Consider the following 72,089-nt stretch of genomic DNA (forward strand, 5'->3'; position numbering starts at 1 on the left):
TACAGTTGTCCCTCGCCATATTGCGGTTCACTTCTTGTGGTCTCACTGTATTGCAGATTGAAATGTATATATCTAATTTTGTATCATGAATTTTTTGCTATATTGTGGGATTTTGTGGTATATAGGTATTCTTATATATTTATTATTTTAATTATTTTTTCAGTAAAATAAGCATTTTCTAAGCCTAAAAAAAGAAAACCATCAAAAATATAAAAAATATTAATTAAAACATATTAAAAGAATATTAAATCGAAAGAAAGCTTTAAAACATATATAAGTAATAAAGTAAATATAACGTCACTACTTCGCGGATTTTCGCCTATGGTGGGCGAGGGGAGGATTCTGGAACCTAACCCCCGTGATAGAAAAGGGACCACTGTATCTAGTAGTCTTTGAGGTAATTTTGTCAGGTATTCTGTGATATCATTTACATCTGCCAATATACATTTTTATTCAGCTATGGCAGAGGTTAGTAGTGGTGCCCACAAATACATACTTTTCCCCTTAGGAGCATAATTTTTTATTTTCACATGGGCACATAGCTGCTTGGAATAAGAACTCTCTTTCCCAGACTCCCTTGAAGTTTAGTGCTGCAATTCTGCCTCAGACAGCTGACTCTGATCCTTATATCAGTTCAGGAAAGTTTTCTTCTTTTATATTTTTGGTTATTCTGTTTGTTTTATTCTATTCTCCCCTCACCCCAAACTAGTAACATCTCTTAATCTCTTATTTATATTCTCTGAATTATTTGTTCTTCAAATCCAACAATTTTTCTTTATATTTAATCATTTTGTCATTTTTCCTCCTCATTTTTGGCAATTTTTTAAGTTTCTTGTCTGGACCATTGATTTTAATTCTTTGATATTACCTATTCTCTTTATTGTTTTTAGTAAAAAATTTTCATTAGCTATTGCTTTTTAAGTTTTTTAACTCTCTTGGAAATTTTTGTTTCCTCTGAGCCAGTACCCTCTTCATGGCTGCTTCTGACCCTAGAAACTTCAGAACCGAAAGGCGGCCATTATGCTTGGTGAGGCTCTTTTTTAATTTATTTTTAATATTTTTTATTTATTGATTTTTTTAGAGAGAGAGGAGTGAGAGAGAGAGAGACAGAGAGAGAGAGAAGGGGGAGGAGCAGGAAGCATCAACTCCCATATGTGCCTTGACCAGGCAAGCCCAAGGTTTCGAACCGGCGACCTCAGTGTTCCAGGTCGACGCTTTATCCCACTGCGCCACCACAGGTCAGGCAGTGAGGCTCTTAACAGTCTTCCTGCCACTTACTTCCTGTAGCCACTGCTGATTCTCAGGAGGCTGAGTGGTAAGATGTCCGCTAGTGTCTTCTTTCACCTGGTCTCACCTGCACCACATTGGACAGGATAACACCAAGCTTTCAACTGTGTTTAAGGCACACTTTCTTGTTCTTGTTTCCTTTCCCCCAAATCTTTTTCTATTTTTATTCTTCTCTGGGTCATTTCAGAGGGGAACTGGTATAGAAGAAGTTAAACATGTGAACTCCAATGCCTGTTTAACTAGGAGTCTATAAAACACATCCTGTAAGATTATTGAGAGAGTCTATATTGTATGTTATAAGCTTAGTGAAAACAACCCAAGTCTTGTAGGCACAGGAGTAGAGGAGAAAGAGAACAGGACTCCGAGTCAGAAGACCTACACTTGACCTCCAACTCATTCACTTGTAAACTACGTGATCCTGGTCATATGCTCTTTAGTTTACTCATCTGGGCAATGAGAGTAATTGGATTGAATGAGATCAAGTATTTGAAAGCATTTTTAAGTTCTTAAGAGCTAAAAAGGGTATACGAAATGGCTGTCATTCTTTTGGTATTCATTCTCTTTTTGCCTTTCATACGCTGGGCTCATGATGTGGAAGGCATTCAATAAATCTTTGTTGGTTAGTTATTTGGAATGAATGTCCAAAAAATGCTGAAGAGTACCTAAGGAGACAAAAAGCAGTGCCAGAGTGACTGAGAATATTAGTCCTGCCTTCTTTCACATCTATGTCAATAAGTTTTCTTTAAACCTATGGTATTATCTGCCTAGAAAGTTCCAGGTGTTATTAACCATTTTCTCACTTTCTCTATGACTCTTCCTTCTCATCTTTACTCTTCATTCCTCCAACACTCAAAATTTATTATAAAAAGGTATTCTTTAAAAAAAAAACTTTTTAAAATAAATGTAATTATCTACAAGTCAGTGTCACTTTTAAAGTTGTCTTTTGATACTTTCTGGAGGCTGCAAAATATATTTAATTTCTAAGCATTCTTGGAAGTCATCCAATAAATTCAGGCAGGGAGGGAATGGCCAGGGTACAGGGTCTGTGAGGGGGTTGCACTGGGAATTGGCAGGTATCATTTATTATAGGCAATCCAGCAGGTGCATAAATAACTCCTACTGGGAGGTTTTCCACTCGGCTTCCCAAAATGGCTCTATTTCAACATCCAGCAGGGATGCTGTATTCTCAGAATTGGATTAGCTAAGCACTGGGCAAGGTAAAATCCACTGGAATGATCCAAAGGAAAGGTTTGCTCCTACATCAACAACATTAGTATGAAATAGGCTTTTGTTTATTAAAAGTGGTAGGATTCATCAGCTACTTGAAAAACCCAATTTTTTGAAGTATAGATATTTCATAGTTCAATTCTATATACAGAGTTTGGGAGCACTTACTAAGTAAGTGTAAGACCCTACTCTGGGAGCTGTGGAGGGTAAAGAGAGGAATGAGACCTAGCCTTGGCTTTGGGTGTTCCCACATTTGTTGAGAGATAGGGGCATATGCACTAGCTCATCACAGGACAGACTGAGAAATTAGAAGAGAAAGAAAATGCTGTTGGGGTAGAGTGGAAAACTTGGACTGGCCTGTTGGCAGAGGAAGAATTCATAGGCATTCTTGCATTCATCTATTACACAGATAATTATCGAATGCCACATTGGTTTCATGCAGTATACCATGAACACTCAGAGAGGGCCAGTTTTAATTGTTTGATTTTTACAGAAGAATAACATTCAACAGGCAGAAAAAAGAAGCGAGGGTATTCAAGGGAATGGGAACTGAGTTGAGGTCTCAAGGCTGAATGGGATGCCAAAGAAACTGGGAGGAGACAGGTGTGGCTCTGACCTAGGATGTGTCTGGGAGTGGGAAAAGGCAGGGGATGTCATGAAGGTAAGGATGGAAGACAGAGCAAAACTGCAAAGGGCTCTGAATGCCCAGTAGAAGAGCTTGGATGAAGAATACATTTCAGTAGCATCATTGAGTCCTCAAGCTTGGTTGCTAAGTTTTTCTCAACTTCATCCCTGTGGCTCTCAAACCTGAGCAGGCACCAGCATCCCCTGTAGGGCATGTTAACGCACACAGATTGCTGGGCCCAACACCTGGAGTTTCTGATTCAGTGGGTCTTGGGTGGGGCCTGAGAATTTACATTTCTAACAAGTTCCTGGATGCTACTGATGCAGCACATTTTGAGGACCTCTGCTTTATCTTGCTTTGCTTTGGGCCGGACTCTCTTGGTCACTTACCCAAAGCCATCCCCTCTTCCTTGCTGACAGAGCCCTGAGTTGTTCTGATAGGAAAGAAAGTTTCTTTGCTTTCAGAGTTAGGTCTATACCTCAGTGCTGGAAGATGCCGATAATGGGTCTACAACAGTCATGTCAACCTTAGTTCCTTTGGCCATTGACTGATTTGAAGGTGGGCAAGTGCCACACAGTGTTTAAAGAGACATGAGGGTGAATCAGAGACTCACAAAGAGAGGAGCTTTGCCCTTTGCCCTTCCTTCCTGAATGTGTGCATACCTCTGGAGCTGTAGCAGCCATCTTGTGACCAGGAGATGACAAGCATAGAAGAACCAACATGGTAAGGATGTCAGGACAGAAATACAGAAATAACCTGGACCCTCCCTCAAAGTCATCACTGAGCTGTATGCCCTGGAATGCCTACCTTGACTTGTTCTTATGTGAGAAAAATATACTCCTATTTGTTGAAGCCACCATAATCCATTTTTGTTACTTGCAGCCAAGCACACTCCTGTTACAGCCTGTTACAGTTCTGTGATATTGATAACATAGATAATATAAACCCCATTTCATAGATGGAGACATTGAGGCTCAGAAAAATTAAGATCCACAATTTATAGTGGTAGAGCTTAGATTCCAACTCAAGTGTCTTGATTACAAGTCCTTGGCATTTTCCATTGACCTAGCTCAGACTCTCTGATTATATACATTTACAGGGGGTCCTCAGATTATGACACAGTTCCGTTCCTACAACAGTGATGTAACCCAAATTTTGGTGTAAGTCAAAACACACCCTAGCCTAAGTCATTTACCTATCCTAAAACAGTTTTAAAATCATAATCTAGAACATAAAAACAGAATTAAGACAGAAATAGGAAAAGGATATAAATATACTGTACTGTACACTGCACTGTACTATCAGAAAAAAATGATGAGAAATGAATATAAAAAAAATTTCTTACCTTTATTCCTGTGGTTGGCGTGCACACCGGAAGGGGCATTGCAAGGTGGGAGAGAGTGACCTATTGGGAGGAGGAAGCTGGAGAGGCAGGAGAACCTGCAGAAGGTGCTGGAGACACTGGGTCAGGTGAGTCAGGATTGCCTGAGGAACATGCAGGAGACGCTGGAGATGATTCTACCTGTACTACAGGTGTTTCATCTCGAGAAGCAGCTGATGTAGAGGGTACAGGATCTGTTGCAGGCCTCTCTACCTTCTTAAAGAATTGTTGCAGGCTAGTCCGGAAGGTTGGTGATTTCTTCTCTTCCAAAATCTGCCTGTATATTGCAAGGCATCCATAATAGCCAAAATACTCATGTCTTATATTTTTAAAGTTTTTATGGGAGTGTCATAAACTCGAAACATTGTATGTTGAGACTGTCATAACCCGAGAACCCCCTGTATATGTATATGTATATATATATAATTACATATATAATATATGTATATATATATAATTCTGTTTTTCCTTTTATTAAGGATAAGTGCTATCTGTTCTGAGCTTTATTGGCACCTCTGCTGTCAGCCATCTGACTTCTGATTGCCATTCATTAAGTAATTTATTCCACTCATATTTACATATACCTTTGGGGTTTTTGATATATATAATAACAGACAAACTCACGTTTGCTCAGATTTTGTTCCTTACAGAAAGAAATAGTTCAAATTAGCTTGGCATTCTAATTTATAGACATGGCCTTTAGTTTATATTCTTAAATGTTTGAAGACGTTGAAGTTCTAATTAAACAAAAATTATGAAGCAATTCTAGAAATATTCCAGAAAAATGCAACTAGATCCAGACTTATCTATAAATCAATCCCAGTGTCTGACTTTGATATATCTTCTTAGCCCACCCACTCATTCATCATACTTGGGCTCTCCCAGCTCCTCTAACTCAAGCTGTCAAACTTAATGCAAATTTACTGAAGAGATCAGTCCCCTAATCACACTGATGCATCTGTTTATTCCCTCATTGCCTGGTCAGGACAATGTGACCATAGCCCTCTGAACCTCTAGGGAAGACTGAAATCTCATTTATTACTAGCTTTTAGATCAGAGCTGGGCTTTTATGATGAAACCTAAATTAATTACCATCCTAACAATATTTAGTATTTACTATATGAAGAATGTCATTATTTACCTCAGTTAAATTACCTTAACTAGGTCATTCATTTAGCAAACTTTTATTAAATGTCTTATGTGTTACAGTGATATCATTGCCATACATTTATACAGCCACTTATCCATAGTTTATTAAAGCACTTTTGTAGCATTAAGGTCTGGGAAGAGGGTTGGGTTACAATGGAGAACAAAACCAATACATGTTAATAAAATACACTTATCTCATTGTTCATACAGGCTAATATAGGAATGTATACATGTACATGTGTGGTTTTACTTATTTGTATTACAATTATATGTTGATACAGTTATGCCTACATACACACACACACACATGCTATTGCTTGCACCTTATTATTGCTTTTTTGATTGGAGATTTTGACACCTCCCACCCCATCTTATCACTTTCTTAGTTTGCTATCAGTAAAAAGGTAAGGAATTACTGTGATATGCGGTCTTCTTCTCTATTAAAGAAGAAGGAATTGATTGGTAAATCCCTATCTTTTCTGAGCTTTACTTACACCTCTGCTGTAAGCTGCCTGGCTTCTGATTGTCATTATTAATTACTTAAGGAACAATTCCACTCACATTTACTGAGCTGAGTCCACAAAATTTAGCATTTAGAGTAGGTAGATGTTAATAAGCTCAGGACTGACTGGGTAGAAGGGGCTCGTCACACAGGCACTGAGATAAAACATGCACAGATAACTGAAATGCACAAACACGGCAAATGATGACTATGACAGGGAAAGAGCTGAGGGGAGACGAGAGCTGAGAGACAGAACTGGCAAGAGAATCAAGGAAGGCTTCATGGTAGGGGCGGTCTACACACTAGATTTGGTGGTCCTGCAGGATTCGTGGACGTCAACGGAATTCGTAACTATGGAATAAAACATGTCTGAGAGGCCAACAAACCCTTCTCTGAGATGGGGATGATACTTATCCATCAGGACAAGTACTGTTGCAACAATATGAAAGGACTGTCCCCAAATATTGGGGTTTTTCTGGCATATCTTGTGTCCCAAGCAGCTCAGTTGTAGAGGCCTGACAATCTTTTGTGTAGCATTTAGGGTGAGAGAGTTTGCACATTTCCTGGAAGGGGGTGGCCCCGTGTACTCCTCAGGAGTGGAGAAAAGCTGAATTAGTGGCACTTGGAGAAGGCCATCTGATTTTCACTTCAGGAAGCATTCGGGTGCATTTATGTAAAGATACTTCTTTTGCAGTGGCACAAAAGAATGACAGCCTAGCCTGACCTGTGGTGGCGCAGTGGGATAAAGCGTCGACCTGGAACACTGAGGTCGCCGGTTCAAAACCTTGGGCTTGACTGGTCAAGGCACATATGGGAGTTGATGCTTCCTGCTCCTCCCCCTTGTCTCTCTCTCTCACTCCTCTCTCTCACAAAAAATTCAATAAATAAAATAAAATAAAATAAAAAAAAAAAAAAAAAAAAAAAAAAAAAAAAAGGAATGACAGCCAGAGGAGGAGGGCGGTCAGAGAGCAAAGTGATGCTCAGTCCTTTAAACCAGCCCCTTTGAGCTATCCGAGCATACAACGTGCTTCCCCACCCCACGTTAGGAGCAGCTGAGTTGAATTAAAAAACAGTCTCTCCTTTGCAGCGACCTGGCCTGCCAAATTCTCAGCTGGCGTGAGTTTTTATAGCTCCGTTATAAACCCCCGAAAAGTGAGGCATATAATGGAAACATTGACATAACTTGAACTCCTAGGAGCAGCTTGTGCCACTCTAATTATCCTTACGTTTCATTGGCTCGCGCCTCTCCCTCGCTGGCAGGACCGCGGCAGCGGCTCTGCCTCGCAGTCCAGGGGGCTGGAGGTTTGAAGCTGGGGTGTGCAGGGGAATAATGAGATAGTGTCTGCTGGTGGGAAGCCCCTTGTTCCATACATACTGGCCCCTCCCTTTCCCCTTCCTTCCCTTGTTCTCCCTCTGCACTACCTCCCCCACCCCCTCCAGAAAAAGGCAGAACAGTTCAGTTGGTTGTAAAAATTAATGAGTTCAGATACAGACTTGCCTTATTCCGGTCCAGCTGCGTAACCAGGGCGATTCCGACCAGCATTCTAGACGCTGACATCAGCTCTACACCCCGGTACAATGCTGCTCTGTTTGATCTCAGAAACAGATCAGGCTCCTGGGCTTTATACATCCTGCTTCCTCCCTACGTAGGCTCATTTTATTACCCACCGGGAGAGCTCATCTCCACTGCTCTCCCCCTGGGCAGCCAATACCAGAGGATCAGGCCCTAAAGCAGACTCTTCCCTTCCCAGCTGGACACCTTGATCCAGTTTTCTGGGTCCTCTGGGAGAATCCCCGCCCTCAGGCGTTGACAACTGGTGGGATTGAGAATAATAATGATTTCACCACTTTCTATTTGCACAGCACTTGATGTTTTCATGGGCTTCTGCCATGTTCTTGTCATTGTGCCGCCCCCCCCCCGGAAGTGGAGGTGGGACACCCATTTTATAGACGAAGAAGAAAGTCAGGGAGAGCTGGTAAGTGGCAAAATCATGAAAGGGTCACATGGTCTTTGACTCCTAGTCCAGGGCTCATTCTCGGTGAACTGAGCCAGGAGAAAGCTCTGTGGACCCACTTTCTCTCGTGGAAAGGAGATGGGCAGTGACAAATTCACTGTAGTGATGACAGAGATTGGAGTGATTCAGGGGCATGCCAAGGAATGCCGACCACATTTGTCACTGCCAACCCCTTCTATAGAATCCTACTTCCTCTTCAGCTGGTCCAAGAATATTTCCTTCCCAGAAGGACCAGACTGACCTTTTGCTTATGCTGGTTCCAGAAACACCAACCCCAAAGGTGTGTAAAAAGCAGTTCCCTAGAGAGGTCTCAGGAGAAGCTGCCGAAACCAGGACAAAACTTTAGAAATTAAACATAGAAGCATAAACCTTATTAGAAGTAAAGCTTTAAAGCTTTACTCTGGAGTCTGGAAAGGTTTTACAGGGTAAATGTGTTAGGACAAGTTGAGCACTGAGGTCTGTATTAGTTCCCTTGGGCTGCCATACAACGTACTACAGACCGGGTAACTTCAACAACAGGAAGTTATTCTCACAGTGCTAGAGCAGGGTCCCCAAACTACGGCCCGCGGGCCACATGCGGCCCCCTGAGGCCATTTATCTGGCCCCCGCTGCACTTCCGGAAGGGGCACCTCTTTCATTGGTGGTCAGTGAGAGGAGCATAGTTCCCATTGAAATACTGGTCAGTTTGTTGATTTAAATTTACTTGTTCTTTATTTTAAATATTGTATTTGTTCCCGTTTTGTTTTTTTACTTTAAAATAAGATATGTGCAGTGTGCATAGGAATTTGTTCATAGTTTTTTTTTATAGTCTGGCCCTCCAACGGTCTGAGAGACAGTGAACTGGCCCCCTGTGTAAAAAGTTTGGGGACCCCTGTGCTAGAGGCTAGACGTTTGGAATCAAGGTGTCAGCAGGCCACCGTTTCTCTGAGATTCTGAGTAGAGGCCATCCTTGTCCCTCCCTAGCTCCTGCTGGTAGTCGGCATTCCTTGGCGTGTCCCTGCACCACTCCAATCTCTGTCTCTGCCATCACTTGGCATTCTTCCTGTCTCTATTTTCACATGGAGTTCTCCTCTTCTTATAAGGAGACCAGTCAAATCGGATTAAGGGCCACCCTAAATTAAGATGAGATTGTACTAGATTGGGGAGGGTGTTCTAGTCCAATGACTGGAGTCCTTATAAGAAGAGATTCTTAATTTAACTTCATTATATCTGCAAAGGTCCTACTTCCAAATAAGGCCACATTCACAGGTATTGGGAGTTAAGACTTCAACATATCTTTTGAGGGGACACAATCCAACTGATTACAGCCTTATGTTTCCTTCCATGGTTGTCTGCTTGTCTATTCTCAGAAGCTAGAGAATTGGATTGGTTGCCAAATACCCATTTACAGTGGTATAAAGAATCCCTTATACTTACTTGGATTTTTACACAAATATTTTCATATATATCCTCATCTACTCTGCACAGTAACCTGCAGATGGCAAAGGGGTACAATTCCCATTTTCCAGGTGAAGACATGAAACCGAGGAGAGGGGCTGCTATTCTCTAAGACTGCCCGCATTGCAGGGGTGGCTGTGGGAGCTCCGTGCAGCTGCCTGAGTCCCTGCCAGTCCTTCCCACCTGACCGCAGAGTGGGACTCACAGAGGTGCTCTAACCTGCCAAGAACCCCAGCTGGTTTGCAGGTTTCAAAGCTCACGTTTATTCCACTCTGCCTCGTCTTTGGTGGACTTTGAACGTGACCTTGACCCTTGGTGAAGGTGCCGAGAACCAAGGCCAGTGCGGCCCGGCTCTGAAGCCTCCTGGAGCTCAGCAGCTGAATCAGAAGCACAACGCTGAGGTCTCACTCTGGGTCTCCAGCTCTGCCCTCCGGTCACGCCTCAGCATTATCAGACAGCCTGGCACCCTTTAGAGTGGCTTCAACTCATGCTTATCACCATCTGCCATCCTTTCTAACTGTTTTTCTGTGTCCATTTCTTTTGTAGAGAATATAAACTCAGCATGTTTAGCTTTTGAAATAGATTTGCTGTGCAGTCTAATGGCCCCGTAGTGACTTAGAAATGTGTTGTTTTTTTTTTTTTTTTTTTTTTTTTTTTTTTTTTTTTTTTTAGATTTTATTTATTCATTATAGAGAGGGGAGAGAGAGAGAGAGAAGGGGGGAGGAGCAGGAAGCATCAACTCCCATATGTGCTTCGACCAGGCAAGCCCAGGGTTTTGAACCAGCAACCTCAGCGTTTCCAGGTTGATGCTTTATCCACTGTGCCACCACAGGTCAGGCAGAAATGTGTTGTTTTGCGAGTCTCCCTGTGCCAGTCCAATGTTTACTGTGGGAGCTGTGGGACTCCAGGAAGGCTGATGTTCACTGTGGGAGCTGTGGGACTCCAGGAAGGCTGATGTTCACTGTGGGAGCTGTGGGACTCCGGGAAGGCTGGTGTTCACTGTGGGAGCTGTGGGACTCCGGGAAGGCTGGTGTTCACTGTGGGAGCTGTGGGACACCGGGAAGGCTGGTGTTCACTGTGGGAGCTGTGGGACTCCGGGAAGGCTGGTGTTCACTGTGGGAGCTGTGGGACACCGGGAAGGCTGGTGTTCACTGTGGGAGCTGTGGGACTCCGGGAAGGCTGGTGGGACTCCGGGAAGGCTGGTGTTCACTGTGGGAGCTGTGGGACTCCGGGAAGGCTGGTGTTCACTGTGGGAGCTGTGGGACTCCGGGAAGGCTGGTGTTCACTGTGGGAGCTGTGGGACTCCGGGAAGGCTGGTGTTCACTGTGGGAGCTGTGGGACTCCGGGAAGGCTGGTGTTCACTGTGGGAGCTGTGGGACTCCGGGAAGGCTGGTGTTCACTGTGGGAGCTGTGGGACTCCGGGAAGGCTGGTGTTCACTGTGGGAGCTGTGGGACTCCGGGAAGGCTGGTGTTCACTGTGGGAGCTGTGGGACTCCGGGAAGGCTGGTGTTCACTGTGGGAGCTGTGGGACTCCAGGAAGGCTGGTGTTCACTGTGGGAGCTGTGGGACTCCAGAAAGGCTGGTGTTCACTGTGGGAGCTGTGGGACACCAGGAAGGCTGGTGTTCACTGTGGGAGCTGTGGGACACCAGGAAGGCTGGTGTTCACTGTGGGAGCTGTGGGACTCCAGGAAGGCTGGTGTTCACTGTGGGAGCTGTGGGACTCCAGGAAGGCTGGTGTTCACTGTGGGAGCTGTGGGACTCCAGGAAGGCTGGTGTTCACTGTGGGAGCTGTGGGACACCAGGAAGGCTGGTGTTCACTGTGGGAGCTGTGGGACTCCAGGAAGGCTGGTGTTCACTGTGGGAGCTGTGGGACACCAGGAAGGCTGGTGTTCACTGTGGGAGCTGTGGGACTCCGGGAAGGCTGGTGTTCACTGTGGGAGCTGTGGGACTCCGGGAAGGCTGGAGTTCACTGTGGGAGCTGTGGGACTCCAGGAAGGCTGATGTTTATTCAGCTTTTTTTTTTTTTTTTTTTTTTTTTGAGGGGGGGATAGGGGTTAAGGCATTCCTGGGACCATACAGATTATAAATGTCTCATTGTCCCTGAAGTTCCTAAAATATTCCAGAAATGACCATATTTCAGCATCTAAGCTACATTTTAGACTGGCTCTTGTGCCTGGAAATGACTTCCACAAACAGCCACAAAGCACTGTAATGGCTCTGAAATGGAAACAGTGTGGCCACTAATGCCCCATCTGAGACTGACACCCATTGCTGCTGCTGCCAGGGCTTTGATTCAGGAGATGCTCTGAGTTAGTTCTGTGTTTAAAATATGTGGCTGGCTGCCTTCAGTGCACACAACTTGCTGGCGTTTTTATTCACATGATTGGATGGGTAACATTTATGCCGTATGTTTATTGTTTAGGTGTACAGGCAATCTTTGCTTTGTGCAGTACCGGTTAACTAAAGTGTGTGCATATTGGAACCAGGCCCTCGCTTTGCACAGTTCCCTGGTGACTACAAAGTAAGAACACAGGTCTGATATGTATGAGTTTCACTGAACACAATACTGTTCAAAGCCAGGACTACCTGTAGCTGCTTTACAACTTTTCTGGACAGAGAATGTGACTATAGCAGTTCTCCTTCCTTGAAGACATAATGAGTGCCTACTGGGTGCAGAGCTTGCCTCTGTACTGACTGGTATACAACTGGCACAGCCCCCACGATTGAGGAGAATGGTAGGAGAGTCAGATACGTACAGACATGACCAAAAGAAGACAAAGACAGCTGGAAGTTATAAGTGCTGCAGGATCTCAGAAGGGGTGTGGCTCTGCTCTACCAGGATGGGCCAATCAGAGAAGGCTTAGGGAGGAGTTAACACTTGAATTGAGCCTTGAGGGAAGAGGGGATGTGGGAAATACAGTAGAGGAAAATGGGAGGTGGAGATTTTGGGCTGAGCCAACATTATGAGCAGAAGTACAGGGGCGAGATCCTGAACCCCAGAGCTGGAATTTATAACTGATGACTTGTTGGTGACATTAACCAAGGAGGAAATATCTGCTTCTGAAGTCCACACACCAAAGGTGGGCGCTGACAACCAGTCAATATTAGGGATCCAAAGGTGCTGTCAGCTTCATGGCCTTGTGTGAGGCCCAGAGAAACTCGTGCAAGACAGAACCTGATGTCTTCATTTTCTAGATGGAGAAGCAGAGAGTTGAAAGGCAAGGACTTCCCCAAGCCTACACGAAGAAAAACACAGATTTCTTGTGTCTAATCCCCCCCTTTTTTTCTACTAGGCCACACTGAGAAGTTGGTGGTCTTGAAAATCGCATTTGATCTATGCTAAATTGTCTAGCTTCATACAAGTTTGTTAACAAAAATACTAATTATTACAGCTAATGTCTCCCTAAAAAAAAAAACACCCATTAAGGGAAAATAACAACAAATCAACCTAGGGATATCTACTGCTTTGAGTTTTCTTGTTTATTTCTTCTATACTTAGTTTTACTTTGAAAATTAATGTTGCTCTGGCTGGCTCAGTGGTAGAGCATTGGCCCAGTGTGTGTGTGGATGCCCTGGGTTTGATTCCCAGCCAGGGCACACAGGAGAAGCACCCATCTGCTTCTCTACCCCTCTCCCTCTCCCTCTCACTTCTCTCTCTCCCTCTCTCTCTCTCTCTCTCTCTCTCTCTCTCTCTGTTTCTTCTTCTCCTGCAGCCATGGCTCGATTGCAGCAAGTTGGCCCCAGGCACTGAGCATGGCTCCATGGCCCCTGCCTCAGGCGCTAAGAAGAACTTAGTTGCTGAGCAATGGATCAACGCCCCAGATGGGCAGAGCATCACCCCCTAGTGGGCTTGCTAAGTGGGTCCCGGTCAGGCACATGTGGGAGTCTGTCTCTGCCTCCACTCCTCTCACTGAATAAAAAAAGAAAAGAAAATTAATGTTGATTAGATTTTAGAAAACTGTTTCACACAGGTTATTTTCAATTGTTAATAATAATAAAAATAACACACCCACTAAAGGGGTTTTTTACTGTGGCGCCAAGCTGTCTTCTATTTTGGGTGGATTTCCCTTTTGTGTAGCTAGTAATTATTACAGGGCTGCTGTCCTGCGCTCCTCCAGGCAGGGGCTGATGGGTCTCCTAGAGAATGATGCCTCCACACCCGAACTCTTCTATCCTTTCCAGTTGACCAGGAGCGTCGCAAAGAAGCCTCTCTATCAATCACTTTCTGACAGATCAGCACGGATTTAATCCCAATCAGAGTATCTGAGAACCAGCACCATGGGGCTGTCAGGAGGCCCACCCTGGCTGGTCTGAAGGCTTTGATGAAGTAAACACAATCTGAAAGGGCTGAGGAGCTTGAAAGTAAAACTGTAAATGATCCCATCTGTGATTCTTGGCTGATTCTTCCCCTGGGGTGGACCAAAGAGGGGGAAACCAGAAGAGAGGGTCTCTCTTTGCTTTAAACAAAATACTATTACACTTCTAGCATCTTCCTCGCTTGAGGTCTTTTTTAAGTGAAAGTTCATTAGGGAGACACAAAAGCATGTTTTGCTAATATCCATCAAAGAGAGGGGGGTCAGTTTCAAAGCACAGAAGAAATACAATAGTGTTGAAGAGAACTACATGAAAAAGATCTTATGGTCCAAGAAGCCAGAGAGAAGCAGGAACTGGTGGTGACTTGGATTATTTTTTTTAAGCCAATTTTTATTTGGGACAAAATAAGTGAGTCCCAGAAAATTAGTATCTCCTGGGCTCTCTCTTATTTACATAGGACAGCCTGAACTAAACATTCTGGAATGTTTGTAAATGTTTGGGTTTCCTTTTCCATATTTTCTCCTGTTGGCACCAAACCTGAAGGGCTCAGAATTCCTGAAACGTGGTTCTTACCCCAGTGATGACTATTATTAACATGTATTGATCTAGAGGATATACAGAAACAGGATTAAGCACAGATCCGGAGCCCTGGGATTAGGCCTGGCTAGTAAGTAGAATGTAAACAGGGGATGTCTGAGTGGTGGGGAGCAGGAGGGGCTCGTTAGGAGTCTGAGCTCAAGAATAGGGTGGCTTTGTGTCTGTTCCCAAGCCACGGAGTAGACCAGATGTTGGTGAGCATTAGCCGGGCTCCCTGGCTTGGTCACTGATCTGAAGAGGGCCAGAATGTCCCTTCCTGGGGCCGTCCAGGGTGTAGATCTCAGGATGATGTGCCCCTCAGCAGGGAGCAGTCATTTAGGTCAAGTAAAGGGATGCTTTCTCTTCTGTTGAGCTTTTTGCTAAGGAATTCCCAGCTGAACCAGTCTCCTTTAAAAGGCAGTCCATGAGAAGACATGTTGTTTTTAATGCTTCAATCCTCGTGCACTGTGAACCTCCCTAAAGTACTCCTTGCCAGTTAAGGTCTAGTGTGAACATAAATGAGGAACTCTAACTCCTCAGGAGAAAATCCACCAGAAGAACTCAGGTTGCAGCCCTGGGTAACATTGAACCTGGATTCCTGGTATTGAGACTAAGAATGTGGAATGATCCATCAAGCGGGACCTGTTCTCACCCAATTGCTCACAAAGCTCAATGGGAACTGGATCTAGTCCACCTGGACTTCCTGGCTTTATAAGTTCATCTCAAGTTTGTCACTGTTGATGTTGTCAGCAGCAGGGACAGAGGGAAGCAGAGCACTATAGCATAGTTATCATAACAGGCTTTGAAATCAAAGATATGGGCTCAAATCCCAGCTTCAGTTGCTCAGTTTTCTCATCTGTAAAATAGGGATTATACCACCCATCAGAGAGAGTAGCTGTGAAGAATAAATGTGAATATGTGTACATTTTTATTTAGCACAGTGTTTGCCACATAATTAAATGCTCAATAAATATATAGTATGTTTATTATTTTTCATCATGAACTTTACAGAGAAGTGCATGGATGGGGGCATTAATATTTAGGAAATGTCAACTCTATGGTATACAGCCCAGGATTGTTTTCATGGGTGTAGGGAGAAGTGGCTCTTCCTTCCTTGGGTGCGGTGCCAGATATTGACTTAAGGTGATGTTGACGGCTGGCACCGGAAGCTGAAGATGGAAGAATAAATACAAGGTGTTCCTTCTTCTTAGATCTAATGCAAAAATGCCGAAATGTGTTATTCTCTAATGACTTCTTCATTTGTTCTTAACTGATGTAAGTCGTGTAACTTGCTTTGGCAGCGGTGATGATAGCTTCAAGTCCACGATGAGAAAAGACTCTTTGCTCTATGGCCAGGCCTTGGATCTAACTGGTTTGCTCACCCAGGTTTGGTGCTCAGCAGTCAAGCGGCTCCCCATCCCTCTACTCCCAACCACCAGCATTTCTTCACAACCCTTATCACTCAGCATGCAGGCTCTCAAAGCCTGAATTATTCATTAGGCTGCTCAGGTAAAGTGGGACTTGGTAGGAAAGGTAAGTGGGTCAAAGAGGGAAAGAGACGGGGAGCTACCCACTCACTGGTTCAGCCAACAACCCTTCGTTAGGTACATGCTGCCTGCCAGCCACTGTGCATGGTGCTGAGGCTACCAACTGACCGAAACTCAGCCTCTGACCTCAAAAATATAACGTCTGCTTCTTGTTCTGGGTGTTGTTTAAAATTTATAAACATTCAACTGTGTGCATACTTAAGATTTGGGCAGTTTTTGGTGTACATTATTCCTCAATAGAAAGTTAAAAATAATAGTAGCCAACAAAGACACAAAAACAGATCATTTGAAGTGCTGCATGCAGATGTGCCTTGGACGTTGTGAGAGAAGGAGAAAAGTGGGACGTGTTACATTTAGGGAAGGCTTGCCGAAGGGGGCAGGTTGGGTTTCTGGCGGAGGTCCCAGTGTGAGCGGTTTTGTGAAGGAGAGAAACCACATGGCCTGGGCGGGAACCCATGAAGAGACCCATGTTGCTGGAGCATAAACCATGAGGCAGGAAAGGATGAGCAAGGAGACCGGAGCGAGAAGGAAGCAAAGGCTGTATGTCTAGGAGGTGGGCTTTATCTTGTGGATAATGGGGGGCCCTGGATGGGTTCCTGTCACGAGGGAAGGGGAGTGGTCAGTATAGACAGCAATATAGACAGCAGTATAGACAACAGTTTATACTGCTGGAGGTTGGTTCAAGACCAGAAGCAGGGAGGCAGTTTGAGGCCATTACCATTTTCCAGATGAGAGAGAGGCGAGAAAGTTCAAACTAAGATACACGTTTTTACACATAGTGTGCACACACACAAACAAAATTTTCCAATAAAATATTTTTATGTATTTTTATAAAGAAAATCCATGTAAGCTTAGTAGATACAAATGTAAAATTATTCAAGAGGACCTTAATACTCCCTTAAAAAAATTATTTTAAATATCCAGAGGTTTTGAGTGTGAGTTCATGCTAGGCGCGCCTCCTATACTGATTATAAGCAGCACACATCTCATGTCTTTTGTAGATTTTTGATTTGCAGACATTTGTGAGGAAGTAATTCTTCCTTATCCTTTTGAGGGTTTATTTGCTGAGTGTCTCTTCTCTGAGATATTTTCTGTTATCTGTTTTCCTGGCGAGACTCTAGTCTGGAGAGTGAACGGTCTGTATTAGCTCATCTTTTCCACCTGTCACTGTCTACTTCTGTCTTCATATGTTCCAGAAGACACTCCCAGGCACTGACATTGAAGAGATTTTATCTCCTTTCCAAAACCCCAGATTGACTGATGTGTTTTCTCACTTTCTGATTCTGTAAGGCAGGGGCTGAAGGTTCTGTCCATCTGTGCCAGAGCAGCAGCTCCGTGTCTGCTGTGGGCCAGGCCCTGAGTGGCACCAATGGTGCCCTGGACTCCGCCTGCGGCGGGTCAGCTGGAGGTGCTGACTCAGAACGTCCTATAACTCCTGCATACCCAGCGGAGGACAGAAGGGGAGGTAAGGACAGATACATGTGGCCATCTATCCAAACTCTCACGTTTCAAAGGAACATTGATTTTATTGTCCCTCAAAGGGGAGCAGTAGATAATGAGGTATTATTGGAGGCTAGAATGCTATGAGGTATTAGAAGATGTGAGTTTAGGTCTGCATGAACCACCTGTGAGAAGTATGGCTTTGGGCAAGTTATTTTACTTCTCGTAGACCATTTCCTCTTCATAGAAATGGGGATTATAGACCCTGCCTCTTATCCTTACAGGTTCTGTGTGATTGGGAGTGGAACCATTTTAGACACTAAAAATTGCACTTTGAACCTAATGGTCTAGCATGAGAATTTTCTCCTGAATGTCAACCAAAGCACCAATGAAGCAGCTTTGATTATAATAAAGGGGTTTGAAGAAACAAAGAGAAATTATGCAAAATGCTCCTTCAATAAAGTCAGAGTACATAATAATGTCTTGGTTATCCCTTGCAGGAAGATCTATGACAAATGCTTGCCAGTTTCTTTTTGTCTCTCTTCCTTTGCACTGTTTTGCAAACGGATTTCTACACCAGTCAAGGCAGAAACCCACTAGAACGTGGAAGCTGAACCTCACCATGGATAGGAGGGGGACACTGGCCTCAGTCTCAGAACCTGGGACGAGGTCTTAGCTCTGCCCTTCACTGCTGCGGGTGCCTGGGTAGGTCACTTCCCCTCTGGGCCTCAGTTTGTCTTGCATATATTGGCTAGGATATTATTCCAGTCCTTTCCAGCACTTAAAATGGAATCTGTACTGTCCCAAGCATGTAGTTAATAATGCCTTATAGGAAACAGCCTCATGTCACTGAATGACTATGTCACTGGCGCAGGATCTCCTGCCCATGTGCATCAGTAGTTGACAGACAGGAGCTGACATTGCTATGCTCAGTCCCTGGCTCTCATTCCTCACAGTGGCATGCAGATTGGACATGACATAATGGTCACTTGGTGGTCCAACTTGCCCAGGATGCAAGAATGTTCAGGGTGCATACAGATGTCAGACTTTTCCTCTGTCCCAATTCTGAGGAAGCAGCAAGGGAAGAGCGTGGGGAGGGGTGTGGCCATTCTACATGGGCAAGCAGGGGTGTGGGAAGAGGGTCGCTAGTAAAGTAGCTGACCAATGCTGAGACCTTCTGACGGATGAGCATTACTCAAAGGGTGGGTCCAGTTCCCATTTTAGACCTGAGGGAAACTCCCCGGGCCCCGTTGTAGTTGGCTAATGGCAATTCCCAAACCACAGGCTCCAGAGATACGGGCCAGCATTCCAGGAGAAGCCACCCACAGGAGAGGAGAGGACGGAGGGAGAATGCCTGGCTCAGGGTCCTGCGTATTTGGGACTGACTGCTTCCAAAGGAGGATTATTGCAACCGTTAGTTCAGGGTTCATTGGTAAGACCTCATGCAAAACCCACTCCACATTCGCAGATGCTCACACGGCCAGGGAGTTGAGCTTGTCCTTCCCAAAGTCAACATCAGGAGAACCAAGGGGCTGTGGGGTCACTTGGAAGTTCTTCGTTCTGTTTTTTCCCTCATGCTCAGAGAGACCAGCTCACCACTGAGATGGCTTGGTTTGGACGGCTCTCCAAACCCCCGGTCAGATTGCTATCTTTCAACTAAAACACAGGGTTAGTTGAATTTTTTCCACCAAAATTTCATTTCAAACAATTATCTTGGCATGTTATCTGTAATATTTCCTTTGGAGGGATCTTCCATGTTAAAAAAAAAAAACAGTTCACCATTTCCTGTGAATGACTAGATTGAGAAATAAAACCTCAAACCAGTTAAAATGTATGAAGATAGGAGTGAGTTCCGAGTATGAGCTTTGCTGAGGAAGCCCTCACATGGATGCAGTAGCGGGGAGACCACACCCGCGAGTGGTGCAAGGCGGAGTCTTTGGCAATTCGCAAAATCCGGGAGAGTCTACCCTGAAAGGCACCTGTTCAAGCTCTTGCCTTAGGTCAGGTCATACTTCAGACCTTTAGTCCTTGAACACACACACAGAAAATGCACATTTGTATGTACTGTTGACCCCGCTTCCACCCCACTCATAACTCACAGCCATTAGGAGTTGAAGTCCCCAGCTTGCAGGGCTGGACTTAACGACCCGGTCTAAGGGACCCTTGAGAGGAAAAAGGAATTCCACACTGGTGAGGTGAGGGCTGCGGCCTTAAAAGCGAGGTGGTTTCACGGAGACTGGCTGCTTTAGAAAGGGCAGGGTCCTGACGCTCTCAGGGAGGAATTGGGTGAAGTGAAGTGGCCAGGGGGAAGGCTTCAGAAGCGTTGCAGATTGGAACAGCGCTGGGGCGGCGCTGGGGTTTGCGCGGCGCTGCGCCGGGTTTTACCTTCTGAGCAGCCCCATCTGCCCTCTCCCTGAGCCCGGCGTTGCGCTATTCTCCACCCAGCTCTGAAAACCTTCCCTCTCGGATGCTACTTCAAAGCCCTCTGGGAAAGCCAAGTTGCCAATTAAGCCTTTTGAGGCAGGTTCTCATTCCTTCCCCACTAATTGAAATGTTACTCCTTTTACTAAACCCATAAACCACCCAAACACAACGGTCTTCCTCATTTGCATTGTAACAATGTCCCTAATGTGCTTCCAAGAGCTTTACCTCTCCCCTCTGAACGGTCAAAAGCAATCCCGAGGCAAAGGCCTTCATTTCCATTCCTACACAGCTGCTCATTAGCTAAGGTGGAATAAATTCCTTTTATTCTGCATTCATTTCCAAGGATGATAATGTCGTTTTTTTGTCTCAGACCACTGTTCCCAAACTAGGCCTTAATTGCTGATAGTAATTGAGTTAATACATATTTACAACTGGTAAGGTTAAAGAAGGTCTCCTGTAGTTTTATTTGAGTTATTTTATTTAACCTGCAATAAAATCATTAACAAGTTGTTCAGTGTTAATTCTCCAGCCCTTTATCTTGTCTCTGCCCCTTGGGAAGGTTGGGTGAAACAAATGGCTTTGGTTTGGGAGTGGTACTGAGGCTGGACAGACTGGGGAGCCCTGCATCTCACCTCCTTACCTCCAGATTCCCCTCTCCCGGGAAGGAGGGCCTCTCTGGGAAAGCAGATAGCCCTCGGTGGTCCTGCGCCAATCCCAGGCGCCCAGCCAAGGAGCTCAGGCAGGATGATGAAATCTCATCAAAGCCACGAGGCTAGGCCAGGCTCCTGAATCAGCTATGACCAGGAACTCAAGCCCCAAGTGGCCCACAGGCTGGGCACCCGGCCGAGGTGTCAGGCCAGTGAGACCGCCCAGCCACCGGAGCCTGCCGGGACAGAGGGGCTGGAAACAGGGCAGGAGGAGGAACCAAGGACCAAGGGCAATGCCCGAGAAAGCCAGGGGATTTCCAAACCTCTCCCTGGGAGGCCTGATGGCTTGCCTGTGACAGATCAACCTGCCACATTCCCTCACTCCTTTCATGAGTGGGGAGAGATGTCGAGACTGCTGTCACCATGGGGGTCCAAGCCTCTTTATCCCATTGGAGGAAAATGAAATTAGTTTGAGTCAATCTGCGTGTCTGACTGCCCCCTGACCCCAGTGCTGCTCCCAGCTGCCAGAGACTTCCTTCCTCTCCCTTGCTTTGCCTGAGCCTTTGGCTACTTTACTAGGCTACTTTACTATCTGATCACTTCTGAAGAAACAAGACTTAAGGAATGACCAGACTGTGGCAGAGTAAGCTGGTAATTCCCCGGAACCCACGTTGTCATATGTTTTCTGGACCCACACCTAGAGTTCATTTTCCATCTCCCTTTACAGTTCGACGGGTGGGGAAGTGACAAGGAGCCACCTCCACGCTTTTTGCTGCATCTGGCTGCCTGGAGTGAAGGTGACCCTCTAGGCAATTTTGGAGGTTAAATGTTAAAAATGGCAGAGCCTCAGTCAGCTCAGAAATTTAAATGACCAGTGTATAGCTATTCTACCTACCTTGTGTAGAGCATGAAGTTAATGTCTGTGGGTGGGGCTTATACTATTGTGTACTTTGGGGACTCCCTGTTATAGCAGGGAATTTGCTACTGTGTCTAACTACAAGATGGGGAATTGTGCGTGTTGGTCAAATAAGTTTGTAAAATATGATTTTAATGTTTGCTCGCTTATAGTTTGCATTGGGGGTTGGGCAGCACCAGGTGTATGTGGTCTGTGAAGTTGCAAATTACCTTCCTGCTTGGGAAGGGCCATTGTTTTGCTAATGTTTGCTGGAGGAGAGGTTTCCATGCCAGAAAGTTTTGAAAAGAGAGAGAAGAAGAGGCAGAAAGAAGCCATGTTTTCAGAATGAGAGCAGAGGGAATGCAGACTGCTGAGAAAGAAGCCATGTTGGCAGGGAAAGAGAAGGTGTGCAGATGGGGAACCAGAGCTGAGGGGCTTTGTGAGCTCCACTGAGACTGGTGGGGCCTTTGATTCTAGGAGAAACCAGAGAAGATTCTCCTGGTTGAGGAACCAGAGAATGTGTCAGGGCTTTGGGAGCCCTGAGTGAGGGGGAAATGGACTTCTCTGTGTGTTTGCTCATCCACCGGTGTGAGACTTGAATAAAGGAATGACCCACTATTTTTTAGCTCGACTGTTTCTTTACCATCTGCCTGAATCCAATGAGAACCTGCATGTGCATGGCCACAATGGTGGTGGCCACTGGCCATACAGTGGGGCTATTATCTTTGTCTAGAACACTCATCCAACAGTGCCTCTCCCCCTCAACCCATAAGACTCACGTCTAATTCTAGACCATCTATGGAGCCTTCCCATGGGCAAGAAAACACTCATGTAGACTTATCCCTTCATTAACCCATGGGCTCCCACCAAAGCCACCTTTGCTTCCCTGAGGCAGATCGAGCCAAGCAGGAATCTGAGACATGGCCATTTGAGTGAGATTGAGAAACTCAGGTTGAAGGCCCACAGCCTCCAAACCAACATCTCTGGTTTCATCACTCTTTGTTTCTCAAATCAGGCTCAGGAGTTCCACACAACGAGAATAAATACCAAGCTGATTTCTTGGGTGATTCAGCATAGATGGGCCCTTTCTCCTTATAGATGAAGACACCAAGACTCAAAGTAGAAGAATCAGTACTGGGTCTCCTGACTCTCAGCCTGGTGCTTCTTGATTGTCTTGTTTAAGCCTGATGGTAAAAACATGGAAGATGGCAGGTGCTTGCTCTCCAGTCTCCCTTTGAACCTCCTGGCACAAGCTTTGGTCCTTCTTAGTGCACCAAGATATGTATGTCTTCAGTCCACTGTGTTTCAGTGTTCTCAAACAAATACTATTCCATAATGCTTCTTCTTTTCCCTGAACATTTAACATCAAAGTTTCTTGTTCTAACACTGCCAGTGTGAGCCTGTTGGGAAGTAGAAATATTTCCCAGCTTTAATGTCAACCTGGATGGATATGGCCCATTCCAGAAACATAGACCTATTGCTTTATTCTATGGAAGGATTGTAAGAGTCACGAAATGCAACATCACTGAACTCTTCCCTGTTTCTTTGTGAGGTTCTTTCTTTCTTGGGATGAGAAGTGTCTTTAGGGAGGAATTCTATCCCCATTTCACAGAGAAGAGAGTTGAGGTTTAGAGAGGTTTAGAGATTAGCCCAAGGCTGTAAAAGGTGTGATGCCTCTTTCCTAATTCCCCTTCTGTGTTCTTCCCACTGTGAGGTCACCTATCAAAGTGAGAAGCTTTCTTTTGCTCTTTCTAGGTCACAAAAGAAAGTAACACTAAAGTACAGTTTGGGGATATATTTTGGAATGGAAAACTCAATCAGCCACAGTTTCTCTTATTATTTCCCGAGGTGCAGACTATTTTCCAGTGTTCATTTCTTAGAGTCTAAGGAGCATGCTGGTCAAAACTTAAAATCTGATTTAACTGGGGATGATCTAGGTTTCCAGAATGCAGCCCACCCTGCAGCATTCTCCCTGATTGTTGGAGCTGGTTAAAAACCCTCATTTTCTGCTCTCACATCCTTCCTTTTAGGAAGCTGCAGGGAGATCAGAGTTCTAGATGCTTGGCCTACGGAGGGTTTTTAAGGTCAAATAGTCTAATTCTCTCATATTTTTCAGGACAATAAGCCCATAGCTAGCTGGGGCAAGGCTGGCCTTGTGTCTCAATTCTTGAGCACAAAGTGCTTTGTACTAAACATGTGGGAGGGAATCCAGATTGGTTAGTGTCTCTATGAAGTAAAAGAGGAACAAGCATTTCTCTTTAAATCCCGTAGCCCAAAGTGGGAGGAGGCAGTCTTCCCTTGGGAAATATGTTACGTACCAGCCTATGTACACTGCATTTATGAAACTGTCATTGGTGTAGAATGCTGGTGTCTATTTTCCTCTGGGTTGGCTCTGCATTTGTCTGATTCCTCTCTTTTGCTTTGTTAGCAGTTCTCTGTTAGCTTAGTGAGGGTATATAGGGAGGGGTGGTGGTGGTTTGGGTGTGCCCGGTCAGTGGTGGGTGACAGTCACTCAGATGGTGAAGATGGAGGAAAGAAAGGAGGGGTTTGACAAGATGAGAGTTGGGAGTGCTTACTAAGAGCCTCTTTTTTTTTTTTTTTTTAAGTATTTGTTGACTGTTTAGTATATTGAAAGGACATTGTTTCATGTATGTATCTTTGTAATTCACTTGGTCTTTTTCCATTTGGTATCTTTTTTAATTCCTTCAAAGAAAAGAAATCTCTGGGAAACAGACCTGGAGAGAAAGAGCTAACATGTTGGGAGTGGGGGTCTACATTACTCTAGGAAATGTGCTTCTCATCACATGTATATGAGGATACTTTCAATCTCTGATAACACCCTGAGACAAGTAACCCTAAATGTCCCAGTCAGGCGATCTGTGCTCAGAGTAGTGATTTGCCTAAGCTCTCTTTCAGCTAGTGAGAGGCAGAGGCAGAATTTGACTTTAGATCTGAATCAAAGCCACCTTTCTCTCCACAATATCACACTGCCTCCCTAAGTGCATAGGACTATTGGCAAAGAGGAGCAATCATCCCCAATTTGTAGCTTCAGAAAAATGAGTCTGTAAGTCTCAGCGAGGCTTAAAGTACTATGGTTTCCAATCACAAGAGTATGAGTAAAATTTCAACTTGTGTTTAGTGAAATGGCAAGCCCCAAGGCTTGCCATTCCCTTGGGGTTTGTCACACCCTCAAAAGACCAGCCATCAGGTGGGAGATATGGTCAGTACCTGTGTCCCAACAGGGAATGGTTCAGAATGAGCCTTTTCGTGAGAGCTAGACTGGGTGGTGTCAAGAGGAAGCCAGAAGAATCTGAGATGCTAATCAGCACAGACTCCTGATTGTTGCCTTGTTTGTCAGGTTATTAAAATTGTCTTTGCTGTAAACCATGAATCTTATATCTTTTCCCAGAACCTCTTGTGATCTGGAAATAAGAAAACCTAAATCAATTATAGACAAATATTTTGCAGTAATTGTGTCTGCTTAACAAGGGTGGGGCTCACTCCCCTTTGAAAATGACGCTGGTGCCGGTGTAATCACTGGTCAGAGTTTCTTCTCACAATGGTCTGAGTGGGAGCCTCTCCCCTCAATGTTACCTCCAAAAGGAGCAGGGGACAAACACCCTTGTAAGACAGTTGGTCTCATTTTGTGGATGTGAATTCAATGGCTCATGTCTCCATTCTACTCATCCTGGCTCCAGCTTAAGTTTTAAAAACTAATTCTCCCTGCATTAATCTGAAAAGATCCTTCAAACAAAAGCTCAACATCTGAGTCTATTTACTGAGTGTGCAGCTGTGTCAATTGGCCAAGACAAAGAGAGGCTTCCTGGTCAGCCCACAATGGGCTGCAGGTAGCCTTGCAAACAGAAACACACAAGGCAGGGTCCTTTCATGAGCCAGCAAACCTTCTTCCAATAAGGAAGAGTGGGAGCTGAGGGGTCAAGAGAAAAGGAGTGCTGCCCCACCCACATCTCACCACACACAAGTGGGGACTGAAAGATATGATCTGTAAGCCCATCAATTAGGGCTATTAAAGAGGTAATTAGCCCTTTTCCATGGAAACCAAGCACAGAGATGTGAAAAGGGGGAAATTCATGACCAGTACTTTAGTAATGAAGCAAGATACTATTGTTGAGAATATCACTTGGTCAGTCTTAATGAGAAGGTGGTATCAAGTTCATTAAAGAGCTATCTTATAATAAATATAATAACTATTTTTATTCTTGAAAAAAAAAATTTTTTTTCCTGCTAGATTCAAATCAAGTGGCCAGATTTGGGAGGCCAGGGAGGAGTTGAGAGTCATTTCCTTTCTAGTTTTCTTTCCCTAAGAGAATCGTGGCAGGAAATGAAATCTGAAAATGTCAACAATGAACAATTCTTCTTGGATACTTTATAAGTGTGAAATTTGAAATTAGTGTTTCTGTTCCTCTCTTTTCAAACATTTATGGGTATTTTCTTAATAAAGCCCAAAGGAGAAAAAAAATGAATGAAGAAAAGATCTTCCTCAAAATGAGATTTGAAGATAGATATTGAAAGGGATCTAAAATATAGGGTGCTCTTTGCAACACTGGCCCAGTTCACAATGAACATACTTACACATATTTACATTGTTTGTGTGTGCATGCATGTGTGCATACATACTTGTAAGTAAAGTATAATTTGATTGTCTTTTTGTTTTTTCTCTACTCTCTCAGTATCTCCTTCTTTACTGCCCCTTCCCACTCAATGTACATGCAGTGAGATTTACAGTCTAAAGGGGAAGTATCACAGTCTGTTAATCCACACAGCAATCAAGATATACAATATCCCCATTATCAGGATGATGCTTTAATCAACCAAGCTATCTGGCCTGGGCTCCATTACCTCAGAAGACTTCTGCCCACATCTGGTTAATAACCACCCCTCAGGCAATCAGTGTTTTGATTTTTATTACCATAGATTAGTTTTGCCTGTTTCTGAATTCCATGTAAATTATATGATACAATATGAAGTCTTTTTGTTTGACATCTTTTACTCAAAATAGTATTTTTGAGTTTCATCTCTGATGTTGATTCCATTGATAAGTTGTATTCCATTGTATAACCACACCACAATGCAATCCATTCTTGTGCTAATGGACAATTGAGTTGTTTCTAGTTTGGGGCAATCATGAATAAAGCTACTATAAACATATTTGTATAAGACTTTGTGGGCATATGTTTTTATTTCTCTTGGGCAATTACCTAGGAATGGAACTGCTGAGTCTAAGGTAGGTATATCTTTAACTTTATAAGAAGCTAAGAAACCACCAAACAGTTTTCTAAAGTGGTGGCACCATCTTATACTTCCAAAAGTAATGTATGAGAATTTCAGTAGTTCTGCCTCTTTTCAAACATTTGGTGTTGTCAATATTTTTAACATTAACTCTTCTCAGGTAAATGAAATAATTCATTAGGTTTTCATTTGAATTTCTTTGATGCCTAATGATGTTGAACACATTTTCATGTGATGATTATTATCAATTTGCAATATCCTTTTATAAATTTTTAAAGGTTTTTTGCCCATTATTTATTGGTTTGTCTTCCTATTAATTTGTAGGTGTATAGCAAGTGCTTTCTCTTGTTTTTCATTTTCACTTTATTAATAGCATATTTTTGATAAGCAAAAGTTTGTTATTTTGATGAAGTCCAATTTTGAATTTTTTTCTTTTATGATTAGTACTTCTGTCTCATCTAAAAAAAATTTGCCTAGCCCAAGGTTTTGAAGAGATTTCTCTCTTTCTTTTAGCAGCATTCCAGTTTTAGCTTTTGTGATTAACTGTGTAAATCATCTCAAAATAATTTTTGTTTATGGTATGAGGTAAGGATTGATGTTTACCGTATTTTTTCTCTGCATTTATCCAATAGTTCAAGCACCACTTAATGAAGACTTACCTTTCCCCCATTGAACTGCTTTGATGTTTTTCTGTCATAGATCATTTGACTGTATATGTGTGGCTTTATTCCTGAACTTTCTATTCTGTGTTTTGTTTTGTTTTGTTTTGTTGTCTATCTTTATGCCAATACCACATTGCTTTGGTTGTTGTAGATTTTTAATATGTCTTAAAATGAGATACTGTGGGTTCTCTAATCTTGTCTACTTCTTAAAGATTATTTTGGCCACTCTAGTCCTTTGCATATTAGAATTTTAGAGTCAACTTATCAATTTCTACAAAAAGTAGATAGGGATTGTGTTGAATCTGTAGGTGAATTTAGGAGAAGAACTGACATCTAGCAATATTGAGTATTTCAATTAATGGACATGGCATATATTTCTTATTTATTTATTTGTGTTTGTTTTCTTTTGTGTTTTTTTCCAGCAATATTTTATAATTTTTAATATAGGGATCTTGCAAATCTTTAGTCAAATTTACATTTTATAATATTTGATGCCAATGTAAATGATGTTTTTAAATTTTGTTTTCTAATTGTTTGTTGTTCGTATAGAAAAATAAAATTGACATTTGTATATTTGACATTGTATCCTGCTATATTGCTAAATTCCCTAATTAGTTCTAGTAATTTTATAGATATCTTAGGATTTTCTATATACCTATTCATGTCACCTACAAATGAAGAAACTTTTATTTCTTTTTAAAGAAATCTTAATACTTTCTATTCCATCTTATTACACTGGACAGGATCTCCAGTACAATGCTGACAGAGTGGTGAGAGTTGACATCATTGATGTAGAAAGTGTTCAGTGACTCACTATTAATTATGATGTTCACTCCAGATTGCTTATAGCTGTTCTTTATTATTTTATATCTAGCTTGTTGAGAAATTAAGAAATTATAAATGAATATTTAATTTTGTCAAATGCTTTTTTTTAAATTTTAGAAATGAGTATATGCTGTTTTGCTATGATTCTGTTGATATGATAAATTAAATTGATTGCTTTTTGAATGGTAAATCAACCTTGCATTCCTGGGATAAACCTCACTTAGTCATGATATGTTTATCCTTTTTATATAATGCTGGATTTGATTTGATAATATGTTGATGAGTTCAGCTCTGAGTGATTCTTACAAAACATCTTCCCACTTCCTAAACAAACAAACAAGCAAGCAAACAAATATATCATAGTTTCTAAAAATTCAAGTTAGTCCTTAGTAATTCTTTCTAGTCCAGAATTTCCCATATTGTGTTCTGAGGAATGCTAGCTCTAGAAGAAGTTCAGTGATAATCTGTACAAAGTGTTCTCTGATAAAATACTTTGGGAAATGTGCCTGATTTCTCTTCCTGGAGCAATGCATATACATTAACATATTAAAGATTCTGAAAAGTCCTGTTGAAAATTTTTATTAACTCAATGTTTTTCAAGTTAATTGAACAGTGGAACTCTACCTAAAATTCACTAATATTGGAAGCATGTGCTCTTTAGTTTCATGAATTATCAGACCTTTTTACCTATTTTCCTTAAAGCTTTGGAAAAATGCAACTCAGAAGGGAAAAAGAGAGCTTTTAGGTTTAGCAAATCAGTCAAAATCAAAGCTGCTGATATGGTATTTAAGCTGATCGTTTTTGGTAGAACCAACAATTAAAAAGATACTTCTCCAGCAAACTATGAGTCTGGTTATGTTATTTTTTTTTTTTTCTTTTTCTTTTTTCTGAAGCTGGAAACAGGGAGAGATAGTCAGACAGACTCCCGCATGCGCCCGACCGGGATCCACCCGGCACGCCCACCAGGGGCGATGCTCTGCCCACCAGGGGGCGATGCTCTGCCCATCCTGGGCGTCGCCATATTGCGACCAGAGCCACTCCAGCGCCTGGGGCAGAGGCCAAGGAGCCATCCCCAGCGCTCGGGCCATCTTTGCTCCAATGGAGCCTTGGCTGCGGGAGGGGAAGAGAGAGACAGAGAGGAAAGCGCAGCGGAGGGGTGGAGAAGCAAATGGGCGCTTCTCCTGTGTGCCCTGGCCGGGAATCGAACCCGGGTCCTCCGCACGCTAGGCCGACGCTGGTTATGTTATTTTAAATGTGCAAACAAGAAGATGTTGTAATAAAAGAGACTTTTTTTCTTTAAGGCTGATGGACCCAGATCCGCATATTTATTTTTTAAAGCAGTAGAAATCTGAAAGTATATTGCTAATTCATAAAGTCTTACTTTCAAAAATATTTCATCTATTACTATATATTTTTAGATAATAACCCACATATATAAATTTTATTAGTCATTTATGAAACTCCCTAAAATACTTTGGAAACATCTTTCCAACTCAAACACCTTTTAAAAATGAAATGACATCACGTCTGTCTGTGTATATAGTTCTATAAGGGAAATTGGAAATGCTTCCCCACCCCTCCATCTGCAATGGCTGAATAGTTTGTCATTATTCTCCCTAAAAGTCAGCACCTAGAAAATGTGGGCAATGAAACCCCCAAACGAAGCACTGAGGAAGTTAGATAGGTTTAAAATCCTCTCTCTGGGGAAATTACCGTGGGTGTGACAAGAAGCATGTCCCACAATTCCCACAATCCTGGGGGAATTTCCAGGTTCCATGAAGGGTGAGCACAATGAGAGCACTTTTCAGTTTCACTTTCTTCTTTTTTTTTTTCTTTTTGTATTTTTCTGAAGCTGGAAACAGGGAGAGACAGTCAGACAGACTCCCGCATGCACCCAACCGGGATCCACCCGGCACGCCCACCAGGGGCGAAGCTCTACCCACCAGGGGGCGATGCTCTGCCCCTCCGGGGCATCGCTCTGTTGCGACCAGAGCCACTCTAGCGCCTGGGGCAGAGGCCAAGGAGCCATCCCCAGCGCCCGGGCCATCTTTGCTCCAATGGAGCCTTGGCTGCGGGAGGGGAAGAGAGAGACAGAGAGGAAGGAGGGGGGGGTGGAGAAGCAAATGGGCGCTTCTCCTATGTGCCCTGGCCGGGAATTGAACCCGGGTCCCCCGCATGCCAGGCTGACGCTCTACCGCTGAGCCAACCGGCCAGGGCCTTCTTCTTTTTTTTTAGAGAGAGAGAGAGAGAGAATGAGAGAGAAAAAGGTGGGGTGGGGGGTGGCATAGTGGGAAGCATCATCTTGTAGCTGCTTCTGTTATGTGCGTTGCAGGCAAGCCGGGGTTTCAAACCAGTGTCCTCAGTGTTCCAGGTTGACACTTTATCCACTGCGCCACCACAGGTCAGGCTGCCACTTTCTGCCTGCTCTTTGTTAGCTCCATATCCTGATTCTCAGGTAGAGGCCAAGGTGATGCATAGTTGTTCATTCATTCAATCCATTCCATTGAGATTCGAACTGATTTCCTAACTGCCAGTTCCATACCAGGCACTTTTCTGGAAGTTGTAGGATGTAAAGTAGCAGACAAAATCCAGTCCCTGCCTTCCTAGAGTTAAATCCAATGGTTCCTAAAGGCTAGATGGATACATAAGATTCCCCTAGACAGCTTAAAAAACAAATCATATTCCTGGACCCCACAATTTCAGAGCCTGATTCAATAAAACAGAAGTGGTGGCTAGGAACTGAGATTTTTTAGAAAAGCTTCCCAAAAGCATAAAGCCTAGTTTAGGAAACTCTGATCTAATCTAATCCAATGACCTCACTTTACAGCCAAAGAAACTGAAACCCAGAGAGAGGAAGTGTTTTTGCCCCTGGTCACAGAGTGAAATGGTGATAGAGCCAGGCTTAGAAGCCATATTCCTGTTCCTCCAACCGGTGCCCTTGGTCTTCTACCCCAATCTCTCCTCTCCCCCCAGCCCCTTCCTTCTGATCTCCCTCAACCTTTTTCCTAATAAGAGTTGCTGTTATTATGATCACTATAAATCATAGCTATCCTAAATATATATTTACTTTATTCCAGGCATTGGTCTAAGCACTTCATCTATGTTAACTCATTTAATTCTTACAATTGTTTTAGGAGCTTGGTGTGCTTACTGTTTTCCCTTTGCAGATAAGGAGGTTGAGGCTGGAGAGGTGAAGTAACTTGCTCCAGATCACACTGCTGACAAATGATGGGGCCGGACCATCTTCCTGCAGAGTTTATGATTCTGGATTTACACTCTGTTGCCTCATGCTGAGCCAGGCAAGAACTCTGGGCTGATGGCGATGCTGTAATTGACTTGCATCAGCAGGAGACCTCATCCTGTGCACATCTCAGTGACACCTGCCATATGAACCAACATTCGTGTCAGAACTACACTCATTTGTCAACTGCTACCGCAGATTGGCTACCTAGTCAAGATTTTAGCAGCAGTCAATGAAAAACATTTTGTGAGACTCAATTGGCAATAAGAAATTTGTGATAGTGTTGTACATGTTTTTATTTTTTTGTGTGCTACAAACTCTTTTTATCAATAAAATTTATAATAAACTTATGTCTATCCTGTATCTATGTCTTTATGTCTCTCTCTCTCATCTGTCTCTTATCTATCTATCTATCTATCTATCTATCTATCTATCTATCTATCATCTATCTATCCAGAGATCCAGTTGTTAAAACATTTACCAGCACACCACTGCTTAGACAGTTTTCTTCACATAGAGACAAGGAGAAAAAGTAATTATCTCATGTAACAGAAATCAAATGGTCTCTGGAGAACAAGACTGATTTGGTTTTGGTGCAGAATCTCCCGGGAGCTGATGAAGAGGAGGTCACTAAATGCACAGTTAAATGAATAGTAGTTAGCTCCTTTATAAGACAAACTGCAGTTTATTCAGGGAGTTCAATAGCTCATCCAAATGGCCTCATAAGATGATAATAATGTTGGATTCTTTGCTCGCATTTCTTCCTGAAGCAGAGGTCTAATGTTGGTATTTCTTAAATGCTCCCTCATCCATTGCAATCGGCAATAGCAGCCACCCTGCTGGTCCTCAAACATGCCAAGCACATACTCCTACCTCAGAGCTTTGCACGTGCATTTCCCTCCACCTGAACAGTCTATTCCTGATACTTGCATGACTCACATTCTCACTTTATTTAAATATTACCTCTCTGGCCTGACCTGTGGTGGCGCAGTGGATAAGGTGTCGACCTGGAATGCTGAGGTCGCCAGTTGGAAACCGTTGACTTGCCTGGTCAAGGCACATGTGAGAAGCACTATGAGTTAATGTTTTCCACTCCCCTTCCCCCCATTCACTCTTGCTCTCTCCTCTCTCTAAAATGAATAAATAAAATCTTAAAAAAATGTTACCTCTCTGACCACCCAGTCTAAAATATCACCTCTTCTTCCTCTCTTCCCTGTCTTTTACCTTTTTTTATTTTTTCTCATAGTACCTATCAATACCTGACAGTGTATGTTTATTTATTGTCTAACTCATCTATAGTATATAAGTTCCAGAAGAACAGAGATTTCTACCTGCTTCTATCACCTCAGAACCTCAAACAGCACTTGGCACGGAGTAGGTGTTCAATAAATTTTATTGTGAGAGCCCTGGCCGGTTGGCTCAGCGGTAGAGCGTCGGCTTGGCGTGCGGGGGACCCGGGTTCGATTCCCAGCCAGGGCACATAGGAAAAGCGCTCATTTGCTTCTCCACCCCTACCCCCCCCCCTTCCTCTCTGTCTCTCTCTTCCCCTCCCGCAGCCAAGGCTCCATTGGAGCAAAGATGGCCCAGGCGCTGGGGATGGCTCCTTGGCCTTTGCCCCAGGCGCTAGAGTGGCTCTGGTCATGGCAGAGCGACCCCCCGGAGGGGCAGAGCATCGCCCCCTGGTGGGCAGAGCGTCGCCCCTGGTGGGCGTGCCGGGTGGATCTTGGTCGGGCGCATGCGGGAGTCTGTCTGACTGTCTCTCCCTGTTTCCAGCTTCAGAAAAATACACACACAAAAAAAATTTATTGTGAGAATAAATGTATGAGCTTGGCTTAAAGTTTTCTTTTGTCTCCAGGATTCTAAATCACCTCCAGCTTTCACTCTTCACTCTGAGCTCCAGGTCAGACCCACTGGGAGTGTGTGGGGCTAAGCTCTTCCCCAGGGTGGGCAGTGCCCTACCTGCCTGGGAAGCTGTCCCCCCAGGACGTGGGACCCTGCTTGGCTGAGGGTTTGCCCCAGGTAAAACCCCCTGGGTGTGAGGCTACGTACACTGGCATGTCATCCAAATGCGATGTCATCCAAGTGCGTCCTCATTGCATTGCATGTTGACGAATGAGTACTATCTGCCATCTATAACCCCGTCCTTGTTTAGCTTTCCGGAAGATGCATGCCTCATGGCTTTGCTTTTGAATTCCACTTCTGTGACTTAGAAAGGAGGCGGGAGCACAGATGACAAAGGCTGTTTAGGATTTAGACTTCACAATTGTTTGACCCCATAAATAGATAAATAAAAGGGGGGGGGGAGAAAAGAAAGAAAGGAGGACTATGGCTGAGCCCTCCAACTGTGGGTCCCAATGGGCCTGGCTGACAGGAGCCCAATTACTGCGGGGCAGTGCACCTGTGAGGAGTTAATGAGCAGCATTCAGAGCACTGCTCCCGCCAGGCTCCGATTAGGACCCCACAGAGGCAGCTCCACCCCCTCCCCTGGCACATCCTAATGATGGATTAATCTCAGCAGGTTGTATTTCGGACACTCCACCTCTTTCTTAGGAGTAAGAGGAGTTATAAGCAGGCTCCCCACTCCATTTTCTTAGGGTTTTTGGATATTGAAACTATTGCTGGCTGTAACACTGAAAAGGCATAAATGAAAAGGAAGGCAGGGGCTGGTATTTCCACTGGGCCGCGTGCCAAAGGGTATCAGCATGAATATTAGAAAATCAGAGGTTGTTATTGAACGTGGAGTTCAGACCCCTCACTTTGCAGGTAGGGAGACTGAGACCCATAGAGGGCCTCCTAAGGGACACTGGGAACAAAGTGGTTTCTTGGGGCAGGAAGAAACCACTTGTCTGAGGATCAACATGGTGTGGTTTTGTGGTTGCGTGACTAGAGAGGCTGTGGAACCTGATTCTAGCTCTGCTGTTTACTGGTCACGTGGCCTTGGGCAAACTGCTGAAGCTTCCTGCCCTCCCTGTTCCTTATCTGCAAGATGGGAGCGAGGTAGTGTCTGCTGTGAGGGTTGCTGGATGTCTCAATGCATTAATACACACAAGGCACGTAGAACTCTGCGCCAAGGAGCCTTGAGCAAGTGTTAGGTTTTGTGATTGTTATGGTCGGCTTTGCTAGGCCCCTTTCCACGGTCCCAAGATTGCGTACATGGGTAGATGGCTGGCCTAATATCACTCATTTAGTCTCACAGAGTCTTCCTGAGCATCTACTACACCCCAGGTGCTCTGCTAGGCATCAGCTGTGTTAGTTAAAGATACATGCCCCATTCCTAAAGACCCATGGAAAGAGCCCCCGTTGAGAGTCAGAACACCTGATTTTTGGAGGCAGCTCTCTCTGGTGCCAGCCATGCTATCTCAGCAGCTGCTTTGCCTCCTGCGTCTCTGGGGTCTCCACTGTCAGAAGGAGAGCAGGGTCTCTACCCTGCTTTCCTCAGGACTCTGACAAGGATCCGATGACATAAGTGCATGCAGGGCCTTTGACTACAGTAACACGTTTCTGCTAAAGTGAGGTGATAGATAGTGACACTGAAGGACCCCCCCCAAGTGCACTTACTCCAAAGAAGAATCCATGTTAATAGAGCTGAGAGAGGGCAACAGAGACGAACGGAGGCAGAAGTCAGGAGAACCTGGGTGTAGATTGCAGCTCGGCCACTTACTAGCAATGTGACCTCAAGCAGGTTCCTTCACTAACATCAGCCATAACTCAGAATCATGACAGCTGCCTTGTAGGATGGTTGTAAGGACAAGATGAAATAATACATGTGAGGTGCTCACAGCAGTATACAGTGCCTGGTATAGAATGACCCTGATAAGGGTTGGCTGTGCTTAGGTGAAGTTACGTTATTCTAGGGTTCAGTGTTCTTCAAGATCATGAGAAGATCCTATTCACAGAGCCTGTCATACAGGCAAGTGAAATGTAGATGAGAATTCTAACTCCTTCATTTAGCAGGTGGAATTGACCTCTCCTGGGAACTGGAAACTCCTGTTTAGCACATCCTTTCCTTGTTGACAAGCTCCCCAAGGAAACCAACTGGAACCAGCAGCTTGCCTGGTAAAGAGTTGCATGAAAAGGGAGGCAGTGAAGCAACTACGTATGTCTGCAGGCACCGTGTCAAATGGCCTGATGGGTCTACCTCCAAGACACCTGCCCCAGGGCCTGGGCGGAGCTGTCTGCAGCCTCCTGTGTGCACACAAAGCCAAGATGCAATGGCCTGTCCTTCCTTTACTGCTTCCTGCTGAGTTATGTCTCTTACTTCTTTATATAAATTCAAGACCTTGATTTCACTTAGTCTGGTTCTTCCTGTTTCTGACCTATGACATTCCCTGGCTTTCAGGGTACCCCTACTTGATGTCACTCCCTGAGTACTGACTCTGCTGGTTGAACTGTCCTCAGCCTGCACATTGTTTGCCTCTGCACAGGGAGCCTACTTTCATGGAGACATGTTGTGACCTTGGTACTTCCTAATCTAGGCAATAACTTCGCAGCTATGAGGTCTTTGAGGACCAGGGCTGCACTTGTGGATGCTCTCATTTAGAAAGTGGTCCTTCATCTCTGTTGTTTCTGAAGAGGACTCAGAGGCCCAAGGAAGAGTGAACTACTTCCTTTGTGAGGCAGGGATCTATGCCTGTCTTATTTACCTGTTTTATGTCTTCTTTATTGATCAAAGGTCAGAACAGTGCCCAGGATACAGTAGGTGCTCAATCATATCTCTGAAATGAATAAAAGCCACTTCTCAAGAAAGTATCTTGATGATCTTAGAATCAGTGTTTTGAATGACTATAGAAGACAGCATGTCTGGGTTTTCCACTGGATACGTGATTTCACCCGTGCTGGCTCGTGCTCTCTGCACTCTGGGTTTGCTCTTTGGGACTAGATCTCACCTCCCCTAGGCCCTCATTACCTCTTCCCACACAGCCCACTGCTCTCCCAGCCTCACCTATGAAACCACTGTTCTAATCTCACCATTTCTCAGTCCAAATCCACCCATTGCTTTTGAAATAAGTACAGGTTGTTAGCTTGGTGGTCAAGGTATTCAGATCTGCAGCTGACCTAGCCCGCCAGCCGCGGCTCCGTTTGCCCCCACCAGTGCTCTCAGGGGCATTTCCATTACATTGCCCAATGTTTCCCAGGTTCTCCACTCCAACCTTTCTGCCTTCTGCCTTCCTTCCTCCCTCCCTCCCTTCCTTCCTTCCTTCCTTCCTTCCTTCCTTCCTTCCTTCCTTCCTTCCTTCCTTCCTTCCTTCCTTCCTTCCTTTCTTCCCTCCCTCCTTCCTTCCCTCCCTCCTTCCTTCCCTCCTTCCTTCCTTCCTTCCTTCCTTCCTTCCTTCCTTCCTTCCTTCCTTCCTTCCTTCCTTCCTTCCTTCCTTCCTTCCTTCCTTCCTTCCTTCCTTTCTTCACATTGTTCTTTCTGTTTGGGACAACCTCCCCAACAAAACAATTCTCCAGAAGAACCTTGAAAGCTGTGTTTCCTCAAGTCTGCTGGAATCACTTACTGGAGTGCTTTTAAGACCTAACTAGAGGTTTGGAGATCCATTTGAACATCATTTTGTTTATAAAATCTCTAACCAGATGAGATCCTTTCCTCCTCTCACCCCCTAGCGTGTGCATCAGCCCCCCTTCTTTGTTTGGCTCAACTTTTAAAATGGTTTCTGAAACCCCTTCATTCACTCATACCCCAGAATGTCTGAAAGTTCTTGAGGATAAGGACATGGTCCTAATTTTACTTCCTTTCCAGTTCTGTACATCTGGTACGCTCTTAGGAAATAATTAAATTGAACAATTGCTGGATTAAGTAGCGATTCTGTAAACACAGGTGCTATCTCTACAGTTTGTGATTCTTGTTTCTAATTTCTTTCTGGGTTGCATTCCAAGGGGAATGATCTTGTTATCATCCACAAAAAACAATTTCAAGCACCATGTTTTAAAGCTGCTGGACTGAAAAGCCAGTGCATCTCAGATGGCTTTAAACATGCCTCAATTCTTGCTCTGTCTAAATATCTAGACACTCACTCTACTATTGTCGCAGGTTAATGTCGTCATGGCCATGCCTTACACTTTGATCCTTCAAATGGAAGTCACATGTGATTTCTTTTCAGATCTAGGCAGGCCAAACATGAATTTCTCACACCTGTCCAACAAATTCTTATTTAGGGAAAAAAGATAGAGATTGGGCCATTTGTTCAAATAATTTGATTAGCTAACTGCATTTTAAGGTACCTGTATGGTTGTTACAAGGAATTCCAGTCTTATCACTCAACATTGCATTCTTGAACTTGTAAAATAAACTGGCTAATTAGCATGTCTTTATATCCTCCCATGCCTTGAGGTGTACCTATTTCCAGACATGTTTTCAGAATGCTTTGGGAGGGCTGTGTTGAAAGGATATTTTTTGGTATGGTATGGAGCCTGAGTCTCTTGACAATGATTTCAAAAAAAGAATAAAATCTATTTTACATCAGCTGAATGTCTCTAATTGGGTCTCGAAGACCAAACAATTCCCTTCAAGACAGCTGGGGCTTTGGGTAGCCCCAAACCAATTAAGTCAAATTATATAATTTTCTTCCCACTCTTACCCCCAAAGCTTGACTTGCTTATTTAGTAAAGAGGGGGATTAGTACAAGCACTAAGGACTCCATTCTTTCTCTGTCTGGTACAATATGCTAAACTCTGTTCTGGGACAGCCTGGAGCACCCTGGCTGGGGGAAAAAAAAGGTGAGGGGGGTGGTTAAAGTCAAGCAGTCTCCTTAGCATGTCTACTCTTTCTTGGGATACAATGCAATTCAGCGTAAATACATTACTGGATGACCAGGCAGCAGAAAGCATCCTATCGTTAGAAACAGGCAGTTGCTAGCCCTCCTGAACCTCTGAAAATGTGCAGGAGCTAACTGAGGTAACCCTCTTGTGAGGTGATCAGAGAAGACCAGAGAAATTTGAATAGTTGTGGAGAAATCGATATAGGAGACAGAGAGAGAGAGAAAGAGAGAGAGGGAGAGAGAGAGAGAGAGTGTGTGTGATTAAAGGAGCACATATCAATAGTTGTACTGTGAATAGGTTTCATGTTTCTTCTCCTTCCAAATGGTTTATTAAGGCTAAGATAAGCATTCAACAAATGATAAAATTATGTGATAATTACAAATGCATATTTCCCAATAAAAAAATTTTAAATTTTAAAAATGAAATATTACTCTGCATTACAACTACTATATCACCTATAGGCTCAGTAAACTTTGTTACAGAACTACTTAATTTTTTTTCTATTTATATAAAGTACTATACTTTGGATGTTACAAAGTTATACTTGTAATAAGATGCTAAATTTCTGATTTGACTATTGTGAAATATAAATGAATTTGAAATCATTTAGTTTTAATAAGAAAGGGTAATTAATACTATCTTGTGGCTGTTTGGATTCTTTCTGGTATTATTTGGAATCCTAACTTGTAAATATTGAATTTTTAAGCACCAAAAAGAAAAAGCAAACATTAGACCCATTGAATGTCTTCTTTTTTTTATTTTTTAAAATTGATTTTAATTTATTGTGTTTACATATTTTCAAGTGTCCCACTGAATACATCTCCCCCACCCCGTGTTCCCCTCAACATCCTTCTTGCTCCCCTCCCCCCAAATGGCCTCCTCCCTTCCCTCCAGGATTTGTTTTTCTGCTCTCTATAACGATGTGTTATGTATATATAATTTCACCATTCTCTTTCCCTTCTCTGATCCCATCCTCTCGTCCCCTTACCCTCCGGACCATTTGATCCTGCCTCTGCCTCTATTCTGCTCCTCAGTTCACATTGTTCATTGGATCCCTCAAATGAGTGAGGTCTTATGATATTTTTCTTTCTCTGCCTGGCTTATTTCACTTAACATAATAGTTTCCAGGTCCATCCATGTTGTCGCAAAAAGTAAAATTTTCTTCTTTTTCATGGCCCCATAGTATTCCATTGTGTATATGTACCACTGCTTTTTAATCCACTTGTCCACCAACAAACACTTGGGCTGTTTCCAGATCTTGATTATTGTAAACAATGCTGCCATAAACATGGGGGTGCATTTCTTTTTTTGAATCAGTGATTTGGTGTTCTTAGGACATATTCCTAAAAGTGGGATGGCTGGGTCAAAAGGCAGTTACATTTTTGATTTTTTGAGCAATCTCCATACAGTTTTCCACAGTGGCTGCACCAGTCTGCATTCCCACCAGCAGTGCAGGAGGGTTCCCTTTTCTCCACATCCTTGCCAGCACTTATTATGTGTTGTTTTGTTAATGAGCGCCATTCTGACAGGTGTGAGGTGGTATCTCATTGTGATTTTAACTTTCATTTCTCTAATGATTAGTGATGTTGAACATTTTTTATATGCTCATTGGCCATCTGCGTGTCATCTTTGGAGAAGTGTCTATTCATTTTTTGATTGAATTGTTTATCTTTCTGGTGTTGAATTTTACACATTCTTTATAAATTTTGGTTATTAATCCCTTATCAGATGAATGGTTGAATATTTTCTCCATTGTGTGATTTGCCTTTTTATTTTGTTCATATTGTCTTTAGCTGTGCAGAAGCTTTTTAGTTTGATATAGTCCCGTTTGTTCATCCTGTCCTTTATTTCACTTGACTATGGAGATAAATCAGCAAATATAATTATATTGCTGCGAGAGATGTTGGAGAGCTTACTGCTTATGTTTTCTTCTAAGATGCTTATGGTTTCACGACTTACATTTAAGTCTTTTATCCATTTTGAGTTTATTTTTGTGAATGGTGTAAGTTGGTGGTCTAGTTTCATTTTTTTGCAGGTAGCTGTCCAATTTTCCCAACATTTGTTAAAGAGACTGTCTTTACTCCATTGTATGCTCTTATCTCCTTTGTCAAATATCATTGTCCATTAAGGTGTGGGTTTATTTCTGGGTTCTCTGTTCTGTTTCATTGATCTATATGCCTGTTCTTATGCCAGGACCAACCTGTTTTGAGTACAATGGCCTTGTAGTATAACTTGATATCAGGAAGTGTGATACCACCCACTTTATTTTTCTTTTTTAAGATTGCTGAGGCTATTTGTGTTCTTTTTTGATTCTGTATAAATTTTTAAAATATTTGTTCTATATCTTTGAAGTATGTCATTGGTATTTTAATAGGAATTACATTGAATTTATAAATTGCTTTGGGTTATAGACATTTTAATGATGTTTATTCTTCCTATTCATGAACATGGTATATGCTTCCACTTGCTTGTATCTTCCTTGATTTCTTTTATCAATGTTTTATAATTTTCCGAGTGCAAGTCTTTAACCTCCTTGGTTAAATTTACTCCTAGGTACTTTATTTTTTGTTGTTGTTGCAGTAGCGATGGGGATTGTTTTCTTAATTTATCTTTCAGAGAGTTCATTGTTGGTGTATAAAAATGCCTCTGATTTCTGAATATTAATTTTATATCCTGCCACTTTGCTGAATTCATTTATCAGGTCCAGTAGTTTTTTGACTGAGACACTAGGGTTTTCTCTGTACAGTATTATGTCATCAGCAAATAATGATAGTTTTACTTCTTCTTTTCCAATTTGGATGCCTTTTCTTTCTTCTTCTTGTCTGATTGCTGTGGCTAGGACTTCCAGAACTATGTTGAATAAGAGTGGTGAAAGGGTGCACCGCTGCCTTGTTCCTGATCTTAAGGGGATTGATTTTTTTTGTTTTGTTTTTTATTTTTATTTATTTTTTTAAAATTAATTTTAATGGGGTGACATTGATAAATCAGGATACATATGTTCAGAGAAAACATCTCTATGTTATTTTGACATTTGATTATTCTGCATTCCCATCACCCAAAGTCAAATTGTCTTCTGTCACCTTCTAACTGGTTTTCTTTGTGCTCCTCCCCTCCCCCAACCCCCTCCCTCTCCTCCCCCCCACCCCATAACCCTCACACTCTTGTCCATGTCTCTGAGTCTCATTTTTATGTCCCACCTCTGTATGGAATCATACAGTTCTTAGTTTTTTCTGATTTACTTATTTCGCTCAGTATAATGTTATCAAGTTCCATCCATGTTGTTGTAAATGATCCGATGTCATCATTTCTTATGGCTGAGTAGTATTCCATAGTATATATGTACTAAAGCTTTTTAATCCACTCATCCACTGATGGACACTTGGGCTGTTTCCAGATCTTCACTATTTGTGAACAATGCTGCCATAAACATGGAGGTGCATTTCTTCTTTTCAAACACTGCTAAGGTGTTTTTGGGGTATATTCCTAAAAGTGGGATAGCTGGGTCAAAAGGCAGTTCGATTTTTAATTTCTTGAGGAATCTCCATACTGTTTTCCACAGTGGCTGCACCAGTCTGCATTCCCACCAGCAGTGCAGGAGGGTTCCCTTTTCTCCACATCCTCGCCAGCACTTATTCTGTGTTGTTTTGTTGATGAGCACCATTCTGACTGGTGTGAGATGATATCTCATTGTGGTTTTAATTTGCATTTCTCTAATGATTAGTGATGTTGAGCATTTTTTCATATGCCTTTGGCCATCTGCATGTCCTCTTTGGAGAAGTGTCTATTCATTTCTTTTGCCCATTTTTTGATTGGATTGTTTGTCTTCCTGGTATTGAGTTTTACAAGTTCTTTACAAATTTTGGTTATTAACCCCTTATCAGACGTATTGTCAAATATATTCTCCCATTGTGTAGTTTGTCTTTTTATTCTGTTCTTATTTTCTTTAGCTGTGCAGAAGCTTTTTAGTTTGATATAGTCCCATTTGTTTATCCTGTCTTTTATTTCACTTGCCCGTGGAGATAAATTGGCAAATATTATATATTGCTGCGAGAGATGTCGGAGAGCTTACTGCCTATGTTTTCTTCTAAGATACTTATGGTTTCACGGCTTACATTTAAGTCTTTTATCCATTTTGAGTTTATTTTTGTGACTTGTGTAAATTGGTGGTCTAGTTTCATTTTTTTGCAGGTAGCTGTTCAATTTTCCCAACACCATTTATTAAAGAGGCTGTCTTTACTCCATTATATGCTCTTACCTCCTTTGTCAAATATCAGTTGTCCATAGAGCTGTGGGTTTATTTCTGGGTTCTCTGTTCTGTTCCATTGATCTATATGCCTGTTCTAATGCCAGTACAAAGCTGTTTTGAGTACAATGGCCTTGTAGTATAACTTGATATCCAGAAGTGTGGTACCTCCCACTTTATTCTTCCTTTTCAAGATTGCTGAGGCTATTTGTGTTCTCTTTTGGTTCCATATAAAGTTTTGGAATATGTGTTCTATATCTTTGAAGTAAGTCATTAGTATTTTAATTGATATTGCATTGAATTTATAAATTGCTTTGGGTAATATAGACATTTTAATGATGTTTATTCTTCCTAACCATGAGCATGGTATATGTTTCCACTTGTTTGTATCTTCCCTGATTTCTTTTATCAATGTTTTATAATTTTCCGAGTACAAGTCTTTAATCTCCCTGATTAAATTTATTCCTAGGTACTTTATTTTTTTGGTTGCAATAGTAAAGGGGATTGATTCCTTGATTTCACTTTCTGACAGTTCATTATTAGTGTATAAAAATGCCTTTGATTTCTGAATATTAATTTTATATCCTGCCACCTTGCTGAATTTATCAGGTCTAGTAGTTTTTTGACTGAGACTTTAGGGTTTTCTATATACAGTATCATATCATCTGCAAATAATGATAGTTTTACTTCTTCTTTTCCAATTTGGATGCCTTTTATTTCTTTTTCTTGTCTGATTGCTGTGGCTAGGACATCCAGAACTGTGTTGAATAAGAGTGGTGAAAGGGGGCACCTTAAGGGGATTGATTTTAATTTTTGTCCATTGATCATGATGTTGGCTGTGGGTTTCTCATAGATGGCCTTTATCATGTTGAGGCATAATCCCTGTATTCCCACTTTGCTGAGAGTTTTGATCATAAATGGGTGCTGGATTTTATCAAATGCTTTTTCTGCATCTATTGATATTATCATATGATTTTTCTCCTTCCTTTTGTTTATGTGATGAATCACATTGATTGATTTGCAAATATTGTACCAGCCTTGCCTCCCCAGAATAAATCCCACTTGATCATGATGTATGATTTTTTTCATGTATTGCTGGATCCTGTTCACTAATATTTTGTTGAGAATTTTAGCATCTAAATTCATCAGGGATATTGGCCTATAGTTTTCTTTCTTTGTATTGTCTTTGCCTGGTTTTGGAATCAGAATTATGCTTGCCTCATAAAAGAAGCTTGGAAATCTTTCCTCCTCTTGGATTTTTTGAAATAGCTTGAGAAGGATAAGAGTTAGTTCTTCTTTGAATATTGGTAGACTTCACCTGTGAAGCCATCTGGCCCAGTGCTTTTGTTTGTTGGGAGTCTTTTGATGACTGTTTCAATCTCATTTGTTGTAATCTGTCTGTTTAGGTTTTCTGATTCTTCCAGATTGATTTTTGAAAGATTATATGTTTCAAGGAATTTGTCTATTTCACCTAGGTTGTCTAATTTTTTGGCATACAGTTCTTCATAGTATTTTCTTACAATCCTTTGTATTTCTGCTGTGTCAGTTATTACTTCTCCTCTCTCATTTCTAATTTTATTTATTTGAGTCCTCTGTCTTTTCTTCTTGGTGAGTCTGGTTAAAGGTGCATCGATCTTGTTTACCTTTTCAAAGAACCAGCTCTTAGTTTCATTGATTCTCTGTATTGTTTTTTTTAGCCTGTATATCATTTATTTCCACTCTGATCTTTATTATTTCCTTCCTTCTACTTCCTCTAGGCTTTACTTGGGGTTTTTTTTCTAGTTCTTTTGGATGCAGGGTTAAGTTGTTTATTTGAGCTTTTCTTGCTTCTTAAGTTATGCCTGTAATGCTATGAACCTTCCTCTCAGGACTGCTTTTGCTATGTCCCATAGATTTTGAGTTGTATGTTCATTTTCATTTGTTTCAAGGAATTTTTTATTTCTTCTTTGATCTCACTGTTAATCCATTCATTATTTAATAACATGCTATTTAGTTTCCAAGTGTTTGAGTGTTTTTCAGTTTTTCTATTATAGTTGATTTCTAGTTTTATGCCCTTGTGATCAGAGAAGATGCTTGATATGATTTCAATCTTCTTAAATTGGTTGAGACTCGTTTTGTGTCCTAATATGTGGTCTATCCTAGAGAATGTACCATGAGCACTTGAAAAGAATGTATATTCTGCTGCTTTGAGGTGAAAGATTCTGAAGATATCTATTAAATCCAGTAGATCTAGTGCCCTGGTTGGCAAACTGTGGCTTGCAAGCCACACGCGACTCTTTGGCCCCTTGAGTGTGGCTTTTCCACAAAATACCACGTGTGGGCGCTACCTCGATAAGGAATGTACCTACCTATATAGTTTAAGTTTAAAAAATGTGGCTCTCAAAAGAAATTTTAATCGTTGTACTGTTGATATTTGGCTCCGTTGACTAATGAGTTTGCCGACCACTGATCTAGTGTATCCTCTAAGTCAGTGTTTTTCAACCAGTGTGCCGTGGCACACTAGTGTGCCATGAGACATGGTCAGGTGTGCCATGGGGAAATTAAACATGGGTCCCCAAACTACAACCCACATGCCAGATACGGCCCGCGGAGGCTATTTATCTGGCCTGCCACCAGCTGCCTCCATCCTAACATAAACATTCCCCTCACAATCCCGCCAGCTATCAGCGACAGGAAGAGTGGAGGCACAGGGAATGCTCACTGACCAATCACCTTCTAGGATTCATCCCGACCACTAGCGATGAACCAATAGTAGGCCGCCTCTCCTCCACACCCAGGAAGGTCCCCACTTAGGCTGCTGCTCATTTGTTATTGTGTGGTCGCAGTGAGTAGTTGAAGCTGCTACTCCTCCCCATGGTCCCAATTTCTAATCCTGGTCAGGACTGGAGGTAAATGTTGCCACCAGTAGATGAAGCCTCAGCCTCAACTGGTTATGTCTATCCTGATGGTGTATATAGATATTTGACCTTTTTCTTTTTAACAGAGACCCCCACAGAGGGTGATATACAATGCATCACAATGCATCACAGTGTTATCTATATTGTATATGGCCTCCTGAAGGGTCATCTTCTTAAAGAGCTCAAATCTCTATATACACCATCAAAGCAGACAGAACCAAGGCCCCTGCACCCATCTGACCATGGGATTTGAACCCACAACCTCAGGGAGAACTCTAGTATTTATCAGAATCCTTACCTAGAAAGCAAACTTCTCAATCTGACAGTAGAGATGCTCTGAGGACTTATGATGTTACACAAGTACCCAACATTTTCTAAAATTGATTTTGTCCAGTCTCTATATAGAGAGAGTATTTGCTAAATTGATTTGAACCTACAACCTTGATGAAAGCTCCAGTATCTATTAGCGGGACTGTATATATGAAGGGATACATGGGACTGTATATATGAGGGGTTACATGGGACTGTATATATGAGGTTACATGGGACTGTATATGAGGGGATGTTACATGGGACTGTATATATGAGGGGGTTATCCTTTTTTATTTAACTTTTTTTTTTAATAAATGTAATTTATTTAAAGGACCTCTGCCAGGCATATTTCACTCTTGTGACAGTTTGGGATCTCAGCAAGATGAGCAAGTGACAGTGATGGAGAAGTTTTTGAGAAGGGAAAATGCAAATGCCGAACAGGGCCCTGGACAAAATTCTGACCCAGATGAAGGCCCTAGTATGAGTGGTCGACAAAAGAAAAAAGACAAGACGGTGAGCTCGAGGCAATACAGTGAAAGCTATCTTTCATTTGGATTTACTTTCACCAGGATAAAACAGCACTGACTCTGCTATGCTTGGTGTGTGGTGAGAAGCTTAATAGCGCCATGGTGCCAAGTAAGCTTAAAAGCCATCTCCAAATGAAACACCCTTCCATTCAAAACAAGCCGATGGACTATTTTGTACGCTTACGTACAAACAATGAGAAATGGGCAACTTTTTTGAGAAAAACCACAAAGGTAAACGAGAGAGCCCTCAAAGCTAGCTACCTTGTTGCTGAACTCGTAGCTAAATCAAAAAAGTCCCACACTGTGGCAGAAACATTAATACTGCCAGCTTGTAAAGCCATTGTAAATGAGATGCTTGGCCCTACCACGGCCAAAGAGATAGCTAAAGTGCCTCTCTCAGATAACACAATTGCCAGACGTATTGATGACATGTCTGCAGACATTGAAACTGTTGTTTTGGAAAAGGTGCGCATCAGTAAGAAACTTGCCTTGCAACTTGATGAGTCGACGGATATTAGTGGACATTGTCAGCTCTTGGCCAACGTGCGTTTTGTGGATGGAGAAGCCATAGAGAAAACTTCCTATTTTGCAAGGCACTGCCAGAAAAATCAACAGGAGAGGAAATATTTCAGGTCACATCGGAATATCTTGATAAAAGCGGGCTTATGTGGGAAAACTGCACAGGTGTCTGCATTGATGGAGCCACAGCCATGGTCGGGCGCATCAAAGGCTTTGTAAGTAGGGTCAAAGAAAGAAACCCAGATGTTATTGTTACGCACTATTTTTTGCATCGCAAGGCTCTCGTTGCAAAGACCTTACCAGCAGATCTAGCTCCTGTACTGGATGATGTTGTGAGCATAGTGAACTTTGTGAAGACACGACCTTTGAGATGTCACTTATTTGTGTCTTTGTGTAAAGAAATGGGAGCGGAACATAAAATCTAATTGCTCCACATGGAGGTCCAGTGGCTGTCACATGGCAAAGTGCTGGCCCATGTGTATGAGTTGCGAGAGGAACTTAAACTATTTCTGACAAACGAGAGGTCCGATTACTCAAAGCTGCTTGCAAGTGATGAGTAGTGTGCAAAGCTGGCATACCTGGCTGATATATTTCATTATCTGAATGAACTGAACACACGGATGCAAGGCCGAAATAAAAACCTGCTTACGAGCACTGATAAAATGAACGGATTCCATTTAAAGGTGCAGCTCTGGCAACAACATGTGCAGTGTGGCAACCTTGAGATGTTCCCGCTCACTGAGAAACAGCATGATGGCAACACTGCTGCAATGTGCGAGGTGATTGGCAGACATTTAAAAACTCTTGAGAAGACGTTGTCATTTTATTTCTCTTCAGCCTTCACAGAATGCCTTGACTGGGTTAGGGACCCATACAGTTCAGTATCCGTTGCTGGAAAGGACATGACTTTAAAGGAGCAAGAGGAACTCATTGAACTGAAACAAGATTTTGGTTTAAAGCTAAAGTTTGCTGATCTTCCTTTGGACAGTTTTTGGTTATCTGTTGCCAAGGAGTTCCCCATTCTGGCCAACAAAGCTATTTTGACATTGTTCCCATTTTCAACCACATATCTTTGTGAGCTGAGCTTCTCAAGCTTGACTGCAATAAAAACTAAAAACAGAGAGAAACTGAGAACTGTTGAAGAAGAGCTTTGTGTGTGTCTTTCTACCATTCCTGCCAGGATATCCCTTTTGTGTTCATCAAAACAGGCCCAGGTTTCACACTAAGTGAGTATAAATACATTTAGAAACTATATTATTAACTATATGTATAATATGTACTGTGTTAGAGTGTCATTTTGTGTCATTTTGGTAGGTGGTGTGCCCCAGGATTTTGTAAATGTAAAAAATGTGCCGCGGCTCAAAAAAGGTTGAAAATCACTGCTCTAAGTCTGCTGTTTCTTTGTTAATTTTTTTTCTTGAGGATCTATGCAGTGATGTTAGTGGGGTATTGAAATCCCCTACTATTATAGTATTGCTGTTGATCTCGCCCTTTATGTCCATCAAAATCTGCTTTATATATTTAGGCGCTCCTATATTAGGTGCATAGATATTTTTAATGGTTATCTCTTCCTGTTGGATTGCTCCCTTTAACATTATGTAGTGACCCTCTTTATCCCTTACTATAGTCTTTGTTTTAAAGTCTATTTTGTCTAATATAAGTATTGTTACCCCAGCTTTTTTCCCCCCATATCTGTTTGCATGAAATATTTTCTTCCATCCCTTTACTTTCAGTCTATGTGTATCTTTTGTTTTGAGGTGGGTCTCTTGTAGACAGCATATGTATGAGTCTTGTTTTCTTATCCACTCAGCTACCATATGTCTTTTGATTGGAACATTTAATCCATTTACATTTAAGTTTATTGTTTATATGTAGTTGTTTATTGCTATTTTATTTTTTAAATCTAATTCCTCTTTTACTAGATTTCCCCCCCATTGTTCTGTTTACAACAATCCTCTTAACATTTCTTGCAGCATTAGTTTGGTTGTAATAAATTTCTTGAATTTTTTTTTTTTTTTGGTCTGGGAGGCTTTTTAATTCTCCTTGAATTTTAAATGATAGCCTTGCTGGATAAAGTAATCTTGGTTGTAGGCTCTTGTTCTTCATTACTTTGAATATTTTTTGCCATTCCCTTCTGGCCTCAAGTGTTTCTGTTGAAAAGTTGGATGTCATCCTTATGGGGGCTCCTTTGTAGGTGCTTGACTGCTTTTCTTTTGCAGCTTTTAGTATTATTTCTTTATCTCTTAACTTTGGTATTTTAGTTATGATGTGTCTTGGTGTAGATCTCTTTAGGTTCCTCTTTAATGAGATTCTCTGTGCTTCTTGATCTTGTGTGACTTTTTCCTGCATCAATTTAGGGAAGTTTTTATTTATGATTTCTTCAATCAGATTCTTTATTTCTTGTTCTTTCTCTTCTCTTTCAGGAACCCCTATTATGCAGATGTTGTTTCTCTTTATGTTGTCACAGAGCTCTCTTAGAGTTTCCTCAGACTTTTTGATCCTCTTTTCTTTTTGCTGTTCTGCTTCTGTACTTTCATTTATCTTGTCCTCTAAATTGCTGATTCGATCTTCTGTTTCATCCAGCCTGCTTTTTTTTTTATTTATTTATTATTTATTTATTTAGTTTTCATTTTTCCGAAGCTGGAAACGGGGAGCAAGTCAGACAGACTCCCACATGCGCCCAACCGGGATCCACCCGGCATGCCCACCAGGGGGCAATGCCCTGCCCCTCTGGGGCGTCGCTCTGTTGTATCCAGAGCCATTCTAGCACCTGAGGCAGAGGCCACAGAGCCATCCCCAGTGCCCGGGCCATCTTTGCTCCAATGGAGCCTTGGCTGCGGGAGGGGAAGAGAGAGACAGAGAGGAAGGAGAGGGGGAGGGGTGGAGAAGCAAATGGGCGCCTCTCCTGTGTGCCCTGGCCGGGAATCAAACCCGGGACTCCTGCACGCCAGGCCGACACTCTACCGCTGAGCCAACCAGCCAGGGCTCATCCAGCCTGCTTTTAATTCCTTCTAGTGTAGACTTCATTTCTGATATTGTGTTTGTCATTTCTGTCTGATTCTTTTTTATGATTTCAATGTCCTTTTTGATGCTTGTAATTTCTTTGTTTAGGTGCTCATTTTGCCCATCTATCATTGCTCTAAGATCCTTGAGCATCCTAATAATCATTATTCTAAACTCTGCATCCAGTATCTTGGTTAGTTCCATCTCAGTCAGTTCTTTTTCTGGGGATTTCTCTTGTTGATTCATTTGAATTACATTTCTTTGTTTTCCCATTTTGTCTCTGTATAGACTGCTCCTTTGGATGTGTTGTTTGTGTAGCTAGCTGAGTATAGGGTTGGTGTTCTCTGCCTCCAGCTTTCAGTTGTGTTGTTTCTAGAACTTCTTGGGTTAGCTTCAGCTATTTGTATTCTGCTCTGGGTTATTTGTCTGCTGCTACTGCTCTTTTTGCTATTTGTGACAGCATTTTGTATGCCTTAGCTGGGTGAGGTGTGAGGAGCCTTTCCTTAAGCTACCACACTATCTAGGGTTGTTAGGTCCTGAGCTGATGCTCTCCATATATGGCTGCTGGATGTATCAGCCCTGGACCTCCCTGGCCAGAACCTGGTGAAGACTAGTGGGAGTCACTGCTTTTGACTGGCCCTTAGCAACCTTCTTGAGCTACAGGCGATCCAGAATTTGTGGCTGCCTCTGCTGGGCCCTGATGCCATTGTAATTATTAGCTGCAATCCTAGGCTGGCTTTTATCTACTCTTGGCCAGTGTGTTTGGCCTTTCTGTTCCTGAAGTGTGGTCTTTCCACCAGCCCCCCACTGCCTCCACCTCCTCAGGCACTTATGTACCGGTGTGAGCTCGTGGGCATAGCTCAGGCTGGTCCATGTGCATGGGGGACTCCTTGCCTTGCTGGGCTCCACTCCCTGTGGTCACGTGGGCTGCCTCTCTGGGCTCTGCCCCCTGTGAGCATGAGGGACACCTCTCTGTGCTCTGCCCCTCACCATCACCACATGGGCGGCCTGGTCCCCCCCCCCCACATGCGCAGGAGACTCCTTTCTGGGCTCCGCTCCCCACAGGCACACCCAACACCCTTCCCCACTCAGGTCTGCCCCCTGCTGGTGCAGGGAACACCTTGCCCCACAGCATTCTTCCCCCTGCAGGCATGCGGGAGGCCTGTCTGGGTTCTGCTCCCACTCACCACTGCACAGGGGCTGCCTCACTGGTATCGGCCCCTGTTCACTGTGTGGGCCAAGTGCCGTGGCTGCAGCCAGGCTTTCCCGCCCTTCGGAGGGTACTCAGTATGTTGGGGGTGTGTGCAGCCCAGACCTCAGCACTCAAAACCTGTGTCCCTGATGCCCTCCCTGCTTCTAAGTGTCTCTCTGCACTGACTGGAGCAGGAGAGCCTCTGGTGTGTGGGGTAATTGCTTCCCTTTACTGGCTTGGTTCTCCCAGGAAGAATGTCCACTTTAGGTTTGGGGAGTGACCCATTACAGGGGTCAAGGTGGCTGTCCTCCACAGTCTCTCCCAGTGCTTCTGAGACTACACTCTCTTCTCACCACTTAGTCCTCTCGGCGCTCCCCACTCCCAGAGCCCTGGATGAGTGGCTGTGAACGAGGTTTTCTGTGTGGTCCTTTTAAGATGGAGCCTGGGTCTGAGAGTTCTGTCTCCCTCTAGCAAACAGTAACCTGACTCTTCTTTCAGCTAAATACTGTCCATACACCTCTTCTGGTCTCTGGGGCTCTAGGCTGGGGCTCTGGTCCTGTGGGTGAGGAGTCACAATTCTCTGGGCAACCCACCCTGCCATGAGTGTCCCTCCGGGCTGCGCTCACTCCTGGAAGCAGAGCAGCCCTTTCCGTGTCTCCGCCTTTCCTACCAGCTCAGTATGGTTCCTTCGGTGATGCTTGGTTATAGATTCCTTAGTTTAGTCCAAAGTTGGTTTCTCAAGATGATTGTTTTTAAGATAAGTTGTGGCCCTGGCCGGTTGGCTCAGCGGTAGAGCGTCGGCCTAGCGTGCGGAGGACCCGGGTTCGATTCCCGGCCAGGGCACACAGGAGAAGCGCCCATTTGCTTCTCCACCCCTCCGCCGCGCTTTCCTCTCTGTCTCTCTCTTCCCCTCCTGCAGCCAAGGCTCCATTGGAGCAAAGATGGCCCGGGCGCTGGGGATGGCTCTGTGGCCTCTGCCTCAGGCGCTAGAGTGGCTCTGGTCACAACATGGCGACGCCCAGGATGGGCAGAGCATCGCCCCTGGTGGGCGTGCCGGGTGGATCCCGGTCGGGCGCATGCGGGAGTCTGTCTGACTGTCTCTCCCTGTTTCCAGCTTCAGAAAAATGAAAAGAAAAAAAAAAAAAAAAAAAAAAGATAAGTTGTAATCCACTTTGGTTCTAGGAGGTGGGAGTTGTAATGTCCACCTACTCTGTTGCCATTTTCCCTCCCCCCGAATGTCTTCTTTTCTAAGCATATAAAATATGACACTGAATTTAACCTTGTATTTTCTCACACCTTCCTTTTGAGAGTACTGTTGGCTCCTTCCACTGCTAGAATCACAGTGTCATGTAATAGGCATCCCCAGTACCATGAGTCCTAAGAATTATCTTCCATATTTGACTTTTTGTTCATATATCTGTCAAAAAGACAATCTAGTGAGATTGAAGTTCTCCAGGAAGCCACAAGTCCTTTTCCTAAACTCTCCTGGAAGAAGTAGCACTTTGCCTTCTGTGGTTGTTACCATCTCGATAGGATTTTCTGAAAAAAATTCTAGAGATGTGTTGATTTCCTCTCTTTATTTTTTTAAAGTCTTTAAATAGTTTTCCTATTTATTTGAGGGGCAGAGGGAGAGAGAAAAGTATCAATTTGTTGTTTCATTTAGTTATGTACTCATTGATTGTTTCTCATATGTCCCCTGACTGGGGATCAAATCCACAACCTTGGCACTCCAGGACGAGGCTCTATCCACTTAGCAGCCCAGCCAGCCTGGACTGGTTTTCTTGGAAGCTACTGATGATCGGTGTAAGACTCAGAGCTGGAGAATCACACTGCTTGGCCATTCAGTCCACAGTACTTCTGACCAGGACTTAGGCCTCCCCTGTCGATGTCCTCTGTCTTTGGGGAGATGGGTCCTCACATTGAGAAGCCACAGCCCCAGGAAATATTCAGATAAAGTCCAGAGTATGGGTACTAATTAAAATAAAGAAAATAGACTGTGAAGTTCAAATTCTGAGAACGCTGGAAAATTTTTAGTTCATTCCATCATTTTAAAGATAAAACCATGACAGCCCAGGAAGAGAGGTGGCCTGTTCAGCGTCACAGGGTAACTTAGTGGCATAGCTGGACCAGAACTCCGTTCTCTGAACTCAGTTGAAGAGTGGCTTTTGGGGATCAGTGCTGACCCCATCTTAATCATAGAAGCATCTCACTCATTTTTTTGACTTTATAGATTGCTAATGGCAGGGGTACCCTATGATTTGATTCACAGGTTGTGGTTTCACCCTGCTTCCCCTGGCTGGACAGATTTGGCATCTGTGGTCTGGTTTCTAAGGTGAGATGCTGACAAGGCTTTCTCCATTGGATGTAAAAGCAGGAGGTGCATTTATTCTTTAATAGAACATTGCTGCTTCCACCTCTAAGCCTGAGCTGGCATTTTGCTTTGAGACTCTTCACCAAAATCAAAGCACCACTCCGGTTTATTTCGAAAGTATCTTGAAAAAGAAAATGTTTGAGCACTCCTCTCCCGGCCCTGCCTCGTGTGCTGTGTGTAATGATCCAGAGAGAATCAATTGGACACTGCGTTTTAAAGATAAGGATTGGGATTTTACTTCTGAGTAACCTGGTGACCCCAATCAATCTCTGTCTTACAAAACCTCTGAAGATTTGATGCTCCAGTCTGCAATTAAATCCCGGCTTCCAAGAATGGCAACAGATGTTGCAATCCAAACACCTTTATTAACTATTTATCTTCAGATGTGTAGCAACAATCTCTTGGCCAACAGAAACACTGAACTGCTCCTTAAATGGAAAATCACACTCTTTCATCTTGGATCTATTTTACTCTGTAATCCCTTCAAGAAGATAGAATGAGATATATCAAGAAGGTAGCCCATGATATTTAATTGATTTAAACATTTGCCTTTTCTAAAAGTAATTGCCACCAATCTAGTGAAAATATTTCTATTAAGCTGTATATCTCAATTATTAGCTAGTATTTAGAGTAAGGAGAAAACATACCCAAACTAAAAATTGCAATGTTTAATTTCTTTTTTTCCCCCTTATAACTTGTTAATTATACAGAATGGGGGCAAAAGTAGGTTTACAGCTGTTTGTATAAAAATAATAGAATAATTAATACATAACAATACAAGAAAAAAAAAACCCTGTGTTTTGCATACTCATCGCTGTAAACCTGGCTTTGCCCCCCACACTGTATTTCATTTGCCAGATTTTAGCTCTGTTTCAACCATGGTTTCAACACCATAGAGAATTACCCTTGCCACCCACTTGCCTTACAAGAATGTCATGAGGATTATAAATGACATTGGGGTACTTTCAACACTAAGAATGAAATACAAGGCCAAAATGATTTAAGCAGTGCTCTGTGTAATCCTTCATATTTGAGCTCATCAAGGCTTTGCTCTGTAGCCAACTTCTTGCCTAGAGTTTATTGAGGTTATTCCATAGAAAGAAAAATATACCCCTGTGGAATCGAGGAGGCTTCTTCTCCCTGGATTTAACTCACTGGCTAACCAGGCTGGATTCCTTTCACACAGTAGCCAGAGTGGGCAGTCCTCTTCTCCAGGGTCAAAGTGGATTCATAGGGAAGCTAATGGAGGTGAAGCTTCTCATCAGTACAGGCATTTCCAAGGTGTTCTCATTGCCATTTGTCTTTATACAATTTGCAAAAACCAGATACTATAACCATAATTGGTTAAGAATACAATTTCTACTTCGATTTCCCCTCCATCATGCCCCCAGGGCTGTCAAGTGACATTAAACTTGGTCCCAAAGCAACTGTGCACTCCTGCTAAGAGGACCTTCGCTTAAGGTTACCTTAATTTGAGCTTCACAGAATGTAGTTACGTGATTTGCTGTCTCTCCTGTGTGTAATGAAGTTATTTCCAGCCTATCTGATGTGAGGATGACTTCCAGGAATGTACTTCCACCATGCCAACCCACCTGCTGTCATGACACAGAGCAGCAGACTAAAGCCATCAAGAGCTAATCACTGGAGGGCTCTGGGGGATGGAGGAGAAGCAAGACTTGCTAGGATGGAGCTAAAGACCTGCCTGGGGAAAGCTTCTATTTACCACATGTGCGCAATTGTAAACGAAGGATTCCATTTCAATGATGTCTGTTAAAGCAAAGTCAGGACTATACTTAATAAGGCATTATTTATAATTATAAATGCACCATATGTTTTTTCTTTGAAAATGAGACTTGTGTGAAATAGAATTCACCACCACTCTGTATCTATAGACACAGACCTATAGGAGTGCTACAAAAATCAAGTATCTCTAGTGAGAAATTGGGAGTTTTATGCATTGCAACTTTCTATAATAATAAAAAAATAAACTCCAGTTCAATCATACTAGAAGAAAGAGTGAATTATTTTTTTATTCTCTGTATCAAACATAATATAACAAAAATCATTGTCATATTAAGAGGTAATCAAAAAGTATTTAGTAAAAATAGAGATTAAAAATATTAAGATATAAATGATATATTATAAGCAATTAATTACTAAAAATATGATGTTGCTTTAGGATTTTGAATATTTATGGTATTTACCAGTGTTCTAAATAAATATCCATGTGTGTACCTAAATTTTATTTGTAATATTTTGTATTCTTTTTCTCATAAAAGGACCTTAAAATTCTATTTGTTTAGCCCAGGGGTCCCCAAACTTTTTACACAGGGGGCCAGTTCACTGTCCTTCAGACCATTGGAGGGCCGGACTATAAAAAAAACTATGAACAAATCCTTATGCACACTGCACATATCTTATTTTAAAGTAAAAAAAACAAAACAGGTACAAATACAATACTTAAAATAAAGAACAAGTAAATTTAAATCAACAAACTGACCAGTATTTCAATGGGAACTATGGGCCTGCTTTTGGCTAATGAGATGGTCAATGGGCTCCTCTCACTGACCACCAATGAAAGAGGTGCCCCTTCTGGAAGTGCGGCAGGGGCCGGATAAATGGCCTCAGGGGGCCGCATGCGGACCGTGGGCCGTAGTTTGGGGACCCCTGGTTTAGCCCCTACATTACTTGAATCTGCCTGGAAGATGGGTGTCAGTAAGCTTAATCCTTCATCAAAGGTTATTTACTTCAGAGAGACCTTGGAGGCTAACTATATCCATGCTCCTTCCTTCCCTCCACCCCTTCCTCACTATGTTTAATCAAATGAAGGCTTGACATGAAGCCCCCAGCCTGTGATCATACAGCCCACGCATGGCCAGACCTGAACAAATCCACACCTTAGGAAGACTGATGCTCAGACCTCCTGGTCAGGTCAGAGAGTCAGCAGCAAAGGGACTGATAAAAAGCTGAGAGATCCAAGTTACAGTCTTGATGGCCACTGGCTCACGTGGGACCTGGGATAATGAACTTCTGTCTTTGGGCCTTGGCCTCCCCATTTGTGCAGGCTCGAAGGAGTATCTTCCTAGAGTGGACAAGTAGGGAAGGCCATTCTGGTCAAGTGACATCTGAGCAGAGACCAAATGGAAGTAAAAGGTGTGTGGATATCCGGGGGTTTCTGGAGCGAAGGAACAGTCACTCCCAAGGCAAGAGTGTGCATGGCATCTTGGAGGAACAACAGAAGACCCGTGTGCTCAGGAGAAGTGGGCCAGGGGGGGTGGAGAGGGTGAAAGTCAGAGTGAGTGTTGGCCATAGGGAGGAGGTTGACTCTCAGGAGATGGGAGCCACTGGAGCTCATGAACATTGGTGTGATGTGACCTGGCAGATGTTGTGTGGAGTGATGGTGGAGACCAGCTATGAATCTCCTGCGGTCATCCAGGTGTGGTCCAGGGCAAGGGTCAATGGGGAAGGTGCCCACGATCACCGTCAGTATGAGGCACAAAGTCAGAGGGTCCTGAAAAGAGGCTTAAGAAGGCGATGCTGGCTGGGAAGAATGAGGCGGACATTATCAAGGGGAGATGGCAGGCAGAGGAATGTCTGTTTTGTGGAAGAACTGGTATCAGCAGTGACCTAAGTGAGAAAAACAAAGGCTGTGCTCGTGGAGACAGTGCTGTGAAGTGATCCGGAGTGGGGGCTTTGGGCTCTGTGCCCTCAGACAAGTTATCACCTTCAGAATCTTCATTGTAAAATGAGGACAATGCCGTCACCTACCTTGGAGAGGTGCTGCAATGAAATAACATTCCTGTGATACTTTAGAAGCACACAGTAAATGGTATCTCTCGCTACCATGAATGCAATTTTATTAAACACCAAAAAGTTCAATGAGGCTGATGTATAGGAATGTGGTGGGCAGTGCACCAGGAAATCTGGTGGAGAAGGCTGGTGGAGGCTTGACCATGGCAAGCCTTGAATGCCACGCCGAGGGGACGAAGTAGCTGCACAGTTATCTGGAAGTGCTTTTTGAAAACGAGGTTTCCCAAGTGCCTACCCTCAGATGGGGTCCAGGAATCGGACTTTAGCAACAGTGATTCTTAACTGGAGCCGCTTAAGAAACTTTTTATTTTTTCAAACAGGGACTTTATTGATTTATCTGCAAAAGCAACACTAATCTTCATGCTCCCAGTTCACCTTTGTGCAAAGTCAGTGATAGCAACGCAGGAGACAGGGCTGAGGGCGATGTGGGAGAAGCACATGGCCCAGGACTGAAGGAACGCTCTGCGCCTCTGAGAAGCCAGCCTTCCGCAGGAGGCTATGCCTGGCGGAGCTCAAGTTCCATCCTAGCTCCTCCTACACCCATAAGTCACTGTGGGTCCTTGGGTGATTCTTGCCTCCTCTGAGATGCAACTTCCTTCTCTGTATATAAAAAAAAAAAAAAAAAAGTCTAGAGAGCTGAGTTGGGTAAACTCTAAAGTCCCTTCCAGCTCCAAGTTTATCTGTTTATCAAACAGTCTAATCTTTGCAAAAGCACTTACAACGGCTACAGCCTGGAGACAGTCTTTGCAAACTTTGCTGTCAGACTCAAGGCTTTTGGGGTTACACAAAGGGCACCAAATACCCTGCCATCAAGATAAGAGAAGAAACCTGTCCGAAGAGCCTTTCTCTCAGGTGGCTCACGTGCACCTTTGTGGGCTCAGATCTGAGTGCTCTGGGGCTTGTCTGATTTAACTCTTATCTCACTGCAACATTTGGCGCGGAGGACTTGCAAGCACTTAGACACTGTTTGTTACCTGTCTGACTACTTGGCAATGGGATAGTGCTCAGACCTTTCTTTGAAGCAAATGAATTGTGTGTTAGTGTCCTCCGGTTGGAAGCCTGTGGTGTGAAAAGCAAAGAAATTAGGTGCTTTTGATTATGGATAAAATCACTTACCCACTCCAGGTTTCAGTTTCTTCATCATAAAGATTTTTGGTTTTCTGGAGAATATATTTTTTTAAATCTTAATTGGTACCAAGATCTGTCTTTGGATTTGGTAATTCAACATTCCAATGGCATAACTTTTACTAAACTCCCTCCCCCCACCACCATATTGTTGAATGGCCTGACTTTTTAGAATTATCTTTAGAAATAATAGTTCCTTGTAAGCAAAAAGCTGCCTTTCTACTTTCCTTATCTCTATTAAAAGCATCTTTACGCACTGAGGCAAATAGTGCTAATGATGACTTCATTAAGAGCCTTCTCCCCAGGTGCTCATGAACACTTCAGCACACAGTCCAAGCTCCTGGACTTGTCTGATTGAACCTCCATCACCTCATTAAGTTTTATATGTGTGTTCGAGTAATTTCCACCTAAAAGTTCTTTCTTTTTTCTTTATTGATGGGTAAGGAGGCAGGGAGGCAGAGCAACAGATTCCCACTTGCATCCTAACAAGGATTCACCTGGCAGGCCCCCAAGAGGAGGGCTATGCCCATCCGAGATTGCTGCTTTGTTGCTCGGCAATCAAGCTATTTCAGCACCTGAGAAGAGGCCATGAAGCCATCCTCAGTGACGGGGGCACAAACTGCTCCAACCATTTGAGCCATAGCTGCAGGAGGGGAAGGAAGAGAGAGAAGGAGGAATGGGAGGGATGAAGAAGCAGATGATCACTTCTGCTGTGTGCCTTGACCAGGAATCGAACCTGGGACTTCCACACACCAGGCTGATGCTCTACTGCTGAGCCCACTGGCCAGCGCCTTATCTAAAAATTCATAATGATCTATTGATACGTTTTCTAAAGGAAAAGAGGGAAAATGATAAGTCTGTAATCACTTGCTGATTTACTTCTTATTCCCAGATCCAGGGGAATAATCCTTTGTGATGAGACAAAATGTCAAATCTCAGGAAAACATACCAGCAAGAGTGTGTGTGTGATCAGTGGCTTGTGTTATCATGATTGACTAACCAAAAGTTAAAGCATAACGTTTTTTATGGAAAAGGCTGAAGGAGGTAAGTTGGATGGGAGTTAGTTTGAACCCAGATTGTGCCTGTCTGACTGGTCTTCCTCCTGCAGAGCCGGCTCAGGCACCATTATTCCTTACACTGTTATGTGGAGCTCCTCCAGGACCCGAAGAAAACATTAGTCTCCCCACAGAACAGCAGGACTTACCTTCCTTCTCCATAGCTACTTGAGCCTGTGGTCTAGGCTGGGGGCTTTTGGGAGACATCCCCCCATAAGAACGCTGGGCTCCTGTGACCAGAGCTTAGAGAGTGGGGGAATGTGCTATAGGAGTCAGGTCCTGAACACACCTTTTATCTCTTCCACTTATGGCACACTGTGTCCTCAACAGACTCATTCTCCCCATGCCAGTCCAAGAGGACACCCCTGAAAGCATGCCTCAACTGCCGAAGCCGTTGGGGGTGGGCGGCGCCTGCCAGAAGTCCCGGAGTGGCTGGGACGGCTGAGCAGTAGCTTGAAGGAGTCTCATCCAAGTGTCAACGTGCAGTTTCTGTTTGACTGTAGCAGAGTTCACGTGACAAATATTTACTGAGGCCTCCTCAAGTATGCTCCACGGCATAAAGAGAGGGAAGAAATGTGGTTTCATCCTAGGACAGTCAAAGGCTACTGTGCTAGACACACAAACCCACCCAGCAGTCTGAGGAGCCTCAGGCCGACGACCATGAGCTCCTTCCCTGCCGGGATACTGGAGGCTTGCTTGCCAGTGACCCAGGACTCCCACAACAGGGCAGTGGGGAGGGGAAAAGAGAAGCAGAGACCAGCCTGAGGTAGAAGCAAGTGGCTTCTACCCTATCCACAGAACAGCTCCTCCAGGGCCCAGAATTCTCAGTGGAGTCTGTCTCTGGGCCACAGTCTTTACCTCCAGCTCACCCACCATGAGCCAGTGAGCCCCAGCCTTCCCTTCTTCCTGGCCTCATCTATCTTAAATCAAGACCAAAGTCTGGGTCCTCTAGACTGCCTATCTCTTCTGCTTTGCACATCCCCTGATGATCTGAGTTTTGGCTCAATATCTCCTATTCTTTCTACTCCACACACACAGAGCCAATGCCCAAGCCCCTAGCCCTCCCTCTCCTATAACCCTGTTATCCTCTTCTTCAGCAGCCCCTCCCCTCCCGGGGCTTTCAGCAGCCTGGCAAACCACCTTTTCCAGAAGACCACCTTTACACTGACCAGGTGGCTGGTACTTCTTCAGGTCTGACCAGCGCCTGCCTAGGAGATATTCTGGCAAGGGCCTGAGGGTTTCAGGATACCCTCATGACGTCATTTGGTCATTGCAACATTCTCTAAAAGGTTTGGCCCTCTAGGTTTACCATCTTCCATCTCATCAACCATGAAGAAGGTTGATGACTAGGACTGCTTAGCCCAGAGAAAGATGATCTTCTGTGGATAGAAGAACGTGATCCAATGGCTGAAGTGCTTCTGTGTAGTCAAGGGGCTGATTTCATTCTCTGGGGCCCCCGTGAGCATTAGGAAACTAGGGCTGAGGGATGGGAGCATCAGAAGGCTGAGTCTGCCTCCACAGTAGGAAGCCATCCTCACAGAGCTCTTCAGAAATGGAAGATGCTGCCTCATGCCTCCGCAAGTAGTGAGTACACCTAACAGGCTTAGTGAGCGTTTAACCACTGGAGAGACTGGAAGTGTTGTAGAAGCCCTTCTTGACTTAGTTACCTATTGCTACATGAAAACCATCCTAAACTTGGTGGTTTAAGACAACAATGATTTATTGTTTCTCATGATTTTGTGGGTTGACTGAGATGGTTCTGCTGCTCTTGCCCTGAGTCATTCATGTGACTGCGGTCATTTGACAGCTTGACTGGAACTGGACGACCTAAGAGGGCTCACTCCCACATCCAGCACTTTGGTGCTGGCTGTCAGCTGAGCCTCCTCTCTATGCAATCTCTCACCATTCATTTCTTTAGCCCAGACTTCTTCCATGGTGTGGGGAGTGCTGCAAGAAGACTGGAGAAGAGCTGCTAGGCTGAGAAATAGAGCGCATGCAAAATTGTATCTGCTACATGCTATTGGTCTAAACAAGGCCATCCCAGGTTCAAGGGATAAAAAATAGACATAAAAATAGACATTTCATGAGAGGAGCTACAATCTATTTGTGATCATATATAATCTAACACATTTCCCACATTGCCTCTGATTTTGGGTATTATTCTATGTTATCCCTTAAGATTTCATTAGCCTCTGGTAAGGGCCATATGATGCATTTCTATACCTGTGAAGAAGGACTCTCTGAACACTGGTTGCCTACTAAGATTCACCTCCCATTATTTTGGGGGGGATGCTTACTCCATCTCTTTATAGTCTTACGGTTTAGGGGAAACTGGCCTTACACCAGCTTTGTTAGTAGGGCTGAAAAGTCTAATGGATAACAGATTGGGCTGGGAATCCAGGGCTATACTAATAATCTTGTGACCTTGTCATACCAATGGAGTTTGGTTGGGAAAGGCATATAATCTAATGCAGGCCAACAAGACATGAGAGGCTGGACAACCTAGATGAAATGGACAAATTCCTTGAATCATATAATCTTCCAAAAATCAATCTGGAAGAATCAGAAAACCTAAACAGACCAATTACAACAAATGAGATTCAAACAGCTATCAAAAAACTCCCAAAAAAGAAAAGTCCTGGGCTTGATGGCTTCACAAGTGAATTCTACCAAATATTCAAAGAAGAACTAACTCCTATCCTTCTTAAGCTATTTCAAAAATTCAAGAGGAAGGAAGACTTCCAAGCTCCTTTTATGAGGCGAGCATAATTCTGATTCCAAAACCAGGCAAAGACAACACAAAAAAAGAAAATTATAGGCCAATATCCCTGATGAACTTAGATGCAAAAATCCTCAACAAAATATTAGCAAACCAGATCCAGCATTATATGAAAAAAATCATACACCATGATCAAGTGGGATTTATTCTTGGGAGGCAAGGCTGGTACAATATTTGCAAATCAATCAATGTGATTCATCACATAAACAAAAGGAAGGAGAAAAACCACATGATAATTTCAATAGATGCAGAAAAAGCATTTGATAAAGTCCAGCACCCATTCATGATCAAAACACTCAGCAAAGTGGGAATACAGGGAACATACCTCAACATGATAAAGGCCATCTATGACAAACCCACAGCCAACATCATACTCAATGGGCAAAAATTAAAAGCAATCCCCTTAAGATCAGGAACAAGGTAGGGGTGCCCCTTTTCACGACTCTTATTCAACATAGTTCTGGAAGTCCTAGCCACAGCAATCAGACAAGAAATAAAAGGCATCTGAATGGGAAAAAAAGAAGTAAAACTGCCGGGGTCCAGCCCCGGGGGGGATCCAGGGGTCCCACAGGAGGAGACGGCGTCGGTGAAAATGGAGTGAGAGAGCCGAATTCTTTTCTTTCTCTTTATTCTCCGGTTAGCATTTACTGCCAGGCATCTCTACCAAATGCTAGTATAGCTCCCTTTTTATACACGCACACCGAGTTACAATCACATGGTGTTAATTATTGCTTTTGTTTCACTATGTTTTCATGTTTCCGGATAACAGTTCATTTACATCTATGAGTCACAAGTCAGGTAGCAAATCATTCAAAATACAAAATAACTTGAATAGCATAACAACATCAGTAAAAGCTTTTAGAGTATTAGTTCTAAAAGGCTTGTCTCTAAAGAAATTAACATAACATCAAGAATAGCTTTCACCCAAAGATATGCAGAGTGCACTTGCAAGATAGCCCAGCAGCAACACAAGACATTCCATGGATTTCCCTACATTTTTAAATCTCATGAGAACATCTCATTGAGAAAGCCTAGCAATTGCCTTTAGTCAAAAGACAATTCTCTTAGTAAAACATTCTTTTCTTGCTGACTACGCTCTCATCCTAGGCCACACAATGGGCCATCCTACTATACCTTACCTAAGATACTATTGTCTAATCAAATATTACTTATTTATTATATTTAAACACTAGTTAAGTTCTGACTCTATTCTTCTCAGAATATACCACTATTTGCAGATCAAAGAAGAAAGGAATGTTTCTTTACTTATCACATGAAAAGGCTAGGGAGGAAAAATGTTAAGTGAAGGCCGAAGGGTGCTCTGTGCACAGCCACTGCCTCCTAACCATTCACAAGTCACAATCTATTCTTTTTAACATGATTAAGAAGGAATTCTCCTACAAACTTAACCCTTTACGAGGGATATCATAGCCAGCCTCTTATGTCTATGAGCCCAGTTCAAGGGGCTTGCAGGCTTTTCTGTGGAACTCACACCCTCTGTCTCATTTCCAAAGAAATCACTACGAATCTACAGGGAAAGCACGGTACTATTATCCCTGTGCCACAAATAATAGCACACACCCAGAAAAGGGGGGATATAAGGCCAGATTAATTTAAAAAGTCAAAGGGGGGAGTATCGTTGTGCCTATCCTTTGCGGTGATTTTGTCACCCCACAGCCATTGGTCTTCACTGCAGTGACTTTGTCACCCCGCAGCCATTGGTCTTCTCTGCTGTGACTTTGTCAATCAGCAGTTTTTGGTCTTCTTCTGCTGTGACCTTGTCAGCCAGCAGTTGTGGGTCTTCTCCTGCTGTGACCTTGTCAGCCAGCAGTTGTGGATCGGCTCCCGACATAAAACTATCATTATTTGCAGGTGATATAATATTGTATATAGAAAACCCTAAAGTCTCAGTCAAAAAACTACTAGAACTGATAAATCAATTCGGCAAGGTGGCAGGATATAAAATCAATACACAGAAATCAGAGGCATTTTTATACACTAATAATGAACTGTCAGAAAGAGAAATCAAGAAATCAATCCCCTTTACCATTGCAACCAAAAAAATAAAGTACCTAGGAATAAATCTAACCAAGGAGATTAAAGACTTGTACTCGGAAAATTATAAAACATTGATAAAAGAAATCAGGGAAGATACAAATAAGTGGAGGCATATACCGTGCTCATGGTTAGGAAGAATAAACATCATTAAAATGTCTATATTATCCAAAGCAATATATAAATTCAATGCAATACCGATTAAAATACCGATGACTTACTTCAAAGATATAGAACACATATTCCAAAAATTTATATGGAACCAAAAGAGAACACGAATAGCCTCAGCAATCTTGAAAAGGAAGAATAAAGCGGGAGGTATCACACTTCCGGATATCAAGTTATATTATAAGGCCATTGTACTCAAAACAGCCTGGTACTGGCATAAGAACAGGCACATAGATCAATGGAACAGAACAGAGAACCCAGAAATAAACCCACAGTTCTATGGACAACTGATATTTGACAAAGGGGTAAGGAAATACAATGGAGTAAAGACAGCCTCTTCAACAAATGGTGTTGGGAAAATTGGACAGCTACCTGCAAAAAAAGAAACTAGATCACCAGCTTACACCACTCACAAAAATAAACTCAAAATGGATAAAAGACTTAAATGTAAGCCGTGAAACCATAAGCATCTTAGAAGAAAACATAGGCAGTAAGCTCTCCGACATCTCTCGCAGCAATATATTTGCTGATTTGTCTCCACAGGCAAGTGAAATAAAAGACAGGATAAACAAATGGGACTTTATCAAACTAAAAAGCTTCTGCACAGCTAAAGACAATAAACAGAATAAAAAGACAAACTACACAATGGGAGAATATATTTGACATTGCGTCTGATAAGGGGTTAATAACCAAAATTTATAAAGAACTTGTAAAACTTAATACCAGGAAGACAAACAATCCAATCCAAAAATGGGCAAAAGAAATGAATAGACACTTCTCCAAAGAGGACACACAAATGGCCAATAGGCATATGAAAAAATGTTCAACATCACTAATGATTAGAGAAATGCAAATTAAAACCACAATGAGATATCACCTCACACCAGTCAGAATGGCGCTCATCAATAAAACAACACAGAATAAGTGCTGGCGAGGATGTGGAGAAAAGGGAACCCTCCTGCACTGCTGGTGGGAATGCAGACTGGTACAGCCACTGTGGAAAACAGTATGGAGATTCCTCAAGAAATTAAAAATCGAACTGCCTTTTGACCCAGCTATCCCACTGTTAGGAATATACCCCAAGAACACCATAGCACTGTTTGAAAAGAAGAAATGCACCCCCATGTTTATGGCAGCATTGTTCACAATAGCAAAGATCTGGAAACAGCCCAAGTGTCCATCAGAAGACGAGTGGATTAAAAAGCTTTGGTATATATATACTATGGAATACTACTCAGCCATAAGAAATGATGACATAGGATCTTTTACAACAACATGAATGGGCCTTGATAACATTATACTGAGCGAAAGAAGTAAATCATAAAAAACTAAGAACTATATGATTCCATACTTAGGTGGGACATAAAGATGAGACTCAGACATGGACAACAGTGTTGGGGGTACAGGGTGGGGGGAAGAGAGGGAGGGGGTTGGGGGAGGGGAGGGGCACAAAGAGCATGGCTTTTCAGCATTTGCCATATTCCCCCTTTAATCTATAGACAGACAGCAAATATTTACTTATGGTGTTTCCACTATAAAGACTGCTGTCTTAGGGACAAATGCTGATGAACTATTTCAGCAGTTCCTCCTTCTTCAAAGACTTATATGTCAACATAGAGCTCCATGTTTCATAGGACATACTCAAGCTCACTCCATGCTCCCTGGAGCTTTAACACAAGGGAATGCCCTTTTTTTTATTTTTATTTTTTTGGTTGTATTTTTTCTTTTATGTATTTATTTTTTATATTTTTCTGAGGATGGAAATGGGGAGGCAGTCAGACAGACTCCCGCATGCGCCTGACTGGGATCCACCTGGCATGCCTACCAGGGGGGAATGCTCTGCCCATCTGGGGTGTTGCTCTGATACAACCAGAGCCATTCTGGTGACTGGGGCAGAGGCCATGGGGCCATCCTTAGTGCCTGGGCTGGCTTTGCTCTGGTGGGGCCTTGGCTGAGGGAGGGGAAGTGAGAGACGGAGAGGTGGGAGAGGGGGAGGGTTGGAGAAGTAGATGGGTGCTTCTCCTGTGTGCTCTGGCCAGGAATCGAACCCGAGAATCCTGCACACCAGGCCAATGACTCCTACAGGTCTACCATATCATGCTTTTTACTTAAAAAAAAATTAATTTTTACATTTCTTTTGAAGGCTGATGAGCAGGAGACACCAAATCTTTTTCGCCTGCAAACTACTACCTTCTTTATTAGATCCAGCTAATAACACTGTTTTGTCTTTTTCCAAATAGCTCCAGATATATGGAAAAGATTTATACAGGCAGATGGGGATCCTCAAACCCCTCAGCGAGATCTTCTGAGCATGGCTTTTAAGATACCTAGAGGCAGAAAAAGCCCAATAGAGATCAGGGGAACTACCAGCTTTTAGGATATGCCCTTAAAGGCTCCAACGCCCCAAAGGGGTCTCATAGGATGCCATCTGGGTCCTGCTTCAATAGTGGAAAGGAAGGTCATTGAGCTAAAGCCTGCCAGGCTTACATGCCTCTGCTGTGAGGAAACAGGGACACTGGAAGGTAGGCTTCCCCCTTGCTTCACTAAGGGAGGGTTCAGTCTCTTCCAGCCCTGCTCCAGCCACCTACGACCTAACCTTGCCCAGAAAGCTGGGGTTTGCCACTGAAGGCTTAAGGTGCCCAGGGCCGTCGGCCCCATCTATGACACTGTGGACGAGCCTAGGGTATTTCTTCCAAGAAGCAGGTAAACTGATCTCATTTGCACAGGGGCCACTTAACTATGTTTTGCCTGAATAGTCAGGTTTTTTATTCTTCCCTCAAAGATCTCTGTTGTGGGTGTTGATAGTCCTATTTTCTGCTGCTTTGCTTAATATATAGTGTTTCCTTTATCCCTCCTACCTCAATGTCCCACTCATATTTCAAGCTGGGACCTACTCCTAATTTAGAGCTCTCTTTCCTCCTTTTGCCAACTTGTATTATGAATTTACCTTTGCCACCCAGCTTAGTGTGTCCCAAGGTTCTCCTTACCAGGCCACAGTCGCAGAGCTCCAGGGAAAAGCAACCTGGACTCAACTCTCCAGGCGGAGGAGAACAGAAGCTCCATATCCACGCATGCTGCAAATGGCTTTTTCCAGTCTACCTGAATCATTACCAGCTAGAAGCAGCGGTCATTGGGACTTGGACATGAGCTGCAAAGTATAGAATGGTGACAACAATTCCAGTGCCATGTGGACTTTTCCTGTGTGGACTTTTCCTGGACTCCTTATCCCTGTGAAAGCTCCTAACAGACTGAACTGTGGTTGGGTTGCATTTTTCAGGGATTTGGCATGGTGATGGGGCCAATTTGGACTTGGTGAACATGTTAAGGACACTACTCTTTTATGGATTCTTGCTGTATTGGCCAAGAGTTTGCTTAAAGGCTTTTAATCACTGTAAAAAAAAATAGAAGACTGGATAAAGAAGATGGGGCACATATACACCATAGTATACTATTCAGCTAGAAGAAATGATGACATCGGATCACTTACAACAGAATGGTGGAACCTTGATAACATTATGCGGAATGAAATAAGCGAATCAGAAAAAAACAAGAACTGCAGGATTCCATACATTGGTGGGACATAAAAGCGAGACTAAGAGACATGGACAGGAGTGTGGTGGTTACAGGGGGTGGGGAAAGGGAAGGGGGGAGAGGGGGAAGGGGAGGGGGAGGGGTACAAAGAAAACTGGATAGAGGGTGACGGAGGACAATCTCTCTTTGGGTGATGGGTATGCAACAGAACTAAATGACAAGATAACCTGGAAATGTTTTTCTTTGAATATATGTACCCTGATTTATTGATGTCATCCCATTAAAATAAAAATTTATTTATAAAAAAAAAGACATGAGAGGAAGTTTTCTAGGAATTACTGGGAAAGAAACTTTCTTATTCTTAAGAAAGAACTACTGGAAAAGATAGTTTCTCTCTTCCACAGTGGCTAGAAGTGAGGCAGCCACTGCTACTATCTTGTTATCAAACTGGGGATCACAGAAAGGAGGCAAAACCTTACAGAAAAGGGGAGCAAGAACCCAGGTCTTTCCAAGCCTGGCCCCTCACCTCTACTACCGGGCTTGTTTCAGGTCCTTAAGCCAGTAACTCTTCATTGAGTAAACCAGCTTGAGTGAAATTTTCTGTTCTTTTGCAGTTAAATGTATCATAATTGACACAGACCTGAAATCATTACATGACAAATCTAGTCACTCAATTGGTAGGTTACAAACCAGATGTTAGCTTTCAAAGAGAAAAAAAAAGCTAATGTATCTTTGTTTTATTTTCCTAGAAAGTGATAAAAGATGCATTATGTCAGAACAGAACTAGAAATACCCTTGAACATCACCTGTTCAACCGCCTCTCTCAATAGATAAGGAAACGGAGACCTGGACTCTTCAGCAGAAATGGGACTCAGATGTCCCAAATGCCAGGCCAGCATGCTCACCATTGCACTTCAGGTGTCCCCAGTGGTGCAGTCATTCACACACCCTGAAGTGCAGGGACCATCATGATATTTATACTTTGTGAACCTTTAAACAACTACTATGGAAATCTGCTTGGCAATTTCTTAAAAAAGTAAACATGCATCTACTGTATGACCCACCAGTTTTACTCCTAAGCATTTAGTCCATGAAATCATGTCCACACAATGACTTCAACAGGACTGTTCATTCATAATAGCTAAGAACTGGATACATCCCATATGTCCAATAACAGGGAATGAATAAACAACAAATTATGGTGTTTGTGGTATATCCATACAATAAAATACTACTCAGAAAGAAAAAAAAGGAGAATCTCCAAACTATATGGAGTGAAATAAGCGAGACACAAGAGGACACATGATATGATTCTGTTTGTATAAATTTCTAGAACTGCAAATCTAATCTGTGGTGACAGAAATCAGATCAGTGGTTGGTTCATGTGGTATATATGGAGGGACCTTGGATAGGAAGAGACATGAGGGAAATTTCTGGGGTGATAGAAATGTTCTGTGTCTTGATCGGGTTATGGGGCACATGGGTGTGTTCATTTATCAAATCTGATCAAGTACTATGAACAGAGTATTTCACTGCTTGTAAGTTATACCTCAAAAAATTTAAAAATAAATTTCTAGCTATATATAGGAGGGTACTATGTAAACACTCCAGCTGGTTGAGAAGAGAGCATGAGAGCCAAGGACTATCAGGCTGCTAGATTGAATTTGCAGCGGTGTGTCTGGAATCCAGGACTTGGGAGATTGGCTGTCTATTCCCACTTGTGCTAATGGTTGAGGTCAGCCAGCTTCCTGTTCTCTGCAGGGGCTAGCTGTCAGGCCTGACCCAACCACAGCTGCCGTAATAGCAGGCTGAGAGAGTCATTTCCTCTCAGCCTTGCAACCACATCACAGGGGCCAACCATAGCCTCTGGCCTGCCTCTGCTACCACTGACTGCCTCATGGAACCCACCGAAGAACCTTCCCTTTCCTCACCCTCAGACACCCTTCCGGAACCTTTCTGTGCCCCGTCTGTACTTGGTATTACTAGAGCTCCACTGGGTAATAAATTCTGGTTTCCTGACATTCCAGGACACTCCGCTGGGCCCTTACAACAATTTTTTCTTTAACATTTTTTTAACTACCATTTGCATTTTCTTCATATTTCCTGGCAAATTGTCAAATCAGGGTCTCCCAGATGCCCACATCTGGTACTGAATTGCAAGCTTGAATAATCTTTAAAAACAACATTTGCTAAGAGCCAGGGAACTTCTTTTGCTCACATTATTCATCTTCAAATTATGCCATGTTTTCTCATTGATTTCTCTACTGAAATACATCTTTGAATATGTCAAGCTCTATTCTACTTAAAATAGACCTACCACTGGCCTCAGACCTGGAGAATGTGGGGTCTGGTGTTTTCTTGTTCTCACTGATCTTTCTTTTTAAAAAAAAATCAAGAAATTTCAAGTAAAGCCTTCATGAGAAAGAATTGACTGGATAAATGAGCTTGCTTTTCCTTTATTATGGTGTTTATATTTTCAAAATAAAATGAAGTCACTAAGACCAGAATTACGATACCCAGACAAAGTCTGGTTGTCTGGATCTGGGGCCTAAAGGTGGTTCTAGATCAGCGGTTCTCAACCTGTGGGTTGCGATCCACAGGTTGAGAACCGCTGTTCTAGATATTTCAGCCACGTTCAGTGTATGTTCCCTTACTGGGACCCCCAAGCTTAATTCCTTTTGCTTCTCCCATAACTGTAAAAACCTTCATTCCTTTTCTGTAGAATCAGGATATGAGGATGGTCAAGCACACACCTCGCCTGGGGTATAAAGGAGAGCACCTAGTTGAGAGACAGGAGACCTGTTTCTGGTCCCCGTGTCATTGCTAACTCACAGATAGATCAGTTCCCTCCTCTCAGACCTCCTGCCAACATGGACCTTAGAACCTATCAGCTGGTTTAAACCTTAATGTCTTTTGTGGGCCAGTCAAGGGGAGATGGAGTGTTGGTGGGGGAAGGAGGAAGAAATGTATCAGGGAGTGGGTTCCTGGCCACCTCTTACTTCTCCCTCAATCAGAGCCTTTTTTTTTTTTTTTTTTTTTTTATTAAAGGGAAAACAATTGCCTTGCAAGATAATATGTTAAACATCAGATTAAACATAAAAACTCTTCTTGTACATTTTCAAACTTTAAACAAGTGTATTCTTCTCTATGAGTATAGATTTAAGTCTTATTTTGTTTTTCTCTATAAGCTCTTTTTTAAATTTATGATTTTAATTTGTGTTTATAGATTCAAGTATCCCACCGAATATATCTCCCCCTTCCCCTTATTCCCCTTGGCCCCCCCATGTCCCCTTCCCCCAATGCCTTCCGCCCTTCCCTCCAGGATTTGCTGTCCTGTTCTCTATAACGCTGTGTATATTTGATTTCATTAATCTCTTTCCCTTCTCTGATCCCATCTTCTATTCTATTTTCCCTCTGATCCCTTTGATCCTGCCTCTGCCTCTGTTCCGTTGCTCAGTTCACACTGTTCATTGGATTCCTCAAATAAGTGAGGTCATATGATATTTTTCTTTGTCTGCCTGGCTTATTTAACCTAGCATGATAATTTCCAGGTCCATCCATGTTGTCGTGAAAGGTAAGATTTCCTTCTTCCTCACAGCTGCGTAGTATTCCATTGTGTATATGTACCACTGCTTTTTAATCCACTCGTCCACTGACGGACACTTGGGCTGTTTCCAGATCTTGGCTATTGTAAACAATGCTGCAATAAACATGGGGGTCATTTCTTCAAACCCAAAGCCAACATCATAATCAATGGGCAAAAATTAAAAGAAATCCTCTCAAGATCAGGAACAAGGCAGAGGTGCCCCCTTTCACCACTCTTATTCAACATACTTCTGGAAGTCCTAGCCACAGCAATCAGACAAGAAGAGATAAAAGGCATCCAAATTGGAAAAGAAGAAGTAAAATTATCATTATTTGCTGATGATATGATACTGTACAGAGAAAACCCTAAAGTCTCAGTCAAAAAAACTACTGGACCTGATAAAGGAATTCAGCAAGGTGGCAGGATATAAAATTAATATTCGGAAATCAGTGGCATTTTTATACACTAACAATATACTGTCTGAAAGAGAAATTAAGAAAACAACCTTAACTATTGCGACAACAAAAAAATAAAGTACCTAGGAGTACTTTTAACCAAAGAAGTTAAAGACTTGTACTTGGAAAATTAAAAACATTGAAAAAGAAAATCAAGGAAGTAACAAACAAGTGGAAGCATATACCGTGTTCATGGATAGGAAGAATAAACATTATTAAAATGTCTATATTACCCAAAGCAATCTATAAATTCAATGC

Source organism: Saccopteryx leptura, chromosome 8 (genome assembly GCF_036850995.1).
Source record: "Saccopteryx leptura isolate mSacLep1 chromosome 8, mSacLep1_pri_phased_curated, whole genome shotgun sequence".
Taxonomy (NCBI): domain Eukaryota; kingdom Metazoa; phylum Chordata; class Mammalia; order Chiroptera; family Emballonuridae; genus Saccopteryx; species Saccopteryx leptura.